Source organism: Eleginops maclovinus, chromosome 14, assembly GCF_036324505.1.
Source record: "Eleginops maclovinus isolate JMC-PN-2008 ecotype Puerto Natales chromosome 14, JC_Emac_rtc_rv5, whole genome shotgun sequence".
NCBI classification, from domain to species: Eukaryota; Metazoa; Chordata; class Actinopteri; order Perciformes; family Eleginopidae; genus Eleginops; species Eleginops maclovinus.
The window spans coordinates 12,651,018-12,723,106 of NC_086362.1; the positions used below are offsets into that span (position 1 = coordinate 12,651,018).

The following is a 72,089-nucleotide window of genomic DNA, read 5'->3' on the forward strand; positions in this document are numbered from 1 at the left end:
TGCTTTCCTTTGTTAATAATAATGAACACTGCAGGGAAACAAGGTTCATTTTCAGCGTTATCATTAGATTTATCGTTTTTTTGGTGTGTTGTCATTTGCCAGTAATTAAAACACATTTTTCTCTCCTATGTGTATAATGAACAAACACTAGAATCTCACAGGTTTTGAAGTAGTCATCCCAAGAGCTTGGGTTGTTTCAAGATAAGGTTGTGTGTGTGTGTGTGTGTGTGTGTGTGTGTGTGTGTGTGTGTGAATGATACAGGGAAAACAGCTAAGTGAATTTCCTTGTGCTCTGTCATGGTTTGGTCGAAAACAGACACACAGACAGAGAAAGGGAGTAAGAGGGGAGAGAGGACGTGAAAAGGAAGCCCGTCCAGACAGTGTCAGATGACATCATCCTCTCTAATAACTTCTGTGTGTGTGTTTGTGCGTAGGTGGGGGGCGAGGCTTCGGGCCATGCAGCTCCACACTATAAAAACTCAGAAACTCATTCAGACAGTCACACTCAAGCAGCAGCAGCAGACTGAAGCTGAAACAACTATAAACTTGCTGAACTAAATCTGAAACATCTCAACCATAAGGTAAGAATTATAACTTAACCAATTTTCAGAACTTTTGGGAAATCTAATATAAAAGCACTGGCAAATATAGTTTTTATTTTAGGGTGCAATAAGGGGAATTTTGGGAATAGAATCAATTAAAATGTTTAATTTGATGTGACTTTCAAGGGATAACATGGTGGTCTGAGCTGCAGATGAGAGATTATTTATTTTTAATATAAGACTGAAAAAACTGAAACGTTGACTTTAATTAAATGTATGTGTCAACAGATTACATATAACTCTATCAGGTTAGTTTAAAGCTAGTTTAAAACACACACTTTTGGGTCAACTTAATAGTATTACTTTCAACCAACTTAATACAGTTATGTAACATTTGCAAGCAATTTCTTTTAGTTTTTCAGTGTACAGCATTAAAAGAATGTACCAATAAGAAAAGAGGTAGCATCCTTAAAGGCATCATACACTGAAACGTTAACTTCAGTTAAATGTGTTATGTCCACTGATTTCACATAACTGTATTAGCTTAGTCGAAAGCAATAATATTAAGTTGAAATAAAGAAAATATTAGGCTCAACTTAATATTATTACTTTCAACAAACCCAATACAGTTATGTTATAATATCTGTCGATTCAGATCTTTAAAGTCAATGTTTAATTTTTTATTAGTGCAGAAAATGTTTTTGAAAACTCTTATTTCTACTAATGTGGTTGAGTTATTGTCATTTTTTACCCCCTTAAAACAGTTTTTCAATTAGTTTTACACCACATGAAATACTTGTTGTGGAAAGTAACTAATTCTGACTCACTACAGTAACTCTAATCAAGGCAGGAAGTAGTAAATCAAGTGTTGTGCCGTTCTCTGAGCTGCATGTGAAGGCTTATGCAAACAGAGGCCGAGGTCAGCACCGACCTGTGAGCCTGCAGCGTTCTGTGATGCTGCTGCTACATGAAGTCAAGCTCCTCTTCAAACACAGTGCACTCTATTGATGTCTGCAGTGGAAAACCATAGTTACCGGAACAAACACACACACACACACACACACACACACACACACACACACACACACACACACACACACACACACACACACACACACACACACACACACACACACACACACACACACACACACACACACACACACACACACACACACACAGGCAGATTTTCCAGCTGAAACACAGACGTGAATGTGTACACATTCAGCATGAGTCATACTCGTCTGAATATCTGGGAAGATGGAGTTTGAATGTGAGCTCCATTGGTATAAAGCACAGGAGGATTTATTGTAGGCTGGATGTGATCACATATTTATCTTGTTTTGTATTGCAAAAACACACATAATATCATGGGAGTCTGACATTTGGATCATTTTATTTGACCAGTTTCCTGGAAGCTAAAGAATTTCTTTGGAATCTTGCCTTGGTCACAAAATTTGATTCAAAACATTTGCAAGCAGTTTAAAGTGTATTAGTGTTGAGCAATTCAAAGTACTTAGTGTTTCTTCTTAATAGGAAACAGAAATAATGCAATTATAAAACACATGTGGGGAGCATTGTTTCACAAGTCTCTTTATCCCTGAAGAACATTTAACATATTTCTACTCCTTTGGGATTAAGTGCTATGGATGTCAGTCACAGTGTGTACTAGATGCCATAATTGTGCCTGAGTCTGAACTGAAACCAACCTCAATCAAACTTACACCTACTCTCCTCTTTCTTTCCTTCCCAGGATGCTTTGCGTGTACATTACCCTGTTGCTGGCTCTGAGCAGAGTGGGACTGGGCTCTCTCCCGGAAAGACAGACGGACTTCGGCCTGAAGATTTTCTCCCAGCTGGCCCGGGACTCTGTAGACCAGAACGTGGCCCTCTCTCCGTACGGCGTGGCCTCAGTCCTCGCCATGGCTCAGCTCGGTGCCGCTGGAACCACCCGGAAGGCCCTGACTGCTGCGATGGGCTTTTCTCTGCAAGGTGGGGGACACATACAATAAAGGAGAGAGGAGTTGAGAATTTTGTTAGGAAATGGTGCAAAAACAAACAACAACAGTGTGCAGAAAAAATAAAAATAACATATACATGCACTGGCTTCCCTTGAATAAGGGGTCATCGGATAGAAGTGTGATGGAGTTAATAGATCTGTTTCTGCTGTAAACTCTAGCTTGGGAGGAGGGAAATATTGTGGTGTATTATTGTTGTTTTTTCTTGGTGTCAAACCAACCCTGATCTCTTCTGTCCTGCAGAGCGAGGCATGCCCCGCCAGCAGCGCCTCCTGCAGCGGGACCTGTCCAGTGAGGAGGGTGTGGACACAGTCAGCGGGGTCATGGTGGAGAGGAAGATGAGTCTGGAGAAGAGATACCGCCACGCCCTCACCAAGGCTTTCCAGACCCAACCTAACCAGGTGGACTTCACCAAGCCAGAGCAGGCTGTCAACGTTATCAACGCATGGGTCTCAGACCACACAGCAGGTACCTGCCGCAGAGACTTTTATTTCAAGTGCTTACATCTTCTGAATCCTTCGTGACTCATTTGTTGACCTTTCTTCTGCAGGTGAGATCCCCAATTTCCTGGCGCCTGGCTCTCTGAGTGATGCGACCCGTCTGGTCCTCCTGAATGCCCTCCACTTCCAGGGTCTGTGGAAAGTCCCCTTTGACCCCAAACTGACCCAGGAGAGGATGTTCCACTGTGCCAACGGCAGCAGCGTGCCCGTCCACATGATGAAACTCACCAACCGCTTGAACTATGGTATGTTCAACAGCCTGTTCCAGTCCTAGAAAAGTATTAGCAAAATCTACTTGAAGTACCAAAAGTAAAAGTAGCCAGGGCCTTGCAGGGTAGCTTGTGGATTTACTCCAGGTGAACTAAAGTCTGATTTAAGTATTGATTATATTTCACATCATTAATCCAGATCTGTAAAGAAACTAAAGGTATTAATTAAATGTAGTGGAGTAAAAGTATATGATTTACTTCTGAATTGTAGTAGAGTAGAAGTACAAAGTAGCAAAACATTTTACAAAAAACCCCTCTCTTCTGAATCAACAGGCGAGTTTGTGACAGCTGATGGCGTTGACTATGATGTCATTGAGGTCCCATATGATGGTGACTCAATGAGCATGCTCCTGGTCTCGCCCTTTGAGCCTGAAGTTCCTCTGAGCGCGCTCAGTGCAGATCTGAGCAGCCAGAGGATGAAGCAGTGGAGAACAGAGTTGAGGAATGTCAAGAGACAGCTCGCCATGCCCAGGTAAGGGAGAACGGCTATGAGAGTATGTGTAGTTAAGAGGAAATCATTGAAAATATACTTTCTTAGTGTAGTTTTCTTGGTTGTTTTTGTCATATGAATTGTTTTGCGGATACCAGCCTTAATAAACTAGAGTTAAATGGTTATACCTGTGTGTGTTTTCGCAGGTTTACTCTGAACTCTGAGGTGGATTTGAAGTCTTGTCTGATCAACATGGGTCTGGGAGACATGTTCAACCTGGCTACTGCTGACTTCTCACGCATCACCAGTAAGTTAACCTCCTACGTTATCATGCAAGCATTGATCATTTGAATTGCCAGAATGAGTGGAAAGCCTTCTGATGAACAAGGTATCTAATCTGTGTGTGTTTCTGCCCTCCAGCTGATGAGAGGCTGTGTGTGTCGAAGGTTCTGCAGAGAGTGAAGATTGAAGTGAATGAGCACGGAACCAAGGGAGCAGCAGCAACAGGTAGGTCCAATACTGAAACACACACCAACACACAACAGTTTCTAACAAGGGAATTGCTGAGTCAAATGCTAAATGAAGGATGCAACTACATAAAAACAAAGCTGTAGTCAAAGCCAGCATATCCTGATAAAGTATTTTTGGATTTTTTTAACCACAATATAATATACAGAAGAATACACACAACAACATCACATTAGTGACATGCTAGCACTGAGTCATGTGCTATGTCACGGTTTGGTTAGCTTGTATCGATACTTAAGGAGAGAAAGCATTTTTGTATTGGCTTACAAAGCTGAAAATTTAAAATTGACTTAAGAATATACAACCAAACATGACATCATCATACGGCAGTGATAATAATCGTATTTATGCCCCTGTCTTATTAAGGGCCCTGTGTCAGACAGCATTTTAAAAAACATTGTGTGTTTTAATCAATGACATAATAGACAAAAGACAACATTTTATCCTGGAGTATTTAGGGCTCTGGGCAAAAACGTCCAGATTCTGACCTGGTTTTCGTTTCTCCCCTCCTTTAGCTGCTGTGATGTTTTCCCGTATGGCAGTGGAGGAGATCACTCTGGACAGACCCTTCCTCTTCCTCATCCAGCACAAACAAACAGGTAAGACTCTTTTTTTTACGTTTTATTTTGAAATCCAATTTTAGAAGTATTTATCTGGGCTGTAGCGTGTGGGGTTGTGTGTCTAATGTTGGACATCCTGTGTTCAGGTGCTGTTCTGTTCATGGGCCAGTTCAACCAGCCTTAACAACATGAGCCCACTCTGAAGACCCGCCTTCGTTCCATTGCGTCTGACTACTGCTGCTCACACTCCACATGATGACCATACACACACCACACCTACTTTACACAGTTTATATGACTTATTACGACTCAAAAGACTTATTCACTGACACCTTTATTCATAAGGTACTTAATAAAAGAAGACTGGGGCAAAAGGATACACACATTTAGTACGACAGATATTGGAAACATTATTGACCGGGAGTTTATATGTGTTGTTATTTATTTCTCTTAATGTTTACCCAAGAGAAATAAGTATGAAGGAACGTAACTAATTCAGTATTTTACTGTTGTCTGACACAACAGGCACCAATGCACTGCAAAAGTACTAAAACAAGATGTATGTTCAATCTATTTTTACAATGTTATTTCTAATATCTATTTTTGTTATTTCATTGTTGTTGCCAAGTTACATTTGTATTGTGCTGTATTTATATTTATTAAAATACTATGTTTTTACAAATATGCAGTCTGTGATTACTCTAGTGATAGCATCTGTGGAAGGTAAACACTGACCTCTAGTGTTTGAACAGCCAGAAGTCATGACTCCCATATTTTAAATGGGTCATGAAAAACGTACTTTTTTCAGTGCTCTTGTACATTTATCTGGAGAGCATACCAACCCACAAACTGTCAAATAAAACCACCTAATCAGTTTGTGTGGGTTTAAAAATCGGTAATGCCATTCCTGTATCAAATGCATGACCATTATAATAGAACTATCTTAGCAATGGTGGGCCTTACATTACTGTACTTGGGCAGAGACGGGCACTAAAATGGAGCTATTCAGATGCAGCTATATTCAAACAAAAAGTCTAAGAATTATATATATTATCTTCTTTTTCTTTACATTAAAGAATGTAAACATGTCCTACTAAAAGCCTCGAACACAAGTATGAAGCCTTAAATTCGCAGAATATGTCCCTTTAAATAATCAATATGTACTGTAGATCTATCCTTGATTAACACATTGGCCTGATTGGCTATTATGTAATGCTATAATTACAATTTATACATGTTTGCACAACTTGTAGTTTTAAAATAAAACAATAAGAAATAAAAATAATAATATGACAATTTTAAATATATATATATATATATATATATATATCTACAGAAGTGGACTCAGATTTTGTATTTAAGTAAAATTAGCAATACTAAAATGTAAAGATTCTCAAGTTACAAGTAAAAGTTTTGCATTGAAAATCTTACTTAGGTAAAGTACAAAAGTATCGAATATACTAAGTACCAAAAGTAAATGTACTCATTATGCATAATGGCTCATTTCATAATCACACATGAAATGACTTGATTATGATCATTTATGCAGTAATGTGTCAAAGGTATTTTTTTATCTACTTCATATACTGCTGCTGGATATATTAACCTATATTTATATGAAATGTTTATTATATATATATATATATATATATATATATATATATATATTGTATTAGCTTAAAAACCTGAATTTGTAAACTAACTAAAGCTGTCAGACAGATTTAGTGTAGTAAAAAGTACAACATTGGCTTCTCTAATGTACTGGAATAGAAGTATAAAGTTTCATCACATACAAATATTCCGGTAAAGTACAAGTACCTCAAAACAGTACTTGGAGAGGAAATATACTTAGTTACATCCCATCACTGCATATATTTTTGAGTAATGACGAGATGGGTTTTACCTGAGAGGCAAAATTCAGGGCTGAAAAAGCATTTACCCGCGCATGCTCAGTAAAGGCGGAAATGTTCAGTGTAGCGGTGAATGGGTACAGCTCAATTTACCTCGGACTGTATCTCACACTGACATGCACTGTCAACGTTAGCTGCGGTGTTTACGTTCACGCGGACCAGGCAGTGTAGAAATAGTAGTCGTGTGTTCCGTCACTGTAGTTTAAAAAGGTAGGAGAAGTGGTAAGTGACTGCTTCTCTTCCGTTTAAAAGGGGGCAGGAGCTACGTGCTAAGCTAAAGCTAGCAAGGTGTATGATTACAGGAAGTGTCCACCTGCGCTACCTTCACCTGGCTCTGTCAGCATAGCCTGCGAGCTAACAGGCCGTATATCAGCATAAGGTGGGAAATGATCTTGTATTTCTAACATACTGTGGCACTTTACTCAGCGCATGGCCCTTGCAATGTTAGCTGTAACATTTTGACATATAGTGATGTTGAATGCGCATTAAATATGATTTGGTCTGTATAATTGGCGAGTTTCCTAGTCGCAGGTAACGAGATTAGGCCCAGGTGTTAGTCGGTGTCATGGAGGTGACAGTTAGATGACTGTCAAACAGCTGTCTGTCTCTAACCAGTTAAATACACAGTAATGATATAACAGTACATGACAATACATTGTAGCTATTTATTTGTTAAGTAAATTGTCGTATGAACTATTGAATAACTGTTAAATGTATTAGTACACTATATTTACCCAAAATATGTGTCCAAACTGGTGTATGTAAATGGCCACTAATACGCTTTGGTTGAATGAAAACCGTTGCTGACAAATACACTCAGATGTTGGTAACAACAAGATATATTATGATTATTGTTTGACGTAAACCTGTATGTGTGTCGTTTAGCTCAGCTATTCATGTTTTCTTTACAGCAAAGACATATCACACTGTGACACGACCAGTGTGTTGCAACATTTAAGCTGGGTTCTGTTGTCTTGCTGTTCAAAAACACACATTTTGAGACCAGTACTGCATCATGCATTGTTGAAAGCAGCAATCTTGAAATGTCTGATTGTTCCGTAATTGTAGAATATTCAAACATTGTTGGATCAGACTAAGCAGTCATTATTGTGAGTGTTCAACCGTGAAGCTGTAAACACTATGTAGTATAAACACTAAAGTGTCCTTTGCACTAAACACATACGCATGTTGAAGTAGCTCTTAAGACAATATTTAGATATAATACATCAATACATCTGCGCCTATTAAACAAACAGTAACCACACCTCCCACATTGTCTCTTTGTCATATAGACCCGAAAGAGGTGTACAGGCGCATTTAAAGGTGCCATAGAATGGAAACTGCATATACCTTGGCAGGATTGAATAAGGAGAGTTCGATACATTGAACTGACATACCGTGAACCTCAAACACCACTGTTTCCTCCTTCACGTGCAAATCATGAATATGCATATCACAGCGGTAAGACAGGTGAATTACAACAATCCCTGTGTGTTACGTCACACACGGAAGTCCAGCCCCAACATTTGCATACACCAGCTGCTGGAAACACTAACACGTACCACTCCATAACGTTGCTCTCCAATCTCCGACCAACTGGCTGTTCTTTAAATCCATCGGTTTCCTCCTCCAATAAAGGCTCAAACATGTCAGGTTGGATGCCATTAGCCTCCATGGTTCATCTCTCACAGTTTTGTGAACTTCACTTACTTCTGTGGGCTCTGAGGCAGCCATGGATTTCACCTTGTAAACCAGCCAATCAGAGCAGAGCTCGTCATAACTATTTAAATGAGCCCCAAATAAGGCAATTCAGCTTGTTTCATTCTAGGACCAAATCATAGGGTTTAAATGGGCCTATAAAACCACATCTTGACATTTTTTGGATCAACCAAAGTAATAAACCTTCTTTGTAGACATCAGAGAACAATTTAAAATACCAGATAGATGCTTTCTGTGGCACCTTTAAGTAAAGGTAACTAGTAGGTGAAGCGGTGGAGTTTTATTGAAGCAGTAATAATCCCAGATTCCCTGCCTCAGTATGTCTTGACACAACATCTCCATATCCCCAGTTAATAACGTTTTAATGTTGCCTTATATTCAGCAGACATTGAGCAGCAGTATCATCCAAATGCAAGCCTGTTAACTGGCCAAATGTAGGTCGAGAATTTGCTCTTCTTTCTTTGGTTCTAATTTTATCTCCCTTTACTCCTTAGAGAAATATCTGGCTCTTAAGATGCTAAATATACTGCTATGCCAGCCGTGTGTGTCTGTTGTTTGGTGATGAGCGGGTTTTGTAAAGTGAGTGAGCTTCTTTGCAAGAATGTGCCGAGGGGTTGATATGGGAGCGCAAACTAAACCACGGGCTCTGACATTAAAACAGTGAGCCTATCTTGTGTTTTTGATGTCCGCCTACTTTAAACTTAGTCCTGTGCAGCTGCAGACTCTAAACTCCCAGCAAGGGAAGTATTATAAAATGATGAATTAAGGGCCAGGCAGAACATTTGTCAAAAGTGTCAATTATCAAGACATTATAAAAAACTGTGTAACTGTTTTAAAAATGAGTTTGGTATGATATTCTTTTGATTGTGAAATGGTTTTATGAGATGTGACATTCACTAAAAACAAATGTAATGATGAACATTTAAAATACACTGAATAATTTACTCAAAACTTTCTTTAATGGGTGGAGAAACTGAGTAAAAAGTGTTGCTTGAATTGATTCAAAACAGCTGTTTAATTAGGATATGTTTAATTGCTATCATTATACATGAGAGTTTAAATGTGCAGTTTTATTTTACTCATATTTAAAAAAATGTCTTGCACTGCCTTTTCTTGTCTGCTGGAAGGCTGTCAGTGTGAAGCATGTTTGAACTGTTCTGAGTATATAACTATGTTAGTGTTAAAAAGAGGAAGTTGGCAGCAGATGTGTGAGTGTGAAATCGACTTGTTAACTGCATTTAGCACTGTCGTGTGATGAAACATTTAAAAAATGAAGCTTTTTCCTCAATTTGTCAGAAATGTTATTTATTGGCAGATACATCGACCTGGAACATACTGTATATCAACCCCCTGTACTGAATGCTTCTCCTGCCTCTGTTCCTTCCTTTCTCCTTCTCCTCATGTTTTCCCTCTGTGTTTGTGTAGATGCGTTTCATGCTGCTGTTCAGCCGGCAGGGGAAGCTGCGGCTGCAGAAGTGGTACACAGCCACAGCGGAACGCGACAAGAAGAAGATGGTCAGGGAGCTCATGCAGATAGTGCTCGCCCGCAAACCAAAAATGTGCAGCTTTCTAGAATGGAGGGACCTCAAGATTGTCTATAAAAGGTACAAATCAAAAACGTTTCTCTAGTTTCTGCCCAGCAACTGGAAGTGTGTTCCATAAAAATAATGTCATTGATTTCTTTAGTGAGTTTCTCTATTTTATATGGTTCTCCTTTTACTAAAAATTCACTTAGTTTTATTCATTTTTGACATGTAATCCTGCATTTAAAATCTAAGTGAAAGTAAATATGTAAAGGCATTAACATATACTTTACATACATAAAGTAAAAGGAATTACTGTGCGTAATAGCCCAGTTAAGAATTGCATTTACCAAATGACTGGACAGTAACTGTTGGTGCGTTCATGTGTTTATGACAGCTGGTAAAGATGGAGCTAATTTGAATGACTTTATTAACTGATGCTGGAAATATTAACCTTTAACAGTATACCAAAGTTGATATAGTAGTTTAGTTATATTTGTATTGGATAGTATTATAATCTGTAACTAAAGCTGTCAGATAAATGTGATAACTTTATTAGCTTTCTAAAATGTAGTGTAATAGATGCAGAGTAGCATCTGTGAGTAGCATCAAATGAAAATGCTCACATAAAGTAAAAATCCAACTTAAGTACAGAACTTGAGTAATCCTTCCACCAAAGACAAAACCAAAGAGTTTGATTTTAATGTTTGGCCAACTTGATTAATGTTAATTGTGAGAAGGAAAAGCATACCATTGTTAATTTAACATAACCTTTATCAGCTTTGACTCACAGCTTTAGGCTTAGCATATAATGATTAAAATGGACAAACGATATGTATTCATTATCGAATGATTTTATTTCCTATAAGCAAGAGAACCAAAAATAAAGAATATCAGAATTTATAATAAGTGATTACAAGTTTCATTAAAAAGATAAGAAACAAATATTTAGTTGGTAATAAACAATTTATCAGTAATTTAACCAGCCAGCCAAAAGAGCAGAGATTCTTTTAATGGATAGCCTGTTATCAGCTAGGACACACACACACACACACACACACACACACACACACACACACACACACACACACACACACACACACACACACAATAACGAGTATGCATTCAGTTTATTGTTGCATTACGGTGTTCCATGTAATAAAGGATAATAAAACACTGAACATGTATTTGTACTGTACAAGAACATGCATTAAAATAGAATTAAGCACCCAGTGACAGCAGGAAGAGAGGATGATACTGTATGGTGATGATAGTGTATTGATTTGCATTTCATTACTGGGCTGCAGCTCATTATTTTCATCATTGTCCCAGGGGCATGTGAATGCACCATTGGCTTTGGAGGAGCCCCATTGTACGTTGTTGTTATACAAGCTGAATTTTAACCTCAGGCGAATGTTAGTTTCTTTAATTGGAAATCAGTGATGATTTGATTCCACTGTCTCAGTAAAAAGTCTTGGTGTGACTTAAAGAAAGCAGCAAGTTTCACTGCGTCTACTTTTTACTTTAGCTCCCCTCCCACAGACCAATAAAAGTTCTCTTCTGTTTCTATGTGGGCTGAGCAGCATTAGATTTGAGGTGGGTGGAAAGGGTGAGACCCAGCTTTCCTCTCTCACAGCTCTTTCTGCGCACACACACTGAGATCAGTGTGTGTCAGGGCTCATTACTGTGCGAGCAGAATGCAGAGGTGGACTAACAAACGAAGAAGCCTGTGTGTGCGTGGGCGGGTGGGCGGGAGATGAGAGGAGCACACAGGGATTTCCTGCAGTGGAGTTGAAATGAGGGAACACTCACAATACAAGCTCTGCTGTATCAGAAACCCCCTGTTAACCCTTTCTTTGCAAGCCTGGTATTTAGAATAAATATGTCAATCTGGCCTCAACTGTTTACTGTGTAGTAATTACAAACATCAATCATGATAAATGTTTATTAGTCGGTTTTGAAATTCACTTTTACACTCTGTGTGTTGAACGGTGAACTGGCACATCTCAACCTACCATTTTTGTTTTGGTCCGATCGGGACATGAACTGTCAACCTTTCAGTTCCCAAGACAAGTCCCTACAAATTGAGCTTTGTTTGTGTGTGATCAGATCGGCCCTTTGCCTAGTTATTTGGTATGAGTTGAATAGAGCTTCAACAAACACTAAAACAATAACATTTAATTAATCGCCAACTATTCCGATTTTTTTAATTAATTTTTTTCAAACTAAATGCCAGAAATTCCATTGTTTCATGTTTTTCAAATGTGACAATAAGCTCTTTCTTTTTAGGGAAAGAAATGCCATTAGGTCCGTCAGTTGGATTAAACAAGCCTTTAGGGTGTCAAGATGTTCTATAGTCGAGAACTGCATCTGCACATGAATAATCATTTGATCGCTCCCAAGCTGGGGCTGTTTGTTTGTTGTGTGAGAGCACACCAGGCACAGGATTTAACGACCGTAGATGTGTGACTTCGGGAGGATTTCACATGATTTCCATAAGGTCTGCACAATTAATTGAAATATGTGTTAAAATACCATTTTGAATGAAGTGCTGCAGAGATATCCCACAAATGATAGATTTATTCATGTATCAATCCCTCTAATATTGGGAATCATATCGCAATTGGAATCAGTCAAAATATTTGCAACTAGCTTTTTTTTTCCTGACGCTTGCTGCCTGACTGTTTCTATGCATTTGTGTCTGTTCATGCAGGTACGCTAGCCTGTATTTCTGTTGTGCAATTGAAGAGCAGGACAATGAGCTGATCACACTGGAAGTCATCCACCGCTTCGTAGAGCTTCTGGATAAATACTTTGGCAGCGTAAGTCACATTCTGTTGGCTCTGTCTGAAGCTGATTCCACAGTGCTATGGTCACAGAAAGTGTACCTCCTAAAACAATGTAAATGTGTATTTCCTACATAGCATTGATGGCCGTTGTTTGTTTGTGCAGGTATGTGAGCTGGACATCATCTTTAACTTTGAGAAGGCATACTTCATTCTAGATGAGTTCCTGATGGGAGGAGAGATCCAGGATACCTCTAAGAAGAGCGTCCTCAAAGCTATCGAACAAGCAGACCTGCTGCAGGAGGTAATTCACAATCCACCGTCACCTCCTCCACCATGGAGGGTTGGTGTTTCAGTTCTGTTTTTTACCTGGAGCATCTCATTGAAATTCTTCTGCTGTTAGCCATAGCTGTCTTTATTCCAGGCTAGGCGTCCACAATATTATGCTGGAGGAAGCCCTGACAGCAAAAGGGTCAATATTTATAATATTTAGGAGAACAAATATAAACAAGATCATGAATCCGATCAGACGTTATGCTTTCATTGTACGGCTGTTTTCAGTTAAAGACACGACCAAGGGTTAATCCCCTGCCATAGGTAGTCAATAGCTAGCATTTAACTCGATTCTGTGTCATGTTTCTGAGTGATTCAGGGTTGCTGAAAAGTCATGTGATTTATAAAAAATAAAACAATTTTAAAAAAGTTGTTGCTGTGACCCAAGTCTCAGAACTGGCAGCTGCTTGAAAAGTGAATATGCATATTTGTTTATTTTAAAATAGTTGTTGAAGTGTTACTGAGTCCTCCCTTTCCCTCCACAGGAGGACGAGTCGCCCAGGAGTGTGTTGGAGGAGATGGGCTTGGCGTAGGACACACTGAGTTGTGAAAGACTGCAGATACAAAGGCTGAGGGCTGAATGAGAGGTGGGGGGGTGCACAATCTTGGATGGAACAGGCTTGGACTGATGGTGTTTGGTTCTCTGGTTCTGGGGGCCGACGTGCAGTGTTTGACTGGGGAAGAGACTCGGTTAGGAACGGAAGATCGTTGCGCTGACAGGCCTTTCAGCTCTGTGTGTGTGTGTGTGTGTGTGTGTGTGTGTGTCTGTCTGTGTCTGAGCGTGTGTGTGTCTGAGCGTGTGTGTGTCTGAGCGTGCGGTTGAGGACATGGGATTTAAACTTGTGGAGGGGGTTGTGTATGTTCAGATTTTAAAGGGCTGAGATTGAGTCCAGTTTAGTTTATCAGAGTTGAAATAAGAATCTGCAATCAATCCTGACGTTGAATCACAGCGAGGCAGCTCGAAGGAAACATAAGTAAACAGTCAGGTACTGAATGTGGTACAGGCCGGGATTGGCCAAAACACAATAAGTGAGCGTCACTTCAGTGATAAGTCTGATGGTGTTTTTATATATTTGTATTTTCAACTATTCATGAAAAGACAAAACAAAAAAAATGTGTTACTCCATCTCACAATACTTTCTGATTTATAGATGCTGTCTGGGACACTCGACTTAAAACCCTACTAAAGACATTCAATTTTAAGAAAGCTTACAGATATATAGTTTCATAAATTATAAAAATGATGGCTACTGCAGTTTTTAGCTGCCACTCAAACAGGAGATTTACTTAATTTATTTAATGCAGCCACGTGAAAAGAAACATATTTTACAGTACAGTAAAATATCCCAAACTCTTTATATACCCATTTTCATAAACAGTATATATAACGAAAAGTATGTCCTCTCTCAGTAACTTACATAATATTTATCAGGAGGAAATGGTGCCTTCATTGGGGACTATTTTCAGCAGCGGATTCATCCTCATTCTCAGCTCTAGTGTTCATTCAAAATGACCCCACTTCTGTTTTTAATAGTTTGGATACAACAATGCAGCTCTATGGTGCAAAGGGAGTAATATATATCTCTAGATGCTCACAAATGACTTGTTAGTAAGATATATTTATTGGTGATTTAGGTACGCACATCAGATTTGACTATCAAATAAATATGAAATTCCACCAGACCTTTTTAAAGTAAAATTCTGTGTTTATACAATCCTGTTTGTCATTTTTCCTATTGGTATGGAAATATAATAAGGAAATAACACACAAGGATGTCTGTCCCCCCACTGATCTATTTTTAGGACACAGGAGAGCCATTCTCACACCTCCAGTCATGACAGCAAAGATGGTTCAAACAGTTCTTCTCTTTCAGGCTGTGTGTAGTTCAGGTTTGTGTAAAGGGTCACAGAGTCCATCATTCCCACAAGCCACGTCATCATAGCCAAGAGGACTGCAGATGGCAGAGTTGGTAAGAAAACAGAAATGTTTTCTGTCTCCGCTCTGTAAATATCACAGTTATTTCAACTACTCTTAAAAATGTTCCAGTAGAAATGTTTCATGAAGGCAGGTTTGCAGCGTTTAGAATTCATTCCAATCATCTTACCCAACACAACAGGCCCGGGGTGACAAACTGCATTGTGGGTGGTTAATAATGAACCAAAGACATTTGAGATTTTCATCACAGCCTGAAATAAGTTGTTTATCAGCCATGCATACAGTATGTACTGTGAGTGGACTGAGGCACCAGACGAGATGGAAATGTCAAGTCTGTCTTATGCAATTTAACAAAGTGCAGTGGAGAATCACATCCCACTGAGATGAAGAGGAGAAGCTCAGCATTGAATTAGAATCATTGTTCTGCTGGTACTAAATGCTGGTCCCAAGGCATTGGAATAAATCACATTTTAGAGCAGTATATCAGTAAGTTCATGCTGTTACAATGTTTTATCGCTTTGAATGTGTTGTTGTTACTGATGTGATCAGTTTGAGGCTTTTTAAGATGAGTAACCGCTGCTAGACTCGTAGAAGTCAGAAAGAGAAAAAGAGCTGGATCTAATAAATGCTCTTTCTGTAACTTCTCATTTAATTTAAGCAAAGGGTATTTCTTAAACAATAGAGTGCCTGAAACCTGTTTTGAATTCTTGACTTAGTGGTGTCACAGTTCACCGTATACCTCAGGATTTAGGTCAGGGCCCTTTTCGATCCCCAGTTTAAAATAAAACATGTTGATTAATTAACTGTTAAAGAGGAAAGATGTTTATTTTTACAATTTCATCTTACCTTGACATGACTTACAGAGTAAAGATTGGCTCCATTGCAGACAAATGATTTAGTGTCATTGCACAAATGCAAAAATGTATTAAGTTTATGCTGACATGAAAACTTGATCCAAATAATGTAAGCTCTAATCCTAGACTATTACTAATATACCCAATTTATCTGAGATGAAAGAATGTCAATTAAAGATTCACTTTTTAATTAAGGATATAAAATCCATACGAGTTAGTAGAGAAAATAATCTGTTGCCGGCGATTTGAATATGCAAGACACAATATTATGATGCTTGATCTGAAACATGCAATAATAATACATTGTGTGTATTAAGCGCTTGATCAGGTGCTTAAAGACGGGTGAAAACACAAGATAAAAAGTCAAATTAAAATCAAAAAATAAGAGCACATTTATCACAATGGCACAGCATCAATCACACATTAAAAGCCAGTCTGAAAAGGTGTGTTTTGGTCAATGCAATCAGAGCTCTACTCCCCCAAATAACACAGAAGCAGTGTATGTGTGAACTGTTACACCACTCATTTTTAGTGAGTGTGCTGGTGTGATGCCTGACATGTTTAATCCATACCACGATCAGAGTTGATTCACGAGTGATTGATAGCTTTCCATTTTGACTCAAACTTTAGCTTTTTTTAAATGAGTGTATCTGAAATAAGTCTTTACTTAGTGACCATGCAGTAGGATTTCTCTTTCAATAGACCTGTTTGACGTCATTATTTATACTGTACGATGTAAAGTATCTGTGCTTTCAGAAAAAAAAAATTCCTATAAAATAGAGCCGGATGATAGGCTACCTTTTAGAAACGTGTGATGAATCATTAGATATTTTTGGAAAATAATTTATAAGCTGTATCACAATATTAAATCCTGATTTCAGTGGTTGCCGCTTGCTAACGTTTTGTTACATTTTTCAGTCCTATGTAATCCTACAGAGGGGAATACTCTTGTATTGCCTCAAAATATATGCATGTTTTCATTATACAGGGATTCATTTATATAACGTCCTCTCAGGAGTTCTGGACCTCTAATAGGAGAATTTGTTTTCTTAGTTTAGTGCTCTTTTGTGAACTCATTCAACCTGATGATCTGTTTATTTGTACAGAAAGAAGAAGTAAATATTGGACTGCAACGCATTGTTCTTTAAGGAGAATGATGTCCTCACATGATGTGTATACCTCCTTTAAACTAAGAAAGGGTGGAGGTCAGACTGCAGCACTGTTGTCTGTACACAGCAAGGACTAATCCTCTGTTTTCCTCTGCTGAACTCTGAATGTTAGTGTGTTTTTAAGAGTAAGGGCTCACTGTGTGATCTGATTGTTTTCTGTTGGCATGTAGTGGAACTAATGCATCAAAAGGGCACATGGAGAAGAGGTGTAACATACTGAGACATCTGCAGGACAGAGGTTGTTGCAAATGTACAGCATGGTAGCAGAATAACGGACTTATTTTAAAGGGGACATATAATAATACTTTTACATGGTTATTATGTATTTGGGTCTCTATAAGAACATGTTTACATGCTTTAATGTGAAACAGAAACGTTATTTTTCTCATACTCTTTGTCTGAATGTACTTGTATTCACCATCTGTCTTAAAACGCTCTGTCTCAGCGCCTGTCTCTTTAAGACCCCTTCCTGAAAGTCAGCTCTGATTGGCTTAGGAGAAAAGTTAAATCCCTTGTTTCCTCACCATCATTTCTCATAATATGCCACCTTTTAACTCTTGCCTTGTGATGTCTTTTAAGTATAAGAATTGAATTATGGCCCTAAAGTTTTTAGCATTAGCACTATTTGTTGTCCGACTACGTCTTACAGCCGGTTGCTAGCTCTACTGAATGTCCACACTGCGGCTGCTGTCATGGCTGCATCACACTGCCTGCCTCTAGTTTCTCTTCAGTGTCTTCTTAGTCATGATGCAATAACAGCTGGTAATGGTGAAGCACTCTGTACACAAGTAATGTTCAAACGTACCTCCTCATCTCCAAACGTGGCTACTTGTGGCATGAAGTGGCAGTGCTTTGTTAGCCTGGTTCTTTCCCTCCAATTTTTCAAAAGTGTGTCTCAATAATGTTTACCATCTCCATTGTGTGATATTCTACTTCGTTACCCAGTTGGAACTTTGTCTTTATCATATGCAATGACTAAAATCGATTTGGTGATTTTCTTGTTCATTAATGTGAAAGACAATTAAGGTTTTGATTTGAAATCTCTCTGTTAAAGTTTCTGGTTCCTTGGAGGGGGAGAGGAGACAGTGTGTGGTTTAAAGAGCTGTCAGCAGAAACTCACCAATCTGTAATGCAGGCAAAGGCTTAAGGGACTCAGTGTGTGAATGTAATTTTATAAACAAATAAACAATTTTAAGCTTAAGCAAATGTTGTCCCGGTGTTTTGTACCAATGCTCGGGTGTCTGTAAAATTAGCAGTATAGGACAGAGTTTGGAAGCGCAAGCGCAGGATATTTAAGATGTTCAGAAACTCCAGATCTTTCTAAATAATTCACAATATGTGTTTTAGAAACGAACAGACATTTAACTTCAATGTACAGATCCCCTCATTAGGGTTGCCATTTTTACACTAATTCCCAGGAAAAATAAAATGATCATGTATTTATTTAAGATGTGTACAATAACCTGTGTTACTAAAATGAATAGGTGTGTGTAATATGACTCGTGTCTGTCAGGTAGAGGAGGAGGACGTGGCTACAAACCTTTTTAAGGAGGACGTTCAGGTGAATGGATGTGTCAACAAAGCATGAGTGATGTTCATTGTGATTGTCATACTCTCTCACTCTAACTGTAGTTTTTACACAAATTCTGTTTTTCTTTTACAGCTTAGATATCTTAGGAAGTACGATACCTAGTCACAGTTCAAACCATCGCAAATGTATGTTTAAAAACATTTAAACTAAATGTTCACAGTTGTGATAATCTAATAGCATTAACTTTGATAGCCTACTTTATCACAGGAGCATAATAATACTTATGTGTGTTTACAGGGAGACAACCCAGGTAAATAGGATACAAATAAATAAATGAACACAATGAAACTGTCCCAGTCTAACAAGATGTTTTGTTTGAAATGTTGAATTGCCTAATCCTGTAAATGAGGTCTCGATGAATAAATACAGCATGTGGCGGTTTTCATATATTTCCACAACAGAAACCTGAACACAGGACTCATTTTTTACTTTATATTTGATCATTTAAGGTTTATACAGATGGAAGTCTCCATTTATTACTCCTACTGAAATGATTATTACTGTCAACAGCTGTTTAAAAATCTATTGTTTCAGGAATAAAATGTTAAATGAATAAGTTTATGAGAGAAATATGAATAAGCCCTTCTGTAATATCCTTCAAAACGTACTTATTATAATCAAGTTTTGTGTAAAGTTGTGAATACTTTCCACGACTGTTTGTAACCTCGCATTCCTGCTGTCTAATAAATGTAGCAGAGTTACAGTAAAACTTTGCATTTACTTTCTGGGTATGTAGCAAACATCATACTCTTGATTTCCACCTCTGCTCTCTCCACTCCCTCCTTAAATACAAAGTGTATCATCTTCTTTGTTCCCTGTCACTGAGGCTGTGTGTGATGAGTGGGTACACACCAACACTAACGCCAACATGCAGCAGTGTAGCTCCTGCCCCGTGAGGTGACTCATTGCATTGGACCCTGATTCAGAGTGCTGGCCAGCAGGGAGTGCTGCAGCTGCTTTGCTAATGTTAACCATATGATGTTATGGAATTATACCAGCACATGCCTATTATATCTTTCATTGTTGCTGCTTTTATGGGTGTTTGTTTATACCGGAGTCAAAATGGAAGCAAGAAGAGTAAAACAATGGAGACATATTGAAATGATGATTAAAGGGTGAGTGAAAATGATAGATAAAATGGATATGTAAAAAACAAAATAGGAACAGGTATATATCTGTTTGTGTTAGCAAAACAATTTCACCACCAGGTGGGCCTACATGTCAAGTAAAGGTGTCCATCCTATCATATGATCCTCCTATAAAATGAAGAGGTCAAGTTACATGAAAATATTTATATTAGTTTTGTCTAAACTCTTCTAGTTGATGATGGCTTAAGTGTCGAGAAGGAAACTCCATTTTTGATTTACTTTCATATAACTTAAGATCAATTAATGCCACTCATATTTATAGTAGTCGGTCACAGGGAATATAGTGTTTCAGTGCACTGTGCATTGTTATATAATGTCCTTCCATAAGCCATGTTTAACACAGGTGCGCCATCTCTATGCCGCGTGTCAGTGTAATGGGTGAAATCAGAATCAGCCACATGTAAGACAATGCATTATTTGTTGGTAATTTATAACGAATATGTTACCCATCTTTGCTGAACTTGTTATTGTTTTCTGGTCGACCTTACAGAGCGACACAAGTATACAGATACATATTATGCAAACGATAATACAAAAACTGAAAAAAAAGAAAAGGATTTTACAAAAATGGGTTCTTCTGTTACACACATTTGAGCATAACTATTCATAATCTATACGTTCAACAGAAAATGTCATCTTTTTAAACCAAGTTGACATTGAGTCCTCTCGTAATCCTCTTCCAACATATTAAGTTTGTGATGGAAACTTCTGGAGCGATGGAGACGAAATTCAGAGAGACACGGGAGAGCGGGAACTTTGATGGCAAACACTGAAGGTTTATTATGAAGCTAACGGCCGGAGAACTGACAAGACATTTGGTGCAGCCACAGCGGTTGCCCGACAAATACTGAAGAACTGTTCTACAGTCCGATGTTTGAACCAGTTCAGAGTGTATGATCAACATTCCTCATCAGAGAGACCAGACAAATATGGAGCCTGAATCTAACTAGAGCTGTTGTCCATAGAAAATAATATATGCCAGGGAACCTACGTTCCAGATAAGAAGGGCTTCTAGACATCCCTGAACAATAAACTATCTGATGTCAGCTTGTACTGGGTCAGAAACTTTCAACAACAAAGCACCCAAACTGCCCTTCCTTAAGGGAGATTACAGCAACCCCAAGGCCGAAAAACTATGCCATGGGAATAGAGACAGAGGAAGGAGAAAATGATGAGCTGTGTCAAAGGTTAACTACCTAAGCCAAAAATTCCCCAAAAAGGTGTTCATATTTACAATCATATTTTACATGTATGATCATGGTATCATCAGATCAGCAGTTATTTTAATAGCCTCTAGTGTTGATCCTTTAGCATTGTTAACAGAAGTGAATGACAGCTCTGAGATCAGTAGGTCAAGGAGGGAAGATATCTATTGTTCGATAAATATAGCATGTGGGGGTTTCCATCGTGTTATGAGAATTAATTTGGCTGCGGTTAAACCAGCCAAAAGCACCATTTCTGATGCTTTAACTTATTGAGAGAGGCATCACCGTTCAGCAATACAATGTTGGGGAGACATGGTATCTGAACTCCAATAATCTCAGATCACTTGTTTACAGAACGCTCTAACTGCAGTACATTCATAAATAATGTGTACATACAAAAGACATGGGGCTTGGGACCATCCTCAGCTGCCATCACTTCCTGGTTGACAGGTAATATGTGTGTATGATATTGTAGTGTATTAAATGTTCTTTATCTTTGCTTATTGTTGAAAAAAACAACTCCACATGCTGTGTCCTCAGAAAGGCTGGTAAATTGCGGATTCATTGAGCAGCTTCTGTTCATTCAGCAGCGCGAGCACTGCAGCTAATTGGTTCGATCAGAAAGGGGAGGGGGAGAGGAGGGGAGGTTGGGGGGGGGGGGGGGGGGGGACAGCAGTGCAATCTTATGAATGAAACCCAGTCTGGTGACGTCAATGGGGATCGCTTGACGCATGAAACACGTGGGCAGGGAGGACCGAGCTATAAGAGCCGAGCAGCCGCTGTCCGTGGTGCTGGAACCAGACGACCCGAACAGCAGAATCTCGGGAGACGAGGTGACCGAGCCTCAGCGACAACACTGACCACATTTAGCCACTTTTGCGCAAAAAACACCCACCTCTCACAGAACAGCGTGTTCAGTGCATGAAAGCGGGACTTCCAGAACTGTGACGTGACAAGCAGGGAAGCTGGAATCCCCCCGCCGATCCCACTGACTGCAAGTGAGTCCAAACTTATATTTGCATTACTTTAGCTTCTGAAAAGGGAAATCTAATGCTTTGGATGTCTTATTATTGATAACGAGAATATTTTTGAAAATGTTTAACAACTCCATAGGTCTGTTTTTTTCAGCTGTGCACAGTGCAACACTTAACATGTTTCCAAGAATGTTGCAAAAAATGGATTAAAGTCTCTGGTAATAAATAAAAATGATGATGAAACACCTTTAGAAATATGTATGTCAACCTATATTTTTATATTTTATAATTATATGTAAAAATGGATACATTTTTAAAAAACATTTTATAATTCATAGTTTATGGATATTTATTTTACTTAAGATGAATTGCACCCTTCGTATATTTCTTTGTTTATGGTCAACACAGAAGTGGCTGTTGTCTTCATCATGTTCTTTCTCCTCCCAATCATCATCATCATCACCATCATCATCATCATCATCATCATCATCATCATCATCATCATCATCATCATCATCATCATCATCATCACCATCATCACAATTATCGTCATCTCCAGCCATTAAACATGACTTGCCGTGCCAAAAATAACCCAGTTGAAAAACAAGTGCTTTAAGGTGGTGACGCTGAAAATCTATAATAAAATACATTAAAATAAAAACAGAGACACAATGACATTCTTGTGTCGTGTCTAAAATGTCTGCACCTCTGACGTCCGTGCTGTTGGGGGTCTGGAGGTTACAGTTGGTGTGTGGGCTGTGGGGGGGTGCTGCTGTTGACAGAAGTCTGGAGGTGGCTTTATATGCTGGCAGATTTTCCTTTCTGATTGCCTCTCAGAAGCGGATTAGGAATCTTTGTTATGTGACCTGTTTAGGCCAGATCTCTGAACCTTCTGTAGTGAAATAATAAGGCAGATGCAGCAGAGTTGATCTGGTTCCTGGGGGATGAGATAAGATCATTTGCTGCGTGTTTGCACATCACGCATCACACAGCCACCTCCACTGCAGAACATGCGCCACCCAATCATCTCATTGGCACTTCAAAGGTTTCACTGAAAAAAAAACACAACGACATTAAAGCTGTTCTTTTTTTACATTTTTTTTTTTTACATTTTCATCTTAAATTGTTTCTAAAATTCTTGTTTTTATAAAAATTGGTCTAAATAAAATACTTCCCAGGCCTTCAGCCGATATTTCTGCAGCGTCCTTAAACTGCAGCAGACACAGTGGCTTGGTGCCATGCATGAATAAGAACAGGTTATTGTGGCGATGTAAGCGACCTGCAGCCAAACAGTGATATTTCGGACCTATTTGTGCACTTATCCTAAAGTCGGGGGTTGACAAGTATGTAGGCGTGTTGCCAATTGAAAAGAAGGAACGGTAACATACGTCACCTGTTGCCCCCCTCCCCACCCGCTCCCGTATGTTTTGTCCCCCCCTCCATTCAATAAGGCAGTTCAGTCGATCTCTGCATTGTCTGAATTCTGGAATTTAATTTCTTTTCATGCGTGAAATATGACCTACTGTATACTGTATGCAGAGGTGGAAAGTAACTATACATGTACTCAAGTAATATTTCAGAATCAGAATCCCTTTATTTATCCCTTTACCCTTTACATCGTATTTTCATTTAATTCTACTCCGCTACATTTAAGAGGCAAATATTGTACTTTTTAATCCAAACATTTATTTAAAACTCACAGTTTCAGTACACATGATAGGCTGATATGGTATATTGCAGTACTGTGGTGCAAGTATATTGTGTCCACATTCACAAACTACAACACTAAAATGATGATGTTTAAAAAAACAATGTAATAAAATACTGCGAAATCCATTTTACAAGTACTTGTTGTACTTTAGGTACATTTTGATGCTAATACTTAAGTAACATTTTAAAATCAGGAATTTCACTTGTAGTGGAGTATTTTAAGACCATAGTATTTCTACTTTTACTTAAATCAATTGGAGTACTTCTTCCAACTTTGACTATATGATCTTTTTTTTTCTTTAAGTTTATGAAAAAAGGAAAACAATCTGGTAATTTATGAATCATTTATATTGTAGGTCTTCATTTTTATATTACGAAGCACATATTAGAATAAATTCCCCAACTTATGTAATTATATTCTAACCTTAGCATATTCCAGATATAAAAAAGTGTCCGCCTTTGTGATTTGGCGCTAAAGGGGAAAAATCCAGACCTATTGAAACTGATCACTGTATTTTTTTTTCTCCTCCAGGCAGTTTTGACCCCCCTTTGCTGCTCACAGTGGACCCGGTTCTGACTGACCATGATTGGGTACCACAAAGCCTCAAGTGCCCTTACCCTCCTAGTCCTCCTGACAGGGGCTTCCCTCCCCCGGCTGTCCACCCCCAGCCCGATCAACATCCCCAGAGATGTCGTTAAGCCACACGGAGATCCTCCTCCTGTAAGGGAAGAGGAGAGGCGATCGATACAGAAAGAAGAGGCAGAGGAAGAAGAAGATGAGCTCTTTAAAGATGTGGATCCCAAAACACTAGCGGCGGTTTTACTGGAGGCACTAAATCGCTCACAAGCGGAGAAAAGAAGGGAGGGAGGGGAGCGCGATGGGATGAGAGAAGACATAAATGCTGATATGGGTGAAGTTAATAATGAAGACGAAGCGAGCAGAGAAGTGAGAACGATGGAGGGATCAGACAGAGACAGAGATGGACGGAAAGAGTTAGAGCTTCTGATGGCAGCGCAAGGAAAGGAGCGGGAAAAACAGGAAGAAGAGGAGAGGAAGAAAGCTCAGGAGGAAGAGGAAAGGATGACGGAAAAAGTGACGAGTCGTACTACAAGTCAAACAATCCAGGTGCAAACGGAGAAGCCCGCCAGTCGAGATGGAACAGGGGACAACAGTCAGGGTTCTGCCCCCCAGAACCCAGAACAAGAGAGCAATGAGGAGGAGCAGCTCAGCCCCGAGGAGCTGAAGAACCTGGAGACCATGATGAAGGAGTTTCCACGTTTGAACGCGGCTACTAAAAGGGAAGGAGATTCAGAGCAAACCCAGAGAGAAAGCAGAGGTTACAGCAGCTACAACGACGTCATCCAAAAAGGCAACGACCTCGCCATCTCCAAGAAGAAACTGAAATGGCAGGAAGAGACGCAGAAAGGCTTGAACATCCCAACATTCAGGGGAGGCAACTTCATGGATGACTTTGAGGACAATAACGCTGGCAGTAATGCAGCACAGTCCAAGCCTCCGTCAGATCAGGAGGCCATGGAAGAAGATGAACCGGAGGAGGAGGAGGAGGAGGAAGACGAGGAGGTGCTGAGTCCTGAGGAGGAAGAGGCTCGAGCTAAGGCGGAGCAAGAGGAGATGAGAAGGCAGGCGGCCGAGGCCCAGAAAGCCAAGATGGAGGAGGAGAAGTTGGCGGATATCGCCTCGGACATGCTGCTGCGCTACATGGTCAAACAGAACAACGGGAACAAGAAGTACACCTCGTCTCTGTCCAACGCCGCCGAGGACAAGAGGTCCAACGAGGAGCAGGAAGTGACCGAGGAAGACGATATCGATCCCCAAACTATAGACAAGCTGATCGAGATCTCCAACAAACTCCACCTCCCCGCCGACGACGTAGTGGATATCATCAGCGACGTGGAGAAGAAGAAGAAGAAAGACGTGTCGCCTGAGATGCCTCCTCGATGGCAACGACCTCCGACTCCGCTGTCTTCGTCCTACTCATCAATCAACGGCTATACAATACCACAGATTCCCGATCAATACCCGGTTTCCAAGCAACCCTCTCCAGCTGTCAATCTCCTAAAAAACTGGTTACAGGAAAAAACGCAAACAAAATCGCAGGATCTCTGGAGCAAACCTGGAAAGCCTCTTCTAGCCAATCCCAACCGTTGGCCCAAACCTCAGAAGTCGTACAAACAGGATCTTTGGCTCCAATCGCCCGAGCCGGTTTGGACTGGTTACCCTTCGTACCCCTACAAATACCCTTCCTATTACCAGAGGAAGCAGTACTCAGAGTACTACCCTTTCTATTTCCCTACTGCCCCCAGACCCAAACCCCGTTACTATGTCACCAAACCTGCCCTCAACCCCAACAACTACCTGAGTAACTCCGTGGACGACACCTACTCTTTCCCTCCCAGACGCCGTTACCATAGCTGGGTCCAACCTCGGCTGAGGAGCCCCCCCGTAGGCCCCCAGCAGAGGCCCTTCTACAGCAGCTATCGCTTTCAGCCCTATCCCAAACCACGTTCCCCTCCCAGAATGCGCATGATCGCTCCCCAACAGAAGTTCTATTACTCACCAGCGGCACCTGCAGTGGTGAGAAATGAAGATTTTTACGTTGCTGGAAAGAAGCCAGACAGCAGTAACCGTGACGATCTAGAGAAATACATAGAGCAGATTCTCATGAAGAGACCGATGCTAGACTGAAAGGGCTGGGAAAAGAGCGGGAATAGGAGAAAAGAGAGAAAATGTATCTCTATGATTTAGTTTTGCTGGTTTTGTTTTACATATGTCTCTTTCTCCTTTTTTAAATGGTTGTTGGCATTCAGGAGGACTTTTTACAGAGGTAGTCTGAATAAAATGTACCTTTTGTAGGAAAATGAAGGGAAAGATACACATCTGCATTCCTCTGTGAAGGAGGGGAAATGGGATGAAGGCGTCCTGTTGGAAAGCATGACTCATGCTAGAACTCTTCATCCAAACTCCCGGCATGACAACATTCTCCATATGGACATTTTACAATGCCAACAAAGGAGGACGCTTAGATATGTTGTTACATGTACCTTTTAAAAATATATTTTCACAGTCAAAGAGTCGGAAACAACAAAGGCAGTGGTGGATGCTGGGAAATGTTTGATGGCTGTTGGAATTTACTGTCTTAACTGAGATTTTTGTGTATTTTTCTCAGGCAGGGACATTTTTAAAATGATTTATCAATACAGTATATTTCCGACTCTACACTAAATGGCCAAAACTATGTGGACGGCAAACATTTCGGTCATGTGTAATCAGACACAAGAGCATTATGAAGTTCCAATATCAACACCAACTTTCGGCTTCTACTTTCCACGTCTATAAGTATGGGATAAAAGAAAATCAAGTAGTCGGAGACGCCAATATCTGTTGACCTTGTAGATGAACCGCGACAAGTGGTGGCCTAGCGATTGACTGCTCATATGTCCTCCAACAAAACAGTCACTATTTCACAATTTCCTTTCATTGGACCGAAGGAGCCCAAACCTGGATAAACAGGTGTCTGTATACTTTTGGCCATGTAATGTATCAACTGATGCACCTGTCGTCTCTTAGAGATGACATTAAATCATCATAACCTTGAAATGACCTGCTGCTGAAGCCATTCACTATCTCGTTGTTTTTAAAATGAATACATTTAATGCAAATGTATTCATTTTGTGTTATTTGTATAAAATTGCAGCAAGACATTTCTGCAGAACAGCACCTTCTCTATATGTATACTCACACAGAGCTCTTTATAATGAAATATACCGCACCAAAAGCATATTTCATACACAGGGCTGCAGAAGCCACCCTACCATCACTATAATGGCTTGGATGACTCATACTTTTGCATAACTTCAATTACCTTGTTGCTATGGTGCCAAAGCCTGGCCAAACTCTATATGGCATTTTTTGATGCCTTCAGAGGAGAATACAGTGGTGAAGGCATACTGCTCTTTTTACTTAACACATGCATTTAAAAGGATAAGGCTGGTGTTATTCCTTTATTAATCTATATCACCAAATGTGTTCAATATTTTCTTACTCCCCTACCCTGTTTGTATGTTTGTAGCACTCAGTTTACATTTGTGATATAGAGAAACTTTATCGTTATCCTTTAAAGATACCATCTATGGCTTTGCTATAGCGCCCCAAAGTTCCCTTCAGCTCAATGACTCATTTTACTAATCAACATTTTGTTATTGACCATTATCAACTTAAAGAGTGTTTTATTGGTCTTGTTGTCTACATGTTGCACAACCATCAATCATACATTTTTAGGTAGGAAGTTCTTGGGCTGATATTTGCTGCCTTACATGTCACTGTGACATTCTTAACATTATGCTTCGTTTCCCTCTTTTGTACCATTTGATATTGTCAATGAGATCAAGGATGTCACCTATTTTGTAATGGAAACTGGTGGGATGATGGAATTGGAGTTTATTGATCATTTTTAAAACATGATGAAGGATCTGTTCTTGGATTGGCGTTGTAAAATATATTTTTAGCGTGCAACAAAAGGGATTGGATTGCTGACATTTCCTTTCTTGACTTACTGATAATCAGTAATCAATAAACACTCCTCCTGGTATATCTGTTTTTCAAATGCGTCACTGGGAACAATAGCACATGTTGCGCTTTGGTTTGTCCGTATTGTTGACCTTTGAAGCCATCTGTTGCTAAGTGATGAGCAACATCATTGTTGCCAAGCCAAAACAGATAAATGGCATCGACAATCTCATACTGAAAAAAACGTCAACACCAGGCCATTAGTCAAAAAGAGTTGAGATGGAGGTAAAAACCAAGCCTTTTTGTAATTTCTAACAAGTTGTTTTTTTACGAGATTAGGAAAGGAGTTACATAAAGATGAGGAAAAGGGGCTGAAATATGAAGCGACAGACCAGAGGTGAGGGTACAGTGTCTGCACGTTTATGTATACTTGCATCTAAAAACTGCTTCTTTGAAGACGTACAAGCATCAATTAAAAAAGTATAAAAAAATCAAAGATGACAGAAACAATGACGTCAGTGTACCTCAAAATGAGTCCTGTGTGCGGCGAGTGTTGTCCGTGATCTTTCTAGATGTACCTTGTCGTAACCATCGTAATCAACATGCATTTGCTGGATGTAAATATGCGCATGTCAATGACTACTTTTGCTACACGTAAAGAAACAATAAAGTGAACTATTTTTAATACAAAACGATTCATTGTCAACAATTATTGGAATAATGGGTGGATTGATTGATGGATGGATTTGGAATTGAAAGTTAAAATGTAAATTTAGGAAATCTCCATATTTTTTTTTTTATATGTCATGGTTTCTCTGATATTTTTTCTGCTCTGAACGAAAGTGATCAGAGCAGAAAAAATGAGAGCAAAGTAGTCTGGAAATACTTTCTACAGAAAAATGGTCCCTATGAAAACTGTTGATGGTGTGTGAGGGTGTACTTTCCAGAGTAAAAGGGACCAAACATGAGCTGCAGTTGAGCGGTCTTGAATGCAACATCACTTGTTGATATAATGTGATGGCCAGTCAAATGTCTAGTTTAGATTTTGAGTAGGATTTTGAATAAGTCAAAAGTAAACAGCAATTGTAATCTAATGCTTTCAGGAAACTACATCATCTTCATGATACATAAATCACATCTAGGGTTAAGAATGATAATCCCCTGTGTAGTCCTTAGGGGCCGATTATAGCACAGTAATTAAAGGTGGGAGGGAGCAGAAGACAGGATTTAGCTTGCTTTGATACGTCGTGCTGCTCAGGGGTGGGGGGGTGTTCAGCAGGGTGATTAGATGTTGGAGCAGCCACCAGGGGATGGTAATTGTGGGATGCAGGGATGTGCTTACACCCACGCAGACCAATAACCACAAATGCATGGCTGTCAAGGTTTGAGAAACACTCAGTATTGAAAGTCAAGGACTTCCATGGGCTGTCAATTGAGCTCCAGTAATTCAATCTCAGCACAGACAACATGAAGGGATGCATGCATTTACTTAGGTGGTTTGTGTGAGTGGCAGAGATGCACAGAAGTATGATAAATAATGCACACATGATCAGTATTAATGCTGAGACATATTTAGGCTGCACTGCAATGCATATAACAATAAAGGTAAAACAATAAAGAGAAGAGAAAAAGAAGGTGGAGAAACATGGAAGACAGAGGGGGTGCCAGATGACAGGGCGAGGAAAAAGTAACACAGGGCTGGGCAGAGGCAGGGGGGAGGGAGTGAGGGATGAGATAAGGGAGGAGTGGAATGGTTGATGGTTGCAGCTCTGCCAATGGAGAGGTGCAGTGATTCATGATGTCACGTGATGAAGACTGGGTGACTCATCCACCAACATCATCATGCAGCCACTGCAGAGCACACACACACACACACACACACACACACACACACACACACACACACACACACACACACACACACACACACACACACACACACACACACACACACACACACACACACACACACACACACAGTGCACACATTAGACATATGTATGCATGCATGTACACAAAACAATAAGATGATCAAACATATTCATGTGCATTTTCAAAATGCATCAGCACGCTCATTAAAATCTGCTGGCATCAATTAACAAGTATGCTTACATGGCCTTAAAAATACATGATTCTCTCTCTCCCACACTCCCCCCCCCCCCCACACACACATTAGACATACACAATAAATAATAATCACACACACACACGCACTAATTTTAGTTGGTTGTCATGTTATGGGATTTGGGGAAGTTTGCACATTAGAGTTTACATTATCAAGCTATTTCAGACCAATTTGCGAGTTATTTTCGGAATAACAACAAACTACAACCTGTACCCCCCCCCACCCCTTCCTATAGTGGAAACCTTTTTTAGCTCTCGGAAGGCACATTCAGTGTATCTATCCATAACAATACAATTTTGTATAACTTCTCAGCAGTAAACACTCGTTTTGACGTCATGATGCAATCAATTGAAACCAATGGTAGTGAGGCTGAGCGGTCAAAAGCGCTGGCCATCAAAGAAGGGGAAGAAGGGGGCAGGAAAAAATGAGGGGAAAAGGCGAAAGAAAAGAAAAAAAGTGTCTTCCTTAAAACAATTTCCACTTGATTGATATATTAAAAGCTATCTGGGCACACATAGGAAACTTTGTAATGTTTTTTTTATTTTATGGACACGCCACAGACAGGATTCGAACTCGTGAACTGTGGAACTACTTAAGTCTCTTCATGTTGACTCAATACAATGTATTTTATTTATATGTCATTTTTATTATCGAAAACATATATGTATGGCATGATTCCTTTTTACATCTCACACTTTCCTGAATGCCAACTACTGGGTAGAGGGTGTTTCCATAGCTGACCCTCATTCTGAAGCTTCAGCTCATGAATATCAGTGACCACAATCTATAATTTAATTATAACTGAAAAATCCTCCTTAAATGATGATTATTTGCCTCTGGTACATAGCATGTTGTTTCTTTTTCTCAAATGTCAATACGTTGTATGCTGCCGGTTGTAGAATGCAATTTCATCTTATTTTTCATTTGTTTTATCTATTTTTCTATATAGTATATATTCAAAAGTGTTTATTACCCTTCTCTGTTTCCATAAATGTGGCCTTCTATCACAGTTTTATGATTATTTTAAATATTATCGCTTGTTAAAAAGCACTTTGTTTTGGATTTCATTTGTGAAAAGTGCTATAAATAATAGTATATTAATAAAACCCTATGATACGTTACTCAAGTGTATCTAAGTATAAATGTCATGTTTTTGTACTTAACTCTTTTCATTATATGCATTTATTTTAGTCTACTACACTACATGCTAGAGGCAAATATTAGAAATGTTACTGCACTTATAAACACAGTACTTTTACTTGTAATGTAGCATTCTTTGTCTGGTATTAGTCCTTTCACTTAGGTAGGGGATCTGATTACTGCTTTCCAGAGGGAATGTCAATACAGAATGTTAATACTATACAAATGTTGTAAATCATCACCACTATTAACGTGCTATTGTACACAAACTGTCATTAAAACACTTACTTCTACATCTGCTGTACACCAGTTTTATTTGTTCAGAGAGAAACATTTTTTAAATACTTTTTGAAACATTCAATTAAAACACACCACAAAATAAAATAAACACAACAAAGACTTAAAATAGAAATAATTGTATAAATACTGACATTAATATTCACAGCAAACTAAGACTAAATTATTACAAATTACAATACAACCATACGTTTCAATTATGAACTATATTACTATTTACAAAACAACGTATTATACACAAGGATTAACTATTCACAAAACCATTATTATTTACAAGTATTGAACATTTAAAAATACATGTTAAAAAACAACCATTTTAATAACCACTCTTAATAACTTTGATAGCTATGCACGCTTACGATGTGTGGGTCAGATAACAGAGCGTTTGTAATGTTATTAGCTGAATTAATCTGTATGATATCACGACACAACAGTTCAAATGAGGTGTATACTAATAGTTATATCATAAACAACACTTCATACAGACTCACTATGTTCAAGACGACTTTTAAACTGTGATAGCGTCTGTTGTTTTCGGAAAAGCTAAAACATCGCCTTCTATGCTGAAACATTTCTCCACCGTGATAGGTCATAGTATTGGACGAATTTTGGAGCCACAAACGTAATTGGCCAAAGAATGTAGGAGCTCGCACTGTCATTGGCCAACAAAAGCCGGAGCTCGCAATCTCATTGGCCAATGTTCTCAACATTTCAAAAGATTAGACTTTATGACGTCATGATACAAGAACATTAAGTCAATTGGTAGCGTGGCCGAGCGGTCTAAGGCGCTGGATTAAGGCTCCAGTCTCTTCGGGGGCGTGGGTTCGAATCCCACCGCTGCCAGTATTTTTTCCTAATATGTATTTAAAAAATATCTATTTACGTTTCTTTTGCCAAAAGTACAACTCGTCATACCCCAAATGTAGTGCCTGTCCAATTTCATTATAGATCCCATTAGTAAGCCAGTGTGGTTTCTCAAAGTTGCAGTTTGTTGGATTTCCTGTAGTACATTTTTAATAACCGTAATTTATATGACGAATCTTGTTAGAAAATGTACACCGCCTATAAAGGAAGCAATACAACATACTGTATTATTAAATAGAAGATACATATTACATTACAATCCCTGTGAGTAAAAGTCAGGGCGAATTGTTCCCACAACGAATTGAGGAACCCGGAAACAGTTAGTCTCCTTGCTTTCAAAATAAAACGAGAAAGGATTTTGACAGTTCACTTTTATTTGAACATGTTGAATGTTGATTAGAGGTTATTTCTAGTGAAGCATTTGCATTTAAAAAGTGCAATTCTATATGTACTTTTCTTTTCTCTGTCTTGAACGAAAGTTTAATAATTTTAACTGCAAACTTGTTTGTCAATCTATGTAAATAAAAGGTCACAATCCAGGAAAAAACGACTTAAAAATTACAAGGGGCATTTCAATTTGAAGATGTTGTTGCAACACGTTTTAAATAAATTAGGTTAAGGGATCTTTAAAACATTGCGGATGACGCTTTTACTGTGAAAATATTGCTCCGGAAACGACCATCCCACGTTTCGTTGTCGTTACAGCCAAACGCAGGCGGGTTGTGAGAAAAGATGGTTAAGGCAAGTGTTTCAGGTAAAATAAAGGGTTTTAACCAGTTAGAAACGGTAATAACTCATCCAGTTTACGAGAAGAACTAGTCAGATATTTTTTCTGTCAGTTCAGGTTGTACCCGTGATATAATTTGAGATGAAGCCTCCTCCGCGTAAACGGACTAAACGCACCCCGAGTTTTGAACCATCACCGGCTCCACGGAAAGTGTCTGGTCAGTGGCAGCTGGCCGAGCGGAGGAAGCTCCTGAAAGCCCTGAAAGACCTCGCCAAGACCAACAGCCTCAACGAAGACATTGACTGTGAATTCCTGAGAAAATATGTGCCAACCCGGTCCATCTCAGAGGTACAATGAGAATCAAATAAAAACCGTCCATAATCCAAGACTCAAGGTTTTAAGGTTGTATTGGTAATATGCACAGCCATGATCGAGGCTAGCCCCTTTTAGGGGTGCTTCAGCACCCCTAAATTGAAGCTCAGCACCCCTAAAACGTGCAGTAAAAAATGTTGTTATTCTAAAAATGTTGTTCGTCTTTGACAAGCTTAAATAATATCCAAAACATACTCCGTTTACCAGTTAGCTCCGTTAGCGCCGTTAGCTGCGTTAGTGCCGTTAGCTGCGTTAGCTCCGTTAGCGCGGCTACAGTCGAACATGAGCGGTCTGTTTATTAAACGAAAAGAGCAGCGCTACAAATAACCAGCGTACCTATGTACTGCGTATGTGTGTCTCTGTTGTTAAAGTTCAGCATTACTTTCGAGACTCATTTTAACAATCGGAAGTCATGTAAACATGATGTCACTCGCGTCTTTTTCCGGTCAGTCGTCATGGAAACATGACGCTCTCAGGTCTGTCAGTGTGCAGCGTTTGGACCAGAGAGAAAACAAACGTGTGTACAATAGGGATGTGCATTTCTGGGAAAAATACTATTCTTGTTCGCTGACAAGTATTCGGATATTATTCGATAGTCAATTCTTCTTCCAAAACAAATACTTTTTTGTCAAATACAGGGATTTCCACTTGTATATTTATTATTAAAAGAGAAAGGACCATATGACCCCAAGTCTCACGGCAGATAGGCCTACTATAATAATCCCTGTCGATATGTGTATGTGTATGTGTGGCCTGCCAGTGAACAATGGATATACGCCAGTTCTCCAAAAGAAAAAAGACAGATTCAGGTGAGAGATAGGGACAGTCCATAATGACCTCTGTCTTGTTTTTTTCTGAAAAGTGTTAAGCTGAAGTAACAGATAATATAAACCAGCTATCTGTATGTTGCATGAAATTAGTGCCAAGGGAAAGGGAGAAACATGGAGATGGAGAAGGAGAAAGGGAGGGCATGCAGGAAGAACCAGGTGAGAAAACAACAACAATAAATTGACATATAGTGAATAGTGGCAAGCAAAACAGTAACCACTCATACTCCTATACTAACGTATTGGCATTAAGTAGCCTATATTGCGTTTACTTTTTGTAACACATTATTTTACACCACATCTTTTCATATTAAAGGAGGAGGAGATGAACAGGGAGAGTCCCAAGGGGATGAGAGGGAAAGAAAAGAAGAGACAGAGCAACATACTAGATCTGTTCAGATTTAGGGGCCAAGGATACCGGTCCTAAACAGTTAAAGCTTTCTCAATACCCTCATACTCAGTTTGGCACACAAAAAAGAGCCTTTCAAAAACAGTGGTTCAAAATATATAAATATATATATGTGTGTGTGTGTACTATAAACAGATATGTATGGCAGATGTGTATAATATATATATAGACTCATTTCACTCCAGGGTGGTAGCAGGCCACCCCAAATAGTCAGTCAGAGCACATTCTGATGTACAGTTTTCAAAATAAAAGACCGTATGAGCTATCGTCCCTCTGTTTTTAGATAACAATAAATAAAAAACTTTCCATAATCAAAGACTCATAAATGAATCCCTTCCATTGTTTCAGATCAACACTATGGTGGAACTTCTGAAGAGCCAGGTGATCTCCTTCGCAAGCCAAGAACTGAAGAAGAAGACACGGCAGGAGAAGGACAGGAAGCCCATCGAGGTGTGGACACAAATGGCCTCTCTGGTGGCTGGAACCAACGAAAACCCCATTATTGATACTTTCTCTCAGGTACGGCAGACTATATATATATATATATATATATATATATACACAAACAATTATTACATAAACAAATATTATATTGCACTCTATTGCTTGGCCCTCTTCTCTTCACCATCTATATTCTCCCCCTCGGTCATATCATCCGCCAACATGGTCTCAGTTTTCATTCCTATGCCGACGACACCCAACTCCATATCAGCACCCACCCATCGACTCAGATCCCTCTGCTGTCACTACTCAACTGCCTCCGCGACGTTAAAACCTGTATGTCTACTAACCTCCTCAAACTCAACAGCAACAATACCGAGCTCATGGTTCTGGCCCCCAAAAGTACTACTCCGCAAGGTTGGAGATCCCCTCCTAATTATTGATGGATGCACTATCCACCCTTCCCCTGAAGCCCACAACCTGGGTGTTATTCTCCAGATCCGGTCCATTACAAAATCTGCCTTCTTCCATCCCAAAACAGATCAAGACTACGGCCCTCACTCCCCGACCCGGCAGCAGAAACACTTATTTAATTAGCAAAGTAAATTAAATGGAAACAAAACAAATGCTTAAATAAAAGACTATAGGAATTCAAAATAAACAAATGCTTACATTAAGGTTTCAGAAAAACTCAACTATGATACAGAAATATTAAGATAGAGATTTAGTACAACTGATAAATTGTGTTCAGGAATAATCAAAAATAAGAAAAAAACAACATTGTAAAAAATAGACTTTAAATCAGAAATAAAAGTCAAAGATGGACTTAATGTGAAGTTACTTTATTTCAATAAATCAAATTAAAAATAAAATAGAAGGGTACAAAAAGTAAACAAATGCTAAGTCATTACATAATAATTTAACACAGGTGCAGCAGAATGAAGAATCTTACATTCTCCTTTGTATCAATTCTATGTATTTAAAAGCAAGGCCAAAAATACTCAAATGAAAGCACATTAAACTAAAGTCCAGTTCCATATACAAAGGACAGTGAATAAAAAAGACTAAACCAATTGAAATGAAAAAAAGAAAAACAACATGGCCAGAAATCTTTGAAGAAGAGAAAATAGTTTTATATATATTAGGAGGGATAGAGGGACGTGACGAGTCAAAGCTGTCTTTTCCTGCTCACGTCTAAATTCTGAATATTGTGTTTCTCACCATCGTCCTCTCCCTCTGTTCCTCAGATCCTGATGGTGTGCTCCACAGAGCCTAAAACCCTGAAGTTCTGCGACCCCCCCAAGGTCAACGGCCCCCCCCCAGTCCAGAACAGGCATATAGGACGCACCGCTCCTCTGAAACCAATTCCCCGTCTGCCACTCAAAGGTACAGACCTCCAGTTTCTGGATGAAGTCAAATGAACTTACACTGGACGGACAACAAATACTGATATCATAACAGCAAAACACCACACTAACAAGTAATTGTAAGACAAACAATACACATAACAATATGCAGCTTTAGGTATTTAAGAATGCAAGACTACTTTAAAGTTAATTTCAAAAGGTTTATTGTACGTGAAAGCAGTTGGGCAGCCATTGGTGCATTCATGAAGGATATCTTAGGGTTAGTTGTTGCTGAATTGTGTATTGGTTGATCAAGTAATTGAAATTAGCAAAAAAATTGCATTCATTTTTCTTAAGAACTGTCAGATTGTTCATAATGTTTTCGAAAAATATAGTTCAGTAAATGTGGACATTTTCAGAATGTACTTTTGTGCACTGAAACAAAGGAAACATTTGGAGTTGAGGTTATTTATACTGTAGATTAGTATGCTGTGATTTCAGTGGTCCGGTCCCAGATCAAATTTGGCCCTATGTGGCCCCTGAAGTAAAATGAGTTTGACGCCCCTGAACTACATGGTTATTACTTAATTTCCTTCATGTTGCTGTGATGATGGGACATATTACAGCTTTTCTCATGTTAAGATTTTCCCCCCTTAATTGAGAATTTCCGCACCAACACAGTCCGTCCAATCAGAGCACTGAAGAATCCAGCAGCAGCCACGAGCCCGGGTGGAAGACTCGCAGCAGCATCCCATCAACTGCTCTCTACTGCAGCTGGAGCCTCACCTGCCACCCCCCCCACCTCTCAGTCTGCGGTCTGTCAACTTTTTAGTTGTGTTTTATTTTCCATTTTGAGATGTATATGTTTTATGTTGGTTTAGTGTCTACTGTTTTCATTTTTATCCACAATGCCGTGTTTGAACATGCCGCTGTAAGGAGAAACTTTTCCAATTTTGGGATTAATAAAGTGTATTGTCTTTATTAATCACCCAGCAGCCCTCAGAGCAACACCCCACCACCACCTCTTCATCAGAGTCCACCTCAGCCAGTCCTCACACATCTCCCACCAGCCGAACCCCAGCCCCCAGTCCTGCATCATCCTCCGGTGCCTCCTCCCCGCACCCCCTCTCCACCCCCGCTAGGAAATGTAACACCGTGTTTGGGACCACCAGCAAATTGGCCTGCAAACAAATTAACACAAAGGAGAGCGCGGTGGACTTTGAGAGGATATATGGCTACCTGAGTGTCATCAACACGCCCGGCAAGCCCTGTCATCTCACCGCAATGGGTGAGTCCAAAATCCACTGATTGGTGTCTTCTAAAATACGGCAGACATATCGACCAATCTTCTCAAGTCTGCTGGAAACAATGTTAGTGGAGCCTTTAGCAGCTCTTTGATTTATGCTGAAAATATCGAACAGATAGAACTGTTAAGATAGCGGTAAGACAAAAAACTCATTTCGTTTTGGCCCCACAAATAAACACATGATCAGTGGTGGCCCTCATGAGTCTCGTGTGGTGAAGGAATCAGAATGCATGTAACAACTGTAAAATATAAACCATTTGATTGTGCAAACTTTGAATACCTTAACAACAATCAACAAAATCACTGTTTGAAAATGTAAACAAATCCTCCTTCCATGTGCGCATTTAAAGACTTCCTTTAAGATTGACCTTCAAACTTATAAAAAAATAAAGAGCAAATTCACCTTGCTTGAAGCCAAGTTACACTACACAGAAAATATTCAAGTATTTAAACAAATAAAACTAGTGCAACCTGGCTGACACTGCACTGTTATCCCTCCATATAGAGACTTAAACACACGTTCGACACATTTAACACTCAAAATTGGCACCCCAGCATGCATTTCAGCGGTGCGGCAGTGAAAGGAGCCCCCTCGAGCGCCGTTCTCCACTTTTTCAACGGTATTGGGTATGAAACGGTACATCACCCAGCACTGTGTTAATATATTTATGTAGTCAGAATCGGTTTTATCAACAGGTAGGTTTGCACATGCAGGGATTTTGCTTTGGTATAAATGGTGTGTAATAGATACAGAAAGAAGTATACGTAGCAAAAAATGTTACTATTATAAAAGCTATTTTAAAAAACTAGATTAAGACTATTATGTATCGATCCTCCTTCTCATTTTGATCGATGGGGAGCCGGAAGTTGGCGTCAGAACATTTTTGGTCAGTTGTTGGCTATTTTTGATTATGTTGTGGTTTTTCTTTCTTTTTAAGTTGTAAACTTATCTCATATTAAGACATACAAGCACCTACAGTTTTCTGACCACATTACTAAGTGCATTATTCTGTAGAATAGATCACATTATTGGGCACAATGTTTTACGTATTTTTGCACATTATTTTGACGCTGTTTTTTGGACGACAGCCTGATCACAATAGGGATATCTATGTTTTCAAGTGGAATAAAATGCATCTCTGTGCATGCTTTTTTTTTATATATAATTTGTCGGACACCATCACGGAACCTCATGCAGATTCAGAAAAATAACCCAAGATGAGCCACTTCAAATGCTTTCTTTCCTAAAATGGAATTTCTTTAGGATGATTTGTGTTACAAAAGTCATTCTGACATCTACAATACAATCACACACACACAGCAGCCCAGAACAATAATGGATTGATCTGTTTTAAAGATCAATCCATCATGATCTGGCCTCAGAAACGGTTCCTGTATTTGCAAGTGTTTCTGTGGTTCTTGGGAGCACCACATTTCCCCAGCCCAGCATCACATGGTCTAATGTCAGATTGTTTTGTCCTCAGAGAGTGCTATAGTGTTGGACCTGTTGATGTCTCTGCCAGAGGAGCTTCTCCTGCTGGACTGCAACAAACTGAAGAAACATCTGCTCCAGGTACAACGCGCTGCAAACAGGTGTTGTTTAGGAGTGTTGTTGGCCCTAAATTGGGCTTTAGAGGTCAGGGCACCCTCATATTTTAAAGTATTAGTCATTACCTGCATGAAATATTAAGTTGTAGGCAATATTAGGGTAAACTCTAACTTTGAGAAATACGTTTTCTCTGTCCTCCATGTTTTGATGGAGAAGCAGCAGCTGATTGGATTGTAACAAGATATTTAGAACTGGTTTGCACTCTTTTTGTAAGTTCACCTTTTCTGCAGGCTCAGGGAGTGACCTACAGAATATAGTGGGGTGATGTTAAGTAAGTGACTTCCAAGGGAAAACGGTCGAATTAAACAAAGAACAAAGCAGCCCTCAGTGCATTCAGTGCATGCATAAAGGATGACACATGGCGGTATTCATCCTGGCGTAATAAACGTATACTGAAACAATAACTTTGGGTGTATGACGGCACATAAAAACACATAAAATCTGAGGAAAACAAGCATTTCCGGATGTACACAAGTCATTTATTCATAAACCTTTATTAATGGTGAACTTCTTAGCCATTTCTTTTTACTGGAAGGCATTTAAATCAGGCTGTAAAAAATGTAGTATAAAAAACCCATAACGACAACATGTTGTTGGAAGTGTGATGTGTTGCCAGTCCTTTTACATAATTTAAAATCCTTGCAGCCTCACACTGATGGCAAGGACTGGGCCCGGAAATAAGTAATATTGACACACAAATGGCAGAATATTGGACCTACCTGATTAGGCTTAAAACTAAATTAAAGATGGTACAGTAACCCTGTACAGCCCTGGTGCGTTCCAAACTTCCAAAGGTATTGGTCAAGCTAAGTCTTAAACTTGTAATCTTTAAAAGTCTGATTGAATAGAAGTCTATGAGATAATTACATTAGTTCACACATGATTTAATCCACATGAGATTCCTGACTAGTTTATGGTCTGTATATCTAGTAACTAGTGTCCTTTAATATGACATGAGGTTAATTTAGTAAAATAAAATATCCAACCACCCTCCTCTTCAGGTGCACCGATTCCTCTCATCCACCCCTGACTCAAAGATGGCAAGAGACATGTTGAAAGAGCTGAAGGAGGGACTCTGTGTTCAGACCGAGGGTGGAGACGGTCCCCAGAACAAACGACCAGCAGAACGACGCTGGGTCAGCTGACAGCACTGATGTCCCGAGCAGTGGAGAAAAGAGACTGCAGCCGGAGGAAGCTGAGAGCCAATCATCAGGGAGCAAAAACGCAACCGGCCAATCAGGGGAGTTGGATTTAACGGGACTCTGTCCACCCCTCAACCCATTTATGGTGCCTCTGAAACTCTTACAGCGCAAATAGATAGGAGATCAAAATGTGTTTTTTTGATACTTGTGATTTATTGTTTATTATTGAAATGTTGACTACTGTGTTTTAGGCACAGTTCAGCTGCTTTTGTTAAGACAACAATAAATACTGACGCACCAACAACTTTGGCTGATTTTCTTTTGAAACTATAGGGCTGAAACTGAAAATGTTTCACTGAACTGATTGATCTCCGGATGATGTTCCTTTATTAATGTTTAAAATATAAGAAAAAATGATCACAATTTTCTCAAGCACAATTTCAGTGTAGTTGTGTGTCCCATGCACTGACCCTAGTTATTTTACCATTAGAAGAGTTTTTAGAGGAATGTATGTTAATTGGCTAATCTATTTATTCACAATTCTTTCTTATCTCCTAAAATTCACGTTTGTATTGGTCAAAATACACTCACAAAATGTCCAAATAACACAGAATGTCTGTGTTTAGATGTCACCCAGCATCAGCAGAGGGCAGCAAAAGTCATTCTGTGTTGTTATATCTAGAAGGCGACATCGAGTTATCCAGTAGGCTGCTTTGAATCCAAACCAATACCTTTTTCTTTTGCTCATTATAATGTTACTTTAGAACCACACATTAAAAGCTGAAGTTCTGAGTTCTGGCATATAAAGTCTTTGGATCAGTCTTAAAAAGCGATAACCAGTGGTGGAAAGTAACATTTACTTAAGTACTGTACTTAAGTACTTTTTGACATATTTAACTTGAGTATTTCCATTTTAATGTTACTTTACACATCTACTCCACTACATTTCAGAGGTGAATAATTTCCCTGTTGCGGGACTAAAAAAGGTATTTCTGATACTTTGTTCACATAATAACACCCATGTGCTGATATGGTGTGATGCTGTGCTGTAATACTAATCTAGTATCTTCATTTGGTCCAAGTTGACCATCTACAATATGAAATGCTCTAATGTGTATACAAACAGGCTAGATTAATAACCCTAATAATAATTTTATACTTTGGAAAGATACTTTCTGCGTAATGAATACTTTAATTTTTAATACTTGAGGTACATTTAGCTGATACATCTTCTGTACTTTATATACTTCTAAAATAGGCTATTGTGCAGAGTGAGTACTTCTAGTTTTTGTACTTTAAGGACATCCATCCATCCATCCATCTTCTCCTGCTTATCCGTCAGGGTTGCGGAGGTATCAGCTCCAGCAGAGAGCCCCAATCTTCTCTTTCCCTGGCCACACCTGCCAGCTCTGACTGGGGGATTCCAAGGCGCTCCCAGGCCAGCGAAGAGATATAATCCCTCCACCTGGTCCTAGGTCTCCCCCTCAAATGGCTCCTTTCAACGCGAAGGAGCAGCGGTTCTACTCCGAGTTCCTCCCGGATGACTGAACTTCTGACCTTATCCCTAAGGGAGATGCCAGCCACCCTGCGGAGAAATCCCATTTCGGCCGCTTGTATCCGCAATCTCATTCTTTCAGTCATGACCCATCCTTCATGACCATAGGTGAGGGTAGGAACGAAGATGGCCCGGTAGACTGAGAGCTGAGCCAGAAGGCAAAGCTCTCAGTCTACCGGGCCATCTTCGTTCCTTTTCGTCACAACGGTGCGGTAAAGTGCCTGCAGTACCGCTCCCGCTGCTCCGATTCTCCGGCCCGTCTCACGCTCCGTTGCTCCCTCACTCGAGAACAAGACCCCGAGATACTTGAACTCCTTTACTTGGGGTAAGGCTTCATTCCCTACCTGGAGTGGACAGTCCATCGGTTTCCTGCTGAGAACCTTGGCCTCAGATTTGGAGGTGCTGATCCTCATACCAGCCGCTTCACACTCGGCCGCGAACCGATCCAGTGAGTGCTGAAGGTCACAGACTGATGAAGCCATTAGGACCACATCATCTGCAAAAAGCAGTGGTGCAATCCTTAGCCCACCAAACTGCAGACCCCCTCCCCCACGACTACGCCTCGAAATCCCGTCCATGAATATCACAAACGGGATTGGTGACAAAGCGCAGCCCTGGCGGAGGCCAACCCTCACCGGAAATCGGTCTGACGTACTACCGAGGACCCTGACTCAGCTCTCGCTTGGGAGTACAGAGATTGGATGGCCCTGAGTAGAGACCCCCTCACCCCATACTCCCGCAGCACCTCCCACAGTATCTCCCTGGGAACCCGGTCATACGCCTTCTCCAAATCCACAAAGCACATGTAGACCGGATGAGCGTACTCCCAGGCCCCCTCCAGGATCCTTGCGAGAGTGAAAAGCTGGTCCGTTGTTCCACGACCAGGACGAAAACCGCATTGTTCCTCTTCAATCTGAGGTTCGCCAATCGGCCGGACCCTCCTTTCCAGCACCTTAGAGTAAACTTTCCCGGGAGGCTGAGTAATGCGATGCCTCTGTAATTGGCACACACCCTCTGATCCCCCTTTTTAAAAAGAGGAACCACCACCCTGGTCTGCCACTCCTTCGGTACTGTTTCGGACTTCCACGCAATGTTGATGAGACGTGTCAACCATGACAGTCCCTCAACACCCAGAGCCTTCAGCATTTCTGGGCGGATCTCATCCACCCCCGGGGCTTTGCCACTGTGGAGCTGTTTAACTACCTCAGTGACTTCCCCCAATGAGATTGGAGTTGATCCCCCTTCATACTCCAGCTCCGCCGGTCATCAGCGTCCCATCCTTACTGTAGACAGCTTGGATGGTTCCCTGCTTCCCCCTGCTGAGGTGTCGGACGGTTTTCCAGAACAACTTTGGTGCTGACCGAAAGTCTTTCTCCATGGCTTCTCCGAACTTCTCCCACACCCGCTGCTCTGCCTCGGTCACGGCTGAGACTGCCACTTTAAGGACATTTTGATACTAATACTCAGAGCTGGTTCAGACCTCCATGGGGCCCTAGGCAAAATTCTGCTAAGGGGCCCTCTTAACTGAACAGTCGCACCTGACACCCAGTGCTTCTACTCATCCCCCCCTTTCAACATATTTGCACTAGTGTCGCCACCTGTTAGTCTAATTCAAAATAAATACAGACCAAATCAGACCAAATCAAATCGAACTAAATGTGTAAGAAATTACTCACCATTAAAGTGTCCCTTTCTGCACTTTCTGGATGCAAAATCATCAATAATGTCATCACATGATATTTGCTTCCCCACATCATGGTTGATGCTCATGATGGCCAAACCACTCAGACGTTCCTGGGACATGGAAGATCTCAGATAGTTTTTGATCATTTTTAACTTGCTGAAGCTCCTCTCAGCTGAGGCAACTGTCACAGGCAGAGTGACAGCAATTCTCAGGGCTATCCAAAGGTTAGGATAGAGTTCCTCCAGATTTTTCTCACAAAGGAAAGAAAGCAGCTCAAAGGCAGTCATATTAGCTGACGGTAGGTCAGGTAAATTCTTGATTTCGTTTGCCAGATCAACTCCACTGATATCACAGTCTTGGTTGAAGGTCAGAGTTTTCTCAAGTTCCATACACTGAGCCTTTAAGGAGTCACTGGACATCTGACATGCAGTGCTGAAGTTCAGCACTATTCCATATTTAGTCTTCACCTGGTTCAGAGTTTCAAATCGTTCATCAATGGATCCTATTGTGGAGTCAACCACAATGTTGAAGAAGTTGACCTCAAAATTCCGCAGTGCATCAGCCACTGGCTCATCAGGTGCTTCGTAGCTAAAATGCTTTAACTGCACAGCTACGTCAAGCTGCATTGAAGCAGATTGGAGGAGCTTGTTCACTGTATTTGTTCTTGACAGTATCTCACACCACACTACACAGCAAATCAAGAAGCGGTAAGAACCAACTTCCTCTGCTAGTGACGGTGCCTCCACTTTCGCCACAGGATCATTAATCTTCTGTCTGGCTTCCAGTAAGGCTTCTCGAATCTCAGAGGCCTGATACCTGACTGCATGGACACTTTGAAGCCTGCTCTCCCATCTTGTGTCAGTCCATGACTTCACTGTTAGGTTCACATTTTGTTTCAAGATATTCCACCTTTATGTGCCAGCAGAAAAAAAGGTGAACATCTTTTGTACATAGCCAAAAAACAACAACAGCATCTTTGGAGGATTTGGCAGCATCTGCAATGACGAGGTTTAATGTGTGTGCACCACATGGAACAAACACAGCTCTGGGATTCATTCTCAACAGTCTGGCTTGTACTCCTTGGTGTTTACCTTTCATATTGGCCCCATTGTCATAGGCTTGCCCTCTGCAATTGTCAAATGGAATTTTCAGATCAGTCAGCTTGTCCAAGATGACTAGACAGACTTAAGCCAGTTGTAGCCTCAATGAAGGAACTGTAGGGGTGATTTGGTTCGTGGAGAGTGAGTGTGGCGAGCAGACAGGGTCTCGGTCAGAAGACCCAAAGGGCAAGGATGCAATGAGGCAAGGAGAAGGCAGGGTTTAATGCAAGAACCAGTATTTATTTTCCCTTTTGGTCTTGATTATTTTGTGTGCTGCATGAGAAAACAAAGAAACAATACAACTACAATTAAATAACGAAGTGGTCAATCAAACAGAGAAACCAACAATCATGTGCAAATACACAATTCAGAACTAAACAGCAAAGGCAACGAACAAGCAACAATCATGTGTGAATACGCAATCCACAACTAAACAGCAAAGTAACAAACAAGCAACAAACAATTCCCACATGGCTCCTAGCACATGTCTGAGAACAAAGGGATCAGCAAAACTACCACAAAGGCATACAAATGAAACAATAAACAATGAATTGACCACTCACGTTAACTTGAAGACGCACACTTCAGGATATGTGGAGGAAACTCAGGACACAGGGTTAAATTGGTGTGCTGGCAGGGAGTGCAAAGGATGAACTAAAGGGTGAGCAGGCTATTTATAGTCTCCGCCCCTTAGCTGGCAGGTGGAGTGGGATTCAGTTTGGCAGATTCACCATATTAGAAAGATAACTGAAAAAAAAGGACGAAAATCCAGGGAGTCTTTTCATAGCCGCCCCGGAATTGGGATCAATTCCTCCTGAAAGAAAGACTCACTCTTCTTCCAACTCTGGAAGCACCATCAGACGACACACTGGTCTGGTGTAGGTTTGACGGCCGACCTGGACGTCAACGGACCGAACACGTCCGTCTCTACCGGCCATGACAGCTGTTACTCGACCTGTTGGCCAAGAGGCCCGCGGCAGTTGGGGGTCAAGGATCAGAACAGTCTTCCCTACTTCCAGATTCTGGACTTCCCTCAGCCACTTTCCTCTGGGTTGTAGGTTAGGCAAGTAGTCACGAATGAACCGTGTCCAGAAATGGTCCGCCAACATCTGGCTATGACGCCACTTCCTTCGCCCAAGGAGCTTGCTGTTGGCAAAGATGGCTTGTGGCAGGGAGGCGTCCCGCCGCCCCATCAGCAGCAAGTTGGGAGTGACCGGATCAGGATCACTGGCAGAAGATGAAAGATAGCCTATAGGCTTTGAATTCATAATGCCTTCTACCTCAACCAGGACAGTGTGAAGGACAGCTTCAGAAGTGGTCTGATTCCCGAGGATCACTCGTAGAGCGTTCTTGACTGATCTGATTTCGCGCTCCCAGACTCCTCCAAAGTGTGGAGAACATGGCGGATTGAAGTTGAAGGAAATCTGCTGATTGGCCAAGTGTTCCTGAAGCTTGGGTTCCATGGCCTGGAAACATTGATTCAACTCCCTGTCCCCAGCACGGAAGTTTGTTCCCCTGTCCGCCCAGATCTCAAAGGGCTTGCCACGACGGGAGATGAAACGACGGAGTGCTAGGAGAAAGGCATCGACATCCATGCTTCCAAGCAAATCCAGATGTAAGCAACGAGTGGTTAAGCATTTAAAGATAATTCCCCATCGCTTCTCTGTTCTACGGCCATGGTGAATGATAAAGGGTCCAAAACAGTCTACACCAGTGGACCAGAATGGTGGTTTGAAGAGACGCAGCCTTGCCGGGGGCAGATCAGCCATCTTGGGCACTTCAGGAGAGGATTTCCACCTCTGACACTCTCTGCAACTGTGCTGATGTTTACGGATGGCTGGTCTTCCTCCCAGGATCCAATACTTGCGTCTCAACTCTCCAAAGACCCTCTCTGGCCCCGGATGCAGCAGGGACTCGTCATAGTGCTTAATGATGAGCTGCGTAGTGGGATGCTTTGGGTCCAGAATGATTGGGTGGATGATGTCTGGGTCTAGGTCCTGGGACCTGCGTAGTCTTCCTCCTACCCGCATCAGCCCAACATCTGGATCAAGCTCAGGAGAGAGTTGAAGTAGACTACTTTGCCTAGAGAGAGGCTTTCCTTTACGGAGAGCGCTGAGTTCTTCAGGGAAGCATGACTCCTGGGCTTGTTGTAGAATGAAGGTTTCCGCTGCTGCACCTTCGGTCACTTTGTCGGATTGAGTCAATGTTTGGTCAGTAGCGGTGATGAGGTCACTCCAGCTTTGATGCTTAGAGGCATTCGGCAATACACTGGGGGCAGCAGAAACATTCAGGCACGTAGCAGCCTTCCTCAGTTCTGTGCTGTCTGTGAGGGATGAGGTGTGGGAAACACCTGGAGCAACAGGCCAGCAAGTCTCAGGGTGCTGAAGGAAGGCAGGTCCGTCCGTCCAGCAGCTAGGTTGCGCCAGGTCACGCAGTGTCTTGCCTCGGGTCAGGTCATCAGCTGGGTTGTTTGGACTGTCCACATACCTCCAGTCATCTGAGTCTGTGAGTTCTTGGATCTCTGCGATTCGAGTGCCAACAAAGACCTTGTAGTGGCACGACTCTGACTTCAACCAGGTCAGCACTGTGGTGGGGTCACTCCAAAGGATGGTTCGGGCCAATGACAAGGTAAGTTCAGACTTCAAGGTAGTGGCCAACTGCGCCCCTACCAAGGCCGCGCTCAGTTCAAGTCGAGGCATTGACAACTGTCTCTTTGGTGACACCCTGGAGCGGGCCATGACGAATGCCACATGAACATGATCTTGGCTGTCATGGACACGTAAGTAGACCACAGTGCCATAGGCCCTTTCTGAGGCATCACAGAAAACATGCAGCTCTCTGTGTACACCTGACTGGTCAGCACAAGAGGGCACATAGCAGCGAGGCAGTCTGATGCTTGAGAGGTCAGCCAGTTCCTGTTCCCACTTCAGCCATCGGTCAACCAGTTCAGATGGAATGATGGGGTCATCCCAGCCTCGTTTGGTCTTCCACAAGTCCTGAACCAGCACTTTGGCCCTGGTGGTATAAGGTAAGATATACCCTAAGGGGTCGTATTGACTGGCCAGAGTGCGATAGATTAGGCGGAGTGTGGGAATCTTGATGGGTGTCACACGGTGTTTGTATCCCAGGCTATCAGGAAGGCAGCTCCAGCGCAAACCTAAGGTGGATTCCTGGGGGTCAATGCCAGCTTGAGAGAGCCACAAGTCCGTGCTAGCAGATCTTGCCTCTGGAGGGAGATGTTCGACAACGCGGGAGTCATTACTCGCCCATTGGCGAATTTCGAATCCCCCGCGAGACAGTGTGGAACGAAGTTTGTCCAGAAGTGCTTTGGCTGTGGCCGAAGAAGGGAAGCTTTGCAGGCAGTTGTCGACATAGAATGCCCTCAACACTGAGTTCATCACTCCCTCATCACTCTCTGGGTGCTCTTTGGCTTGACGCTGCAGGGCATAAATGGCGCAACAAGGACTACAAGTTGTACCGAAAGGTAACACCTGCCACTCATAGGTCTTTGGGTAGGTATCTTGAGCCATAGCTCGCCAGAGGAATCTTAGCAGTGGCCTGTCAGCAGGGAGTAGATGAACTTGGTGGAACATAGATTTTATGTCACCACTGATGGCCACGCTGTGCTCACGGAAACGGAGGAGCACGCCAAGAAGAGAGGGACCCAGAGTTGGACCAGGAAGAAGGCTGCGATTCAGATTCAGGCCATGAAGCTGGAAAGAGCAGTTGAACACCAGCCGGTGTTTTCCACTCGCTTGTCTGATGATGTGATGTGGAACATACCAAGATTCTGAACCTGGCTGATCATCTTTGGGATCCACCTCCTTCACATACTCCATCTCGACCAGTTTCAGGATCTCCTGGTTGCAGATCTCAATGAGCTCAGGGTCCTTCTTCAACCTGCGTTCAGTTCCTCGCAGCCATGGCAACAAGTTATGGGTTGAAGAGGTTAGCCGTGGACTGTTCGGTGCTCTGAGCAATGGGGTAGCATATCGAGACACTCCACCTGCTTCTTTCACTGCAGTTTTCGTCTCGAGCAGCTCCAGGCAATAATGATCCTGCTTAGAGCGGGTTACTTCCTTCTCCTTACGGTGTGGAAAGGAATCGAGTCTCCACAGTCTCTCCACATTCTCCATCAACTCAGCAGTAGCTGGGCAGGATACAGTGTTGCAGAGTGTGAACAAGGCTTGTACATCAGAAGTCTGAAGTCGAGGTAAGGCATTGGCTGGGCCCTGAACAGCCCAACCCAAGGCAGTATGGACGGCGATGGGTCCCCCATAAGGTCCCATGTGGACAGGCTCTTTGGGCACCAACAAGTGGGAATGATCTGAGCCTATCAGGATCAGCGGCCGGGCTTGGACAAAGTCCGGTAAGGGTAGGCCTCGTAAGTGGGAATACTCCCTCTGCAGGTCAGAGGCGGGACAGGAATGCTCAGCCAAGTTGAGGACAGGAGCAGTAAAGGCATTGGCTATAAGGAATTTGATTTTCTTCTGGCTCACTGGGGAGATTGAACAGGAGATTGTCTCACCACTTATGGGAATCACCTCATGACGCACAGTTCTGAGATTCAGGACCTCTTCTGGTCCTTTTAGTTGCAGCTGGGACACTGCAGAGGTTAGGATGATCGTTCTTTCTGAACCATCGTCAAGTATGGCATATGTCTTCAGCCTCTGCCGGCCATTGATCAAGAAAATTGGGACTACCTTCAACATCACACGGGGAGATCTGTTTGGCTGATCCATGTACAGAGTGTCTGCAGAACAAGGTGCACGGACGAGCAGATTGAGGGTGTTTCCCGTTGCTGATTTCTCTGAGCCATGGGGGCCTTTAGATGTTGACGGTTGAGGTATGATGTTATGCAGGATGGTGAGATGCAACTCTTTGCAGACATTGCAAGGCTTTTTGAGGGTGCAATTATCTGGCTTATGACAGCGGGCACATCTGTAGCAACGATCATTCCTCTCTATCCAGGTTCTCAGTTGTGACGGGCTAAATTCTTTAACTTTCGGGCAAGTTCCCAGGAAGTGTTCCTTGTTGTTACAGTATGGACAAAAAGGTTGGAACTTGGGTTTCCCATGGATTGTCATCCCCCTTCCATGGCTTGGTTGAACATCAGGCTGGCTCTCCACAGTGGCGGTGTTGCTCAGGTACATCGTGGTCGGCGTCGCCCTTCTCCCCAGGTTCTTTTGGACTGGCTCTCGTCTCTCCACTGACGCAGGTCCCGAGACTTGTTGGGCAATACTCTTGGCCCGGGCTTTAACCTTGAGCCATGCTGAAAAATCTTCCAAGGTGTATGATTGTTCTGAACCCTCTTTCAAGATGCCACGAAGCAAACAGTGCTCAATGAAACTGTCTCGGTTTTGAATGGGGAGCTTGGCAAGAAGCCTGTCTACGTGAGAGCCACACCGTAACTCACTTCCGTCTGCACCTTCCACTGACCTCAGCATGCCAATCAATGAATGTACAGAAAGAGCGAAGTCCTGGAAAGCGTTGCTGTCACCAAGTCTGACAGGGGGTGAATTGAGGATGCTAGCTATTTCACTTTGGACCAACTGCCGTGGCTGGCCATACTTTGCCTTAAGGGCAGCAAGAGCGGAAGTGTAGGGAGTTGAGGCGTGCATATAGGACTTTGCCAGTTTGTATGCACTTGGCAGCCTCAAGTGATCCATAAGGACCTGAAACTTGTACTGTTCAGAAAGGTGAGCGTGGATATCTAAGAGATTCTCCAACGCCATGGTAAGCAGAACAAAGTCACTTTCCTTTCCGCTCTCAAAATAAGGCAATCTTGGCTTCGGGATGCCAAAGGCAGTCGCTACTAAAAGCTCCATTATACTAGCGCCCTCTGATACCCTCTCAATGGGGTTAGGCAAGGAAAGAGGTGCAGGTTTCTCACGAACCGGATCTGAAGGCCTCTGACTCCTGGCCGGACGAGGTGCGGTCAGCGCTATGTGGTGAAACAAAGGAGGTGATGGAGCCGCATGCTCGGGACTGGAAGTCTGAAGTAATGTGTGACTCTCAGCAGTAGGATCAGAAGTTGCTGCTTGACTCACAGCATCTACAGGTAGACTCACAGCTGGAGGTAAGTGGTGGTACGAAAGAGATTGTTCACTCACTGGAACTTGATAGGAGACCGATGTCTGAGGAACCTCAGGGGGAGCCTGCTGCTCGGAGAACAGATCAACAGGTTCAGCTGAATCCAGGACTCTGGAGCTCAGGGAAAAAGGAGCAAGCACTTGAGGTGGGTCATTCACACTGGACATAGCTGGCGGAGCGGGTGGATGTTCTGTGGTCATTCCTACATCCCCAGTGAAGGATGTGATTAATCGAGCCTCTTCCAGTTCTCTTCGGACTTTCCGTAGTCGTCGCTGTAGAGTAAGAGACCGGGTCATCCTCTCTCTCTCCTTCAAAGCTTCTTGTGCTCGCCTATCCAGTTCTTGTGCCCGTTCATCTATAGCTTGTTCCTCCTCAATCTGACGCTGTATCTCCTGCAGTTCTCCAAGTTTCCTCCTCTCATCGACCATGGCCGCCTGTTGTGGGGTGAGCTCCACCTGTTGGCTCCTGCGTGAGCTTCGGGAGCTTCCACTAGCATAAGTGGAGCTAGAAGAGAAGGCCGTCTTCGACCTTGGTGGTGGCTCACGCTTGTCGCTCTTGCCCCTGGATCTGCCAGGTCTCACATCTCTCAGGTGGATCGGAGCAGATGCTGGCTGTGTAGCTGGCTGTGGAGCGGGCAGTGGAGCGGGCAGGGGAGCGGGCAGTGGAGCGGGCTGAAGAGCTGCTGATTCAAGCTGGACATAGTCGTGGGTAACTTCATAGTCCTCTTCTTCTTCCTCCTCGACTGTCGTCTCTTCCTCCTCCACTCCTCGTTCCTCAGCGGCTGTGTTCTCTCTCAGCGTCTGATCAGGGTTTTCATGGTCATCCGCCTGGACATCAACAGCACCTGGGGGTGGAGGCGGCAGTACGGCTGCTTGGCTGTGACGAGGGAGGCTTTTGGGCTGGCTGGAGAGTTTCCCATCAGGATCCAGGAAGCCATAGCGGTCAGGTGGACGTCTCTCTCGTGTAGGTCTGGATACCGTCCCCTCACTTCTGGTTCCAGCTTGGGGGGCCTTCTCTGGCAACGTCAACTCTCTTGACTCCTTACCGTTGCCTGCCATGGTATCACTCACTCAGTATCCAGCTCGAAGGACCATTGAAGGAACTGTAGGGGTGATTTGGTTCGGGGAGAGTGAGTGTGGCGAGCAGACAGGGTCTCGGTCAGAAGACCCAAAGGGCAAGGATGCAATGAGGCAAGGAGAAGGCAGGGTTTAATGCAAGAACCAGTATTTATTTTCCCTTTTGGTCTTGATTATTTTGTGTGCTGCATGAGAAAACAAAGAAACAATACAACTACAATTAAATAACGAAGTGGTCAATCAAACAGAGAAACCAACAATCATGTGCAAATACACAATTCAGAACTAAACAGCAAAGGCAACGAACAAGCAACAATCATGTGTGAATACGCAATCCACAACTAAACAGCAAAGTAACAAACAAGCAACAAACAATTCCCACATGGCTCCTAGCACATGTCTGAGAACAAAGGGATCAGCAAAACTACCACAAAGGCATACAAATGAAACAATAAACAATGAATTGACCACTCACGTTAACTTGAAGACGCACACTTCAGGATATGTGGAGGAAACTCAGGACACAGGGTTAAATTGGTGTGCTGGCAGGGAGTGCAAAGGATGAACTAAAGGGTGAGCAGGCTATTTATAGTCTCCGCCCCTTAGCTGGCAGGTGGAGTGGGATTCAGTTTGGCAGATTCACCATATTAGAAAGATAACTGAAAAAAAAGGACGAAAATCCAGGGAGTCTTTTCACTCAACATTCACAAAGCCGAGGAAGTGCTCCTTTATCTCTGGCTGTCCCTTTAAAGCCACACTTCTGAGGATAATGGACATCTGCTCCTGGTGACTAATGTCAGGTGTACAGTCTAAGATAATGGAGAAGTATTTTGAGTCTCTCACTTGAGTCACAATAGTTGTGAGAATCCTGTCACTCACAAGCTGTATCAGCTCATTCTGTATGTCCTTACTAAGGTCATGAGCATGTGTCTCTCCGTCTTTAATTCTGCTGACATGATTTTCCAAAACAGGGTCAAATTTAGCTAATAATTCAACCTCTTTTAGAAAGTTTCCATTATCTGGTTTGAAGAGCTTATCTGATGAACCTCTGAATGCTAGGTTTCTTTCAGCTAGAGACTGTGTGATACTTATGAGGCGTGTAAGGACATCTCACCATCTCTTTCTTTCAGCCTCCAAAGCTATCATTTCTATGTGGTCAAGTGTTTTTCCACGACTTAAGCGCAGATCAAGTTCTCTCCACTTAACCATATTGCTTGTGTGTTCAGGACTACCCTCATGCTGCTTCAGAATGGCGTTGATATTTGACCAGTCATTAACACCGTCTCCTATTATTTTGTGTTTTTTTGTGGAAAAGAGTTTACAGCAAAAACAATACACAGCGTTGTTTTTCACTGAGTATGAAAGCCAGCTCCTGGTAATCTTTTCACCATTTGACAGCCGTCTCTGTAGTAATCCTGGATGGAACCCTCTTCTGGACTTGTCTTTGGGGTAAGAAAAATCCACTCCTGGCTTGAATAGACCTCTGCGCACTAACTCAGTCCGCATACAGTCTGTAAAGACTGGGGGCCAGTCTGCTGGACCGTTTGGTGGAGCAGAGACTGTTGCTTTAGGGTCTGAGCTAGCTTCTGATGCTTGCTGTACACACACTTAACGGTGGCTGTACTGGACCTGTGCTGCTGCTGGTTGAAGGTGGATCATCTGTGCCTGTCTTATCTGGGTCTGTCCCTCCACTGGCTGACTGACTGGACTCTGTGCTGCTTGTTAGGAACTTAAGCATAGCACCTGTAAAATAAAGATCAGGCCACCATTAATTCAGCTCCATCAAATTGACTGCACTTGTTTTACCTTCATATAGCCTACTTAAAATGTAGGTGATTTAGGTTATTATTTAGCCTATTTTGCACCATTGTCATAATATTTCACGAGTTTTATTTATTCACTAATATATCTGCATCTATATTTGCCTGTGGGCTATCCAAGCAAACAAAATTCAATCTTAGTAAATATTTATCCATTACTTTCCATTTTGTATTGCATCACTGGCAATCTGACGTGCGCGAGCAGCGCGACAGACGGTCACGTCGTCACGTTTTTAGTTTTTTTCCCACGGGGCCTCTATGAGTTTGCGAGGCCCTACGCAACGTGCGTAGTGTGCGTATTGGGTGAGCCGGTGCTGACTATGGTCTTAACGTACGAGTCAAGATTTCAAAATTCTACTCGAGTATAAGTAAAAAAGTATTACGTATTTGTTATTTTACTTCAGTAAAGGATCTTAGTACTTCTTCTAACATTTACAACGTATACACATGTAGCGCCCGTAGTCTGAACAGCAACAACCTTATGACACTTACACTCTTGCTAGGTTCGGATAGTTGGGAGTAGTTAGTCAAGTGCGAGAACATGAGGTTAGAGTATAACAATTTATTGCAACACGCAATTTTCTTGACAGTGTATGGAAAATAAATGATACAAAAACATAGAGCTCTCTATTAAATTAAAGTGTCCCTTCTTCTTCACTAGAAGTCAGAGTTCAAGTCCCTCAGGGCAATATTCTGTCTATGTACTACCCGGTTAGGTTTTTGTATATCTTGTCTGTGCCAGTGAGTGAACGAGATGATGGTTCGAGGTCCTCTGAGTGGATCCGCGGCTGGCCACACCGCGCTCCGCTCCTCTTAATCAGGGTCCTGGCTTGCCACCGAACCAAAGGTTCGGAAATCTGAATCCGTTCCTAATCTGAAGTCCAACATTTTTTTTTCACTCTAAATATCCATAAATATACCCAGATGCAGGATATACAGTATTCAACCATTGTAAATGAGTCTGCATACATTTACAGTAGGCCTACAGTATAAGTATTTTTACAGTAGTCTCGGTTGAGTCTCAGGACGAGCACGCGCTGCGTGGTCGTGACCATGAATACAGGGCTGGTGCGCCCCTTGTGGTGGGGCATAGTAACTCTTATATTACGTAAATGGGTTTCATACTCATGTGGGTTACACACATTTAAGCAATGATATTTGCTGGGTAAAATATATGTTGATAAAGGTTGTGTCGCAATCTAATATGATGGTGTGTGTTTGGGCCTCCTGTAACTACCTAACCACTCCTCAGTGCCAGAGAAAGGATTGGGCACTTATTCTAACTTTTTGAATCCCAGTCCTGGTTGTTGTACAGATGTACTCCCAGGTACTTTGATCCAGCAAAGTTTCCACGTCAACACACTAAATGCTAACAGGTTTAGGGTCTGTTCTGTGATCAAGTGTTTTTCATGCCCAATTAAAAAGAAAAACTCTTTAACTTTAACTGTTGTAATACTTTTTATATTGTTTTATATACTCCATGGAAAATTATTTCCTTGAACAATAAACTGACATATATTATGGGAGTTGGCAAACGTTTCCTCCCTATTGAATGATTAGTGATGCAGTGCATGGAAAGACGCCTGCTGTTAAGGTGAAGCGGGTGTGTTTGATTTTCTGACCAAAGTTTCCATTTGTTAATCATTATTTGAAGATGAATTATTAACAGTGGCTTTCTAAGCTTCTTTGATCAGATGGCCAGGGAAACATCCGTTCTTGAGGGTGATGGTGCACTTGAGGTGGAGCGGCATTGCCATGGCATCAGTGTTGTGTTGACATCAATGATGTAAATAGCCTGCGATGACGTGCAGCTTTAGGCGGGAGTGTGCAAAGGGCAGCAAAAGAGGTTCTGATTTGTTTTATTGAGTTTCTAGAAGAAGACAGGCCAACTGTGAAGAGCGGGGCTCTGACAGAAGGCCGCTTGGAATCAAAACTACCAACTGCTTTCTTTTACTCGTTATAATGTAACTGAACCAATGTTCTGAAATATTGCATTGAATGTCTTTAGATCAGAGCGCTCCAGCTCAATATAGCAAGGTGTAAAGTAACTAAGTACATTTACTTAGTATTGTACTTAACTACGTTTTGACATGTTTGTACTTTACTTGAGTTGTTCCATTTAATCCACCTTCATACTTCTACTCCATTATATTTCAGAGGTGGATATCGTACTATTTACTCACAGTTACTTTTTACATTGTACACATAATAACACATACAGTATTTGCTAATAGCATTATGCAGTACTGTACTAGCAGAGGTGGAAGAAGTACTCAGATCTTGGTCTTGAAAAGTAGAAGTACCAGAGTGTAGTAATACTCTGTTACAAGTAAAAGTCCTGCTTTCAAAATGTTACTCAAGTAAAAGTAGAAAAGTATGAGCATCAAAAAATAATAATAAAATACTGTGTTGACACTAATGATATTACTAGCCTGCGATGACGTCTAAGGTTAGGAGGGGGTGCGCAGGGGCAAATATGTTTTTAATTGCTGTTCAATTGGACTTGTGCAACGTTTATGACTGGGCTTGCTGAAAAATCCTAATCCTGATGTTGCAATCTTGCAGCATAGTAATGTGTCACTTCACGTCACTATCCTGTCTGGGGAAATGAAACATAAGTCACATTTCCCCAGAAATAAAACTGCCATGTGAGGGCTGATCTCTGCCCTGATAATGGTCCATTATTTCCTTCTGGTTATATATTATGTTCAGCAAATGGACACTTATTTTTAGCATACATACACATATACATAGCATTATTTATTCATACATAACAATCATGGGCCATGGTGCACGGATAAAAGCTCCACACCCAAGACGAACACCCAAGATTTTTTATCTGTGGTTGTTTTGCCAATTTTGATAGTGGTTTTGCTTCACTTTGTAGTTGCCACTGTGTATTATTTGTGTCTCTTTGTAGTCTGGTTGTGCCACTTTTTGTGGTCGTTTTGCATCTTTTTGTAGTTGTTTTGTGTCTGTTGGTAGTTGCTTTTTGTCAATTTGTAACAGTTTTGCTTGTTGTAGTTATTTATTGTCTGTTGTCCTTTTGACCCTTTTTGTAGTCATTCTGTGTCTCTGTAGTTTTTTTGTTGATAATTTGTAATTGTTATTCTGTATTACCAGTGTAGGATAAGAAAAAAATACATAACAAAGTCTAAAACCATAATGACTCCAAGCTATAAGAATAGAAATATGAAGGCTGAACATTTTTTTATGTTTAAAGTGTTATAACCAATTGCCTCTTTGAGTGAGATTATGCATAAAAGTCTACTATACTGATGTGCAGTACTTGTATACTATGTTTCGAGGTTATCCGTGTGTAAGTTGCTTATAGCTGTTGAGGTCAAAGGAAATGCACAGCTATTATTGTAGTTTTTTGCTCTATTTAAAACTGGAGGGATAAACCATAAGATATCTCAGAAGGAGGTTTTGTCATGCGTCAATGTCTGATAAGAGCGAAGTGACTTTCTTTTACAATGTTACCTTTCTTTACTTTCCCGTTATTATACGTTACCACACCCCTATAAAACTTTGACTCCTCAAGCATTAGAAGGCGGGCGGTATCCTGGGTATTCACTATTCCGTATTAAGCATCGATTTGGCACGAGATTATACTGCAGGTATTATCTCTTGGCTTTGATAAGGCACGCCACGTCTAACGTTATTGTTAAATCTAAGCAAACCCTCCTTTGTCCAGTAAGAACACTTCCTCCTGTGGCTGCTATTACACCATCAAATCAGATATATATTAACTGCCTTAACAAATGATCATTGATAAAACTAATCCTATCCTAAAGTCCACTTGCCATTTTAGTTCCAGATTTTCATTGACCTAAGCCACTGTCTCCAGATGATCACATTGGAATTGATCTCTTGATCTTTTTACATTGTTTCATCAAAATAAAATGTTTTGTTTTATTTTTCAGGAAGTTTACAGAGTCACAGGATCTCAGGATATCCATGCAGTCATAAGCCATAATGGTCATCTTATATTGGCAAGCCATTTGGTAATATACCAGTGATGTTACCATTGCATTTGAAACACAAGATATAGCTCCTTTTGGAATAATATCTTTGATCAAAGAGCGGAAATCCAATATTGACTTCCGCCAAATTGGTTTGTCTGAAAGTGAAGGGCTAATGTTGTAAGAATGTTCCATATCTTTTTTTGATTTTCAAACAGAGCTATTTTAATGCAATGAAAACATAAAAAGTTAAAACAGTAACATGTACGTCTCTTGAGAACTGTGAATCCTTTTTCCGACTGATGAAAACAATCTGTTTTTTGGAGCATTGCATTGGGTTCGCACCTCTGGAGGGACCACCATATTTTGACACTTTTTTTAACTGTCCTTTTAGCTTGAACTCGTCTGTTTGTACTTTATTGTTTCAACCTTGCACTACCTAGCCAGTCTGAAGTTGACGCAATTCCACAGTGTTTTGTCTTCATGTCTGCTCTATCCTGGTTCTGCTGCCTCCTATAACCATCACCCGGACTACAATAACGCTGAACTGCACCCTGACGGACTTCTCTTCACCATGATGTTCAGTAGGCTCATCAATTGGGCTGCACTGTTTTTCACGTCACTAACGCAACCCCACAGCTGAAATACTCTGCCACGGAGCTGCTGTATCTCCAGTCCGACTTCATGATCCACCCAGCTTTGCTTGCCTATCGGGACATCCTCAAACGTCCCAGATACAGACATAGAAAAAAATGTTGGTACCCTTCCGTTAAAGAAAGAAAAACCCACAATGGTCACTGAAATAACTTGAAACTGACAAAAGTAATAATAAATAAAAATGTATTGAAAAATAATGAATGAAAATCAGATATTGCTTTTGAATTGTGGTTCAACAGTCATTTAAAAAAACTAAATAAACTGGCCTGGACAAAAATGATGGTGCCCTTAAGTTCATATTTTGTTGCACAACCTTTTAAGTGAATCACTGCAATCAAGCGATTTTTGTACCTCTCAATGAGACTTCTGCACCTGTCGACAGGTACTTTGACCCACTCCTCGTTAACAGACTACTCCAGCTGTCTCAGGCTTGAAGGGTTTCCTTCTCCAGACTGCATGTTTCAGCTCCTTCCACAGATGTTCAATGGGGTTTAGATCAGGGCTCATAGAAGGCCACTTCAGAATAGTCCTCCGTATTGTTCTGAGCCATTCTTGGGTGTTTTTAGCTGTATGTTTTGGGTCATTATCCTGTGGGAGGACCCATGACCTGCGAGTAAAATCAAGCTTTCTGACACTGGGCAGCAAATTTCGCTCCAGAAGGCCTTGATATTCTTGAGATTTCATGATACCCTGCACAGATTCAACACACTCTGTGCCAGATGCAGCAAAGCAGCCCCAGAACATAACCGAGCCTCCTCCATGTTTCACAGTAGGTATAGTGTTCTTTTCGTTGCGTGCTTCATTTTTGCGTCTGTAAACATGGAGCTGATGTGACTTGCCAAAAAGTCCCAGTTTTGTCTCATCTGTCCAAAGGACATTCTCCCAGAAGCTTTGTGACTTGTCAACATGCATTGTGACAAATTCCAGTCTCTCTTTTTTATGATTTGCTTTCAAAGTGGTGTTCTCCTCGGTCGTCTTCCATTAAGTCCACTTCGGCTCAAACAGCGGCGGATGGTGCGATCTGACACTGACTTACATTGACCTTGGAGTTCACCTCTAATCTCTTTGGAATTTGTTCAGGGTTTTGGTTACCATTTGTATTATCTGTCTCTTCAATTTGTCATCAATTTTCCTCTTGCTGCCACGTCCAGGGAGGTTGGCTACAGTCCCATGGACCTTAAAATTCTGAATAATATGAGCAACTGTAGTCACAGGAACATCAAGCTGCTTGGAAATGGTCTTATAGCCTTTACCTTTAACATGCTTGTCTTTAATTTTCTTTCTAATATCCAGAGACAACTCTCTCCTTAGCTTTCTGTGCTCAATATTCAGTGTGGTACACACCATGATACTTAACAGCACAGTGACTACTGTTCACCCTTTAACCCTTAGGAGATCCTAGGGACATTTTGTGCCATTCTGTTTTTTTATGTTCAAGCCATTCTGGCTGTGTTGAACGAATATAACTCAAATTTGCCAAAGGATATTCTTTTTTATTTCTCTTTTGAATTGTCGTTAAAATTAGCCTAAAATGACTAAGCTACGCAAAAACCGACATACTTGTTCCTGGGGACAAAAAATGCCCCATTGAAAACCATTGAAAATGTTTTTTTTGATCCCACATTTATCTTTACATAAACTAATGATATCCTTTATGTTAAGATTTCATTTTCTACTACTAGCTTTCAGTTTTTAATTCTTATATTTGTTTAAAATGTCACCCTTTTACTGTTTTCTGCAAGGGTGCCTTGCAACTGAAATGCAAGTGTGTGTCGCTTCATTTTGGATAATGGTGTGTGTGTGTGTGTGTGTGTGTGTGTGTGTGTGTGTGTGTGTGTCAAATTTCCAAATAATTTTCTCTTAGAAGGCCACACTGTGCTATAACCAAATTCAATAATAAAAAACAAGAAATGAGTAATGAGCAATGAGTAGTGAGATCAAAAAACAAAATTGGACTTTGTTTTGGTTCTCGCTCGGGTTGTGTCTGCAGCTGCACTGCGCTGCACTGCAGTTAGAAGTTTGAGCATTAGTGCTGGAGTAGTCATTTTGGAATTGTCAAGGCATTACAGCACACAGGAGGCTCATCCTCCTCAGAGGAGTCTGAGGCTGACAAGGATGAGGCCACAGAGGTAGAAGGAGAACAGCTAGAGTCCAACTGAGACTCATCTAATTTGTTCACGTTTTTCCTACTGGCTACAAAAACTGTCTTGCATCTTCCCTGGATGCGCTGGCCCCCCTGAAGACTGGCACAGTCTCATTTGTGCACACTGCTCCCTGGTAAAATGCTGACCTCCGCCATCTAAAAACCACTCGCCGGTGTCTTGAACGTCTGTGCGAAAGACTGGACTCACAATTCACATACAGCTCTATAAAGAACATCCTGCCTTTACAAGAACACCCTCACCACCGCTAAATCCTCCTGCTACTCCAACCTCATCAGTTCTGGAAAAGGTAACACGGAAACCTCTTCTCAACCGTCAGCCACCTACTTCAACCTCCCACAACCCTCCCCAGAGACATTTCATCTGATGACTGCAATGACTTTCTGAATTTCTTCAATAGCAAAATCAACACCATCCACTTGCAACTGGCTACATCCAGCACCTCCAAATACAACCCACAGCAGCCGAGCACAACCAATCACCAACCAATCCCCACCCTGTCCAATTTTACACAAGCTACTGAGTTCTCCATCACCGTGATCATCCGTAAATCCAAACCTGCTACCTGTCAGCTTGATCCCCTCCCCACTGCCCTCGTTAAAGCCTGTGTGCCCTCTACTTCCCTTGATCACAAGAATAATTAACTCATCCCTCACAACTGGAACTGTACCGCCAAACCTCAAAACTGCTGCAATTACACCAACCCTCAAAAAACCTGGTGCTGACCGAAAGGTTCTGAATGGTGTCCCTCAGGAGTCAGTACTGGGTCCACTCCTGTTCATTATTTACCTTCTCCCCCTTGGCACTATCCTCCATCATCATAATGTTCATTTCCACTGCTACGCCGATGATACACAGGTCTACATTTCCAGCAAACCCAACACTGCCCTCCCCCCAACCACTCTCACCAACTGCCTCCAGGACATCAGGAGCTGGATGAGCAGGAACTTTCTGAAACTCAACGCCAGCAAAACCGAAACACTGCTCGTTGGCACCAAAACCACCCTCTCCAAAACTCCATCCTCCCCTGCCTCCAACCTCATCATTGATGGTTGCTCTATTCCCTTCCCCAGCCAAGTTAAGATCCTTGGTGTCATCCCGGACAGCTCTCTCTCATTTGCACCTCACATAAATAAAATCACCCGGACTGCATTCTTCCACACACGCTACATCTCCAGACTACGGCCATCCCTGTCTCAATCCAACACAGAAGTCCTGGTCCTCGCATTCTTCACATTCGCATCGACTACTGTAATGCCATCCTTTCAGGCATTCCCACCAAACTCATCAATAAACTTCAAATCATACAGAACTCTGCAGCCCGGATTATCACCCGTCCTCTGAACACATCATCCCCATCCCCATCTTCATCCAACTGCATTGGCTCCCTTTCCAATCCCGTATCAACTTCAAAAACCTACTGCTGATTATTATAATTATTATAATTATTATTATTATTATTATTATTATTATTATTATTATTATTATTATTATTATTATATTGACTAAGAAATACTTTCATCCTGTATGCAATTATGCACAGAAGCATTGAGGATCAAACCCCTTCTAGTGAAAAATATAATGCACATTATGAATGCTAAATGCCACAATAGGCATAATTAGTTTAATTAAAGAAGAAAACCCCCCTAATAATTTTTTTTTAGGAAAACATGCTATAGGTACTAATTGGCAAAGAGCATAGCTATTACCATATCCATTCAGTATTTGAAAAAGGAATAAAGAAGTGCCATTTAAATGTTACACAATTTACATTCATATATCTATTTTTCTCCCAAAAACACATTTTTGCAATAATGAAAAGTATCTGAATAATAAATTATTCATATAGTCAGTACTGTGTGTATATTTTTTTGTTTTGTTGTTAATACACATGACGATGATGATAAAAAAGTATCCGTTTTTTTTTAAAATCAATCCTTTTCCCTAAACCTAACTAACCTGTAGTTGTGATGATACATTTTCGTAGAAAGCAAAAATAGAAAAACTGATTTTTTTGTATCGAAATAGATTAATAGAAATCAGCGAGGTAGTCATGGTGAAGTTGCATTAAAATGTTTAAGATGAGAGGGGTGCATTGCTGTGAACCAACCAGAGAAGAATCACTTGAAACTGAGAATGAAACGTTTTGATGGAGAAGTGACATAAATGGGAATGACCTTGCTTTGGATATCATTATTTGCCCCCATCTTCTGCAGTGACTGAATAACCAACCTGTAGTGCAAAGGAATGTGAGTGGAGAAAAACGAGGAAAATGTTTGTAAGTGCAATAAAGTTTCTGATCGAGTGGTTTTATATGATGCCAATATAAATATTGCTCCTCTTATCTCAGTCAGTCCTTCTATCTGAGACGTTTTTATTCACCTTGATACTGGGTGTATGTGTTTGAATAGAGCTGACCAACTGAAGTCAGTCACTTCACACGGAGTGTACGCTTTGATACACACATATGTGGCCACTTCCATTGTTCAACTTTTTTGGACATTTTTTCACACACCGATGCCTTGGATGAAATCTGGGCATGGAGTTTTCTTTACGTTTCCTGATTATATCAGCTCTACTCATCTGCCTATGTCCTGCTGATGGTAAGATTCACAACGATTTATTATTACATACCATACTTACCATACCATGAAGAAAGTACGCATTTTTCAGTCAATTCTTGACTTCATTACATGTGTGCCATGTCAACTCACATGCAACATTCTTTAGATGAATTTGAAATGGATTGCCCCATAAATGGTTGTTTCAGTTTTTGATGTAGTCAAAGATTTGATGTAGTTTGTCATGTTATGTGAAGTAAATTGGTTCTGTCCGCTGTCACGTCAAGCAACTCAGCTGGCACGCGCATTTGTGGTCAACGTCATCTTAAATGTTCTCATACATGGTTGTAAATGGCCTTAAATGCCAGTTAATCCAACGTTTATCAGTTCTTATTTCTTGATCTCCTTGGACATCTCGTTGTCCCTTAATCTGATTTATATCTTAATTGTTTTGCCACCATTGGGTGGGCCAGATGTGATGTAATGCATCATCAAATCACCCCTGTGGTGAAATCTAAAGCAGTTGTTTGTGTCCTGCGTGTGGCTGGCAAAATTATTATTATGAAGTTACTAATAATAATAGATGAAAAGAAGTTTCCTGGAAAGAACTTTGTGATTTGGTACAGCTCTATTTAATTTTTAATTTAATCTTGATCATGTGCTTTGAGTTTGACACAATGATTAGTGAAGAAAAACTAAAAACAAATTGTTAGAATACTTTGAGTTCTTTAAGCATACAGTATGACCTGGTAATTGTTCTACACAGCTCCCCCACTAATACAAAAGCTCTGCAACATAATTTCCTTTCATAAAAGTTAGTATGTTGAATTTTTGCCAGCCTTAATTTATCTTTATGGTAATTTTGGGAGGTTGTACTTTGCTATTTACTTTGCTGCTGATAACTGTGTTAGGTTATATAGAGAGGTGTGTCAATTGTTTACTAAACTGCATATTTATAATGACTATGTATATGAATATTGTATGCCAATGACCTGATCTCAATTGGGTTCGATATAACAAAATCATGTGGTCTTTAAAATGAACTTTTAACACGGTAAATATTATATGTAAGACACCCAGTTGTTTCATACCGTCCTGTGTCTGAACAGGTGGAGCTTTAGTTCCGTCAACTTTTTTGTTAATGTTCTGATCTTCCTAAAAGCCTTTCAGTTTGAAGGAAAACCAGCAGCTTTTTACTGCATGTTCACATAGCTTTTCTGAATCGAAAAGGGCCCCTCAAACTCTGCGTATACATGAGTTAAGCTGAGTATTATCAGTACAAGGAAGTTCTTGAAAATTATATTAAAAGACTTTAATGCTAAGTAGTCTAAATCCTTCTAGATGATGATAATCGGTGTCATCTCTTGAATTAATGAAGCGTGTAGGGAGACCAAAGCGGAATCACTGGGAAGTGATCTGGGTATAATCAATTTCAAACTACAAACTTAGCAAGGAAATGAATCAGTCTCTCAGTGTTTTGGGATGGTTCTTTAGCGACTAGCCTTCTAATTCTTAGTTTTCATTTCTCCCACTATGCCATCTTTCTTAATGGGAAAAGAAAAGCATGATGTGGAATTGCTGGGAGAAAATTATAGATGAACAATATTTTCTAATCATCATGACTTCGTCTTTGAATAAACATGAAACACTTTGTGTAGTAATTCATGAACAATGAGAAATGTAGAAAAATGAAATGTATTGCATGTAGGAACAAAATGTTACTTACAAATTAATATCATATATGATTTCTGAGCTATAAAATATCTTTGTGTATTGCTGATAGGAAAGTCTGCAGTCAAAAGGATATCTGAACCAACTACTGAAACAAAATCAGTCACATCTGAGCCTGTGGACACTAACTCACAGTTTGAATCAACTGCTCCAAATGACATAGTAACAACTGAAACATGGGGGAGCATTATGGCAGTGGACCAAACCAGTTCCACTGACAGATTCATCTATCAGTCTGTTCGTATAACCTTGGTTTCTGATCAAACCATTCAAACAGATTCAGTAACATCTGATCCAGCAGAGACCACGTCCTCATTTGAGCAAACCAATCCAACTTACACAGCAACCTCGGAACCTGCAGAGACGACTATGGCATATGATTCAACTGCTCAGACTGAACATGAAACATCTGATCTTGCCATAACCACGTCAAAACCAAAACAAACTGCTCCCACTGACGCAGTCACATCGGAACCTGTTGGTAACAGTCAAACAGATTCAGTGACATCAGACCCAGCATATACCACATCAACAGAGCAAACCAATCCAACGTACACAGCAACTTCGGAACCTGCAGAGACAACTATGCTATCTGAACCAACAGCTCCTACTGACCAAAAAACATCTGATCCCTCTGTTTCCACATCACAGCCTGAAAAAACTGCTTCCACTGACACTGTAACTTCTGAGACTGGTGAGACCACAGCCACCTTGGACCACACCTTCCCCACTGACACAGCCACATCTGAGCCTGTTGGTACTAGTCAAACAGATTCAGTGACATCAGACCCAACAGAAACCACATCAGCATCTGATCAAACCGTTTATACTGACAGGGTAACCTCGGATTCTGGCCAGACAACCATGACACCTGACCTCACAAGTCCTACGGATACAGTAACATCTGACCCAGCTGGAACCACCTTGGTATCTCAATCAACTGGTCCAACTGATTCCATAACACCTGAGATGTCAGGCACCACGTCAGCACACGAGCAAACCACTCCCACTGAGACAGTAACCTCAGATTCCGGCCAGACAACCATGACACCTGACCTTACAGGTTCTACAGATACAGTCACATCTGAACCAGGAGGAACCACCTTGGTATCTCAATCAACTGGTCCAACTGATTCAATAACACCTGAGACGTCAGGCACCACTTCAGCACAAGAGCAAACCAGTCCCACTGACATAGTCACTCGAGCCTGTTGGAACCACCTTGGTATCTGAACAAACCAGTCAAACAGATTCAGTAACATCTGACGGAGCAGAAAGCATATCAGCATCTGTTCAAACCAGTCCCACTGGCACAGTAACCTCAGATCCTGGCCAGACTACCATGTCAACTGACCTTACAGGTTCTACGGATACAGTCACATCTGACCCTGCTGGAACCACCTTGGTATCTTATCAAACCAGTCCGACTGACACAGTAACCTCAGATCCTGGCCAGACAACCTTGGTATCTCAATCAACTGGTCCAACAGATTCAATAACACCTGAGACGTCAGGCACCACGTCAGCACACGAACAAACCAAACCCACTGAGACAGTAACCTCAGATTCCGGCCAGACAACCATGACACCTGACCTTACAGGTTCTACAGATACAGTCACATCTGAACCAGGAGGAACCACCTTGGTATCTCAATCAACTGATCAAACAGATTCAATAACACCTGAGACGTCAGGAACCACGGCAGCACACGAGCAAACCAGTCCCAGTGACATAGTCACTTCGGAGCCTGTTGGAACCACCTTGGTATCTGAACAAACCAGTCAAACAGATTCAGTAACATCTGACGCAGCAGAAAGCACATCAGCATCTGTTCAAACCAGTCCCACTGACACAGTAACCTCAGATCCTGGCCAGACAACCTTGGAATCTCAATCAACTGGTCCAACTGATTCAATAACAACTGAGACGTCAGGCACCACGTCAGCACACGAGCAAACCAGTCCCACTGAGACAGTAACCTCAGATTCCGGCCAGACAACCATGTCACCTGACCTTACAAGTTCTACAGATACATTAACATCTGAGCCTGCTGGAACCACCTTGGTATCTGAACAAACCAGTCAAACAGATTCAGTAACATCTGACACAGCAGAAAGCACATCAGCATCTGATCAAACCAGTCCCACTGACACAGTAACCTCAGATCCTGGCCAGACTACCATGTCAACTGACATTACAGGTTCTACGGATACAGTCACATCTGACCCAGGAGGAACCACCTTGGTATCTCAATCAACTGGTCCAACTGATTCAATAACACCTGAGACGTCAGGCACAACTTCAGCACAAGAGCAAACCAGTCCCACTGACATAGTCACTTCGGAGCCTGTTGGAACCACCTTGGAATCTGAACAAACCATTCAAACAGATTCAGTAACATCTGCCCCAGCAGTTACCACATCAGCGTCTGATAAAACCTTTCCTACTGACAAAGTAACCTCAGATCCTGGCCACACTACAATGTCGACTGACCTTACAGGTTCTACGGATACAGTCATATCTGACCCTGCTGGAACCACCTTGGTATCTGATCAAACCAGTCCGACTGACACAGTAACCTCAGATCCTGGCCAGACAACCTTGGTATCTCAATCAACTGGTCCAACTGATTCAATAACACCTGAGACGTCAGGCACGACTTCAGCACAAGAGCAAACCAGTCCCACTGACATAGTCACTTCGGAGCCTGTTGGTACCACCTTGGTATCTGATCAAACCAGTCCGACTGACACAGTAACCTCAGATCCTGGCCAGACAACCTTGGTATCTCAATCAACTGGTCCAACTGATTCAATAACAACTGAGACGTCAGGCACCACGTCAGCACAAGAGCAAACCAGTCCCACTGACATAGTCACTTCTGAGCCTGTTGGTACCACCTTGGTATCTGAACAAACCAGTCAAACAGATTCAGTAACATCTGACTCAGCAGAAAGCACATCAGCATCTGATCAAACCAGTCCCACTGACACAGTAACCTCAGATCCTGGCCAGACCACCATGTCAACTGACCTTACAGGTTCTACGGATACAGTCACATCTGACCCTGCTGGAACCACCTTGGTATCTGAACAAACCAGTCCCACTGACACAGTAACCTCAGATCCTGGCCAGACAACCTTGGTATCTCAATCAACTGGTCCAACTGATTCAATGACAACTGAGACGTCAGGCACCACGTCAGCACACGAGCAAACCAGTCCCCCTGAGACAGTAACCTCAGATTCTTGCCAGACAACCATGACACCTGACCTTACAGGTTCTACGGATACAGTCACATCTGAGCCCTGCTGGAACCACCTTGGTATCTGAACAAACCAGTCAAACAGATTCAGTGACATCTGACCAGCAGAAAGCACATCAGCATCTGTTCAAACCAGTCCCACTGACACAGTAACCTCAGATCCTGGCCAGACTACCATGTCAACTGACCTTACAGGTTCTACGGATACAGTCACATCTGACCCAGGAGGAACCACCTTGGTATCTCAATCAACTGGTCAAACTGATTCAATAACACCTGAGACGTCAGGCACCACGTCAGCACACGAGCAAACCAGTCCCACTGACATAGTCACTTCTGAGCCTGTTGGTACCACCTTGGTATCTGAACAAACCAGTCAAACAGATTCAGTAACATCTGACGCATCAGAAAGCACATCAGCATCTGATCAAACCAGTCCCACTGGCGCACTAACCTCAGATACTGGCCAGACCACCATGTCAACTGACCTTACAGGTTCTACGGATACAGTCACATCTGACCCTGCTGGAACCACCTTGGTATCTAATCAAACTAGTCCCACTGACACAGTAACCTCAGATCCTGGCCAGACAACCTTGGTATCTCAATCAACTGGTCCAACTGATTCAATAACAACTGAGACGTCAGGCACCACGTCAGCACACAAGCAAACCAGTCCCCCTGAGACAGTAACCTCAGATTCCGGCCAGACAACCATGACACCTGACTTTACAGGTTCTACAAATACAGTCACATCTGACCCTGCTGGAACCACCTTGGTATCTAATCAACCAGTCCCACTGACACAGTAACCTCAGATCCTGGCCAGACAACCTTGGTATCTCAATCAACTGGTCCAACTGATTCAATAACACCTGAGACGTCAGGCACCACGTCAGCACAAGAGCAAACCAGTCCCACTGACATAGTCACTTCGGAGCCTGTTGGAACCACCTTGGTATCTGAACAAACCAGTCAAACAGATTCAGTAACATCTGACTCAGCAGAAAGCACATCAGCATCTGATCAAACCAGTCCCACTGACACAGTAACCTCAGATCCTGGCCAGACCACCATGTCAACTGACTTTACAGGTTCTACGGATACAGTCACATCTGACCCTGCTGGAACCACCTTGGTATCTAATCAAACCAGTCCCACTGACACAGTAACCTCAGATCCTGGCCAGACAACCTTGGTATCTCAATCAACTGGTCCAACTGATTCAATAACAACTGAGACGTCAGGCACCACATCAGTACACGAGCAAACCAGTCCCACTGAGACAGTAACCTCAGATTCCGGCCAGACAACCATGACACCTGACTTACAGGTTCTACAGATACAGTCACATCTGACCCAGGAGGAACCACCTTGGTATCTCAATCAACTGGTCCAACTGATTCAATAACACCTGAGACGTCAGGCACCACTTCAGCACAAGAGCAAACCAGTCCCACTGACATAGTCACTTCTGAGCCTGTTGGTACCACCTTGGTATCTGAACAAACCAGTCAAACAGATTCAGTAACATCTGACGCAGCAGAAAGCACATCAGCATCTGATCAAACCAGTCCCACTGACACAGTAACCTCAGATCCTGGCCAGACCACCATGTCAACTGACCTTACAGGTTCTACGGATACAGTCACATCTGACCCTGCTGGAACCACCTTGGTATCTAATCAAACCAGTCCCACTGACACAGTAACCTCAGATCCTGGCCAGACAACCTTGGTATCTCAATCAACTGGTCCAACTGATTCAATAACAACTGAGACGTCAGGCTCCACGTCATTACACGAGCAAACCAGTCCCACTGAGACAGTAACCTCAGATTCCGGCCAGACAACCATGTCAACTGACCTTACAGGTTCTACGGATACATTAACATCTGAGCCTGCTGGAACCACCTTGGTATCTGAACAAACCAGTCAAACAGATTCAGTGACATCTGACCCAGCAGAAAGCACATCAGCATCTGTTCAAACCAGTCCCACTGACACAGTAACCTCAGATCCTGGCCAGACCACCATGTCAACTGACCTTACAGGTTCTACGGATACAGTCACATCTGACCCTGCTGGAACCACCTTGGTATCTAATCAAACCAGTCCCACTGACACAGTAACCTCAGATCCTGGCCAGACAACCTTGGTATCTCAATCAACTGGTCCAACTGATTCAATAACAACTGAGACGTCAGGCACCACGTCAGCACACAAGCAAACCAGTCCCCCTGAAACAGTAACCTCAGATTCCGGCCAGACAACCATGACACCTGACTTTACAGGTTCTACAAATACAGTCACATCTGACCCTGCTGGAACCACCTTGGTATCTAATCAAACCAGTCCCACTGACACAGCAACCTCAGATCCTGGCCAGACAACCTTGGTATCTCAATCAACTGGTCAAACTGATTCAATAACACCTGAGACGTCAGGCACCACGTCAGCACAAGAGCAAACCAGTCCCACTGACATAGTCACTTCTGAGCCTGTTGGTACCACCTTGGTATCTGAACAAACCAGTCAAACAGATTCAGTAACATCTGACTCAGCAGAAAGCACATCAGCATCTGATCAAACCAGTCCCACTGACACAGTAACCTCAGATCCTGGCCAGACCACCATGTCAACTGACTTTACAGGTTCTACGGATACAGTCACATCTGACCCTGCTGGAACCACCTTGGTATCTAATCAAACCAGTCCCACTGACACAGTAACCTCAGATCCTGGCCAGACAACCTTGGTATCTCAATCAACTGGTCCAACTGATTCAATAACAACTGAGACGTCAGGCTCCACATCATCACACGAGCAAACCAGTCCCACTGAGACAGTAACCTCAGATTCCGGCCAGACAACCATGACACCTGACTTTACAGGTTCTACAAATACAGTCACATCTGACCCAGGAGGAACCACCTTGGTATCTCAATCAACTGGTCAAACTGATTCAATAACACGTGAGACGTCAGGCACCACGGCAGCACACGAGCAAACCAGTCCCACTGACATAGTCACTTCTGAGCCTGTTGGTACCACCTTGGTATCTGAACAAACCAGTCAAACAGATTCAGTAACATCTGACGCAGCAGAAAGCACATCAGCATCTGATCAAACCAGTCCCACTGACACAGTAACCTCAGATCCTGGCCAGACCACCATGTCAACTGACCTTACAGGTTCTACGGATACAGTCACATCTGACCCTGCTGGAACCACCTTGGTATCTAATCAAACCAGCCCCACTGACACAGTAACCTCAGATCCTGGCCAGACAACCTTGGTATCTCAATCAACTGGTCCAACTGATTCAATAACAACTGAGACGTCAGGCTCCACGTCATTACACGAGCAAACCAGTCCCACTGAGAAAGTAACCTCAGATTCCGGCCAGACAACCATGTCAACTGACCTTACAGGTTCTACGGATACATTAACATCTGAGCCTGCTGGAACCACCTTGGTATCTGAACAAACCAGTCAAACAGATTCAGTGACATCGGACCCAGCCGAAAGCACATCAGCATCTGTTCAAACCAGTCCCACTGACACAGTAACCTCAGATCC

General features: G+C 41.8%; 5 protein-coding genes and 1 non-coding gene across 7 annotated transcripts in view; all 6 read left to right on the forward strand.

The window, feature by feature from the left end:
* The first annotated feature begins 436 nt into the window (after nt 1-436).
* serpine1 (serpin peptidase inhibitor, clade E (nexin, plasminogen activator inhibitor type 1), member 1) lies at nt 437-5,529 on the forward strand. The gene is made up of 9 exons (XM_063900931.1): nt 437-581; nt 2,296-2,534; nt 2,804-3,028; nt 3,111-3,305; nt 3,603-3,801; nt 3,966-4,066; nt 4,180-4,266; nt 4,803-4,886; nt 4,994-5,529. The coding sequence occupies exons 2-9, from the start codon at nt 2,297-2,299 to the stop codon at nt 5,029-5,031; spliced, it is 1,167 nt and encodes a 388-aa protein (XP_063757001.1). The 5' UTR covers nt 437-581; nt 2,296; the 3' UTR covers nt 5,032-5,529.
* A 1,289-nt stretch (nt 5,530-6,818) lies between these two features.
* Nucleotides 6,819-18,283, forward strand: ap1s1 (adaptor related protein complex 1 subunit sigma 1). Its single transcript, XM_063900481.1, has 5 exons — nt 6,819-7,136; nt 9,902-10,080; nt 12,713-12,821; nt 12,952-13,089; nt 13,604-18,283. The coding sequence occupies exons 2-5, from the start codon at nt 9,902-9,904 to the stop codon at nt 13,649-13,651; spliced, it is 474 nt and encodes a 157-aa protein (XP_063756551.1). The 5' UTR covers nt 6,819-7,136; the 3' UTR covers nt 13,652-18,283.
* A 3,537-nt stretch (nt 18,284-21,820) lies between these two features.
* Nucleotides 21,821-28,898, forward strand: vgf (VGF nerve growth factor inducible). The gene is made up of 2 exons (XM_063900362.1): nt 21,821-22,019; nt 24,238-28,898. The coding sequence occupies exon 2, from the start codon at nt 24,289-24,291 to the stop codon at nt 26,410-26,412; it is 2,124 nt and encodes a 707-aa protein (XP_063756432.1). The 5' UTR covers nt 21,821-22,019; nt 24,238-24,288; the 3' UTR covers nt 26,413-28,898.
* A 3,658-nt stretch (nt 28,899-32,556) lies between these two features.
* On the forward strand, nt 32,557-32,638 carry trnal-aag (transfer RNA leucine (anticodon AAG)). Its single transcript has one exon. It is a non-coding gene; the product is annotated as a tRNA-Leu (tRNA).
* A 695-nt stretch (nt 32,639-33,333) lies between these two features.
* snapc2 (small nuclear RNA activating complex, polypeptide 2) lies at nt 33,334-41,142 on the forward strand. 2 transcript variants are annotated; one of them, XM_063900234.1, is made up of 7 exons: nt 33,334-33,734; nt 35,343-35,513; nt 36,683-36,821; nt 37,463-37,596; nt 37,775-38,069; nt 39,572-39,660; nt 40,698-41,142. In XM_063900234.1, exons 1-7 carry the CDS (start codon nt 33,528-33,530, stop codon nt 40,839-40,841), a joined length of 1,179 nt encoding a protein of 392 aa, XP_063756304.1. In that variant the 5' UTR covers nt 33,334-33,527; the 3' UTR covers nt 40,842-41,142. The 2 variants fall into 2 exon arrangements, with proteins under 2 accessions (XP_063756304.1, XP_063756305.1); XM_063900235.1 differs by having other exon boundaries at nt 37,778-38,069.
* Nucleotides 41,143-70,421: 29,279 nt separating this feature from the next.
* The window catches only part of muc3a (mucin 3A, cell surface associated), a 14,104-nt gene continuing 12,436 nt past the window's right edge, over nt 70,422-72,089 (forward strand). Inside the window, exon 1 of the transcript XR_010167391.1 lies at nt 70,422-72,089. This exon is cut by the window's right edge and continues 2,059 nt beyond it. The gene's annotated coding sequence lies outside the window, so the exon portion shown is untranslated.

Excerpts from the sequence above, each read along its gene's own strand:
- serpine1 (XM_063900931.1), top strand. The coding sequence starts at position 2,297 with ATGCTTTGCGTGTACATTACCCTGTTGCTGGCTCTGAGCAGAGTGGGA. Across the intron at positions 2,535-2,803 it reads GATGGGCTTTTCTCTGCAAG|AGCGAGGCATGCCCCGCCAG; the intron begins GTGGGGGACACA and ends TCTGTCCTGCAG. Across the intron at positions 4,067-4,179 it reads TGACTTCTCACGCATCACCA|CTGATGAGAGGCTGTGTGTG; the intron begins GTAAGTTAACCT and ends TCTGCCCTCCAG.
- ap1s1 (XM_063900481.1), top strand. The coding sequence starts at position 9,902 with ATGCGTTTCATGCTGCTGTTCAGCCGGCAGGGGAAGCTGCGGCTGCAG. Across the intron at positions 12,822-12,951 it reads TGGATAAATACTTTGGCAGC|GTATGTGAGCTGGACATCAT; the intron begins GTAAGTCACATT and ends TTGTTTGTGCAG. Across the intron at positions 13,090-13,603 it reads AAGCAGACCTGCTGCAGGAG|GAGGACGAGTCGCCCAGGAG; the intron begins GTAATTCACAAT and ends TTCCCTCCACAG.
- vgf (XM_063900362.1), top strand. The coding sequence starts at position 24,289 with ATGATTGGGTACCACAAAGCCTCAAGTGCCCTTACCCTCCTAGTCCTC.
- snapc2 (XM_063900234.1), top strand. The coding sequence starts at position 33,528 with ATGAAGCCTCCTCCGCGTAAACGGACTAAACGCACCCCGAGTTTTGAA. Across the intron at positions 35,514-36,682 it reads TTATTGATACTTTCTCTCAG|ATCCTGATGGTGTGCTCCAC; the intron begins GTACGGCAGACT and ends TCTGTTCCTCAG. Across the intron at positions 39,661-40,697 it reads TGAAGAAACATCTGCTCCAG|GTGCACCGATTCCTCTCATC; the intron begins GTACAACGCGCT and ends CCTCCTCTTCAG.